At 45.2% G+C, this 70750-nt stretch overlaps 8 protein-coding genes across 9 annotated transcripts in view; 4 read left to right on the forward strand and 4 right to left on the reverse strand.

Moving 5' to 3' along the window:
• Positions 1–5293, forward strand: part of LOC310806239 (glutathione hydrolase-like YwrD proenzyme) — a 10492-nt gene extending 5199 nt beyond the window's left edge. Inside the window, exons 6-11 of the mRNA XM_083672282.1 lie at positions 1–25; positions 258–429; positions 1990–2146; positions 2500–2670; positions 3013–3097; positions 3930–5293. The exon at positions 1–25 is cut by the window's left edge and continues 63 nt beyond it. Of these exons, the coding sequence (XP_083528408.1) occupies positions 1–25; positions 258–429; positions 1990–2146; positions 2500–2670; positions 3013–3097; positions 3930–4171 (852 nt within the window). The 3' untranslated portion in view covers positions 4172–5293. The remainder of the gene's footprint in view (positions 26–257; positions 430–1989; positions 2147–2499; positions 2671–3012; positions 3098–3929) is intronic.
• Positions 5294–8853: 3560 nt separating this feature from the next.
• On the forward strand, positions 8854–11438 carry tm4sf18 (transmembrane 4 L six family member 18; the record flags this gene model as incomplete). The annotated part of the gene is made up of 4 exons (XM_083672300.1): positions 8854–9030; positions 10062–10133; positions 10761–10903; positions 11125–11438. 4 exons carry the CDS (start codon positions 8854–8856, stop codon positions 11321–11323), a joined length of 591 nt encoding a protein of 196 aa, XP_083528426.1. The 3' UTR covers positions 11324–11438.
• A 2325-nt stretch (positions 11439–13763) lies between these two features.
• cp (ceruloplasmin) lies at positions 13764–22717 on the forward strand (the record flags this gene model as incomplete). Its single annotated transcript, XM_083671576.1, has 20 exons — positions 13764–13921; positions 14692–14936; positions 15210–15422; positions 15658–15831; positions 15925–16179; positions 16446–16611; positions 16818–16957; positions 17239–17379; positions 17653–17697; positions 18430–18644; positions 18820–18970; positions 19054–19266; positions 19411–19618; positions 19985–20124; positions 20303–20431; positions 20772–20878; positions 21467–21686; positions 21901–22040; positions 22335–22497; positions 22695–22717. The coding sequence occupies 20 exons, from the start codon at positions 13764–13766 to the stop codon at positions 22715–22717; spliced, it is 3246 nt and encodes a 1081-aa protein (XP_083527702.1).
• Positions 22718–22908: 191 nt separating this feature from the next.
• Positions 22909–32950, reverse strand: hps3 (HPS3 biogenesis of lysosomal organelles complex 2 subunit 1). 2 transcript variants are annotated; one of them, XM_083671801.1, is made up of 20 exons: positions 32391–32950; positions 32033–32106; positions 31451–31732; positions 30995–31166; positions 30571–30751; positions 30389–30471; positions 29927–30119; positions 29612–29693; positions 28599–28753; positions 28321–28422; positions 27328–27436; positions 26802–27067; positions 26463–26640; positions 26120–26353; positions 25663–25848; positions 25227–25430; positions 24604–24711; positions 24255–24461; positions 23867–23957; positions 22909–23650 (listed from the first exon to the last, which is right to left on the reverse strand). In XM_083671801.1, the coding sequence occupies exons 1-20, from the start codon at positions 32605–32607 to the stop codon at positions 23523–23525; spliced, it is 3252 nt and encodes a 1083-aa protein (XP_083527927.1). In that variant the 5' UTR covers positions 32608–32950; the 3' UTR covers positions 22909–23522. The 2 variants fall into 2 exon arrangements, with proteins under 2 accessions (XP_083527927.1, XP_083527928.1); XM_083671802.1 differs by lacking the exon at positions 28321–28422.
• A 1360-nt stretch (positions 32951–34310) lies between these two features.
• Positions 34311–37883, reverse strand: fetub (fetuin B; the record flags this gene model as incomplete). Its single annotated transcript, XM_083671577.1, has 7 exons — positions 34311–35406; positions 35780–35863; positions 36272–36385; positions 36547–36713; positions 36860–36947; positions 37115–37228; positions 37668–37883. The coding sequence occupies 7 exons, from the start codon at positions 37881–37883 to the stop codon at positions 34642–34644; spliced, it is 1548 nt and encodes a 515-aa protein (XP_083527703.1). The 3' UTR covers positions 34311–34641.
• A 1580-nt stretch (positions 37884–39463) lies between these two features.
• Positions 39464–43086, reverse strand: ahsg1 (alpha-2-HS-glycoprotein 1; the record flags this gene model as incomplete). Its single annotated transcript, XM_083671578.1, has 6 exons — positions 39464–39748; positions 41046–41162; positions 41437–41603; positions 41875–41959; positions 42311–42424; positions 42877–43086. 6 exons carry the CDS (start codon positions 43084–43086, stop codon positions 39464–39466), a joined length of 978 nt encoding a protein of 325 aa, XP_083527704.1.
• Positions 43087–45402: 2316 nt separating this feature from the next.
• Positions 45403–48987, reverse strand: LOC310805772 (fetuin-B; the record flags this gene model as incomplete). Its single annotated transcript, XM_083671579.1, has 7 exons — positions 45403–45861; positions 46045–46131; positions 46284–46379; positions 46528–46694; positions 47281–47368; positions 47978–48088; positions 48787–48987. The coding sequence occupies 7 exons, from the start codon at positions 48985–48987 to the stop codon at positions 45403–45405; spliced, it is 1209 nt and encodes a 402-aa protein (XP_083527705.1).
• Positions 48988–53773: 4786 nt separating this feature from the next.
• Positions 53774–70750, forward strand: part of anos1b (anosmin 1b) — a gene marked incomplete at its 5' end in the record, with an annotated part of 43412 nt that continues 26435 nt past the window's right edge. The window contains 2 exons of the mRNA XM_083671120.1: positions 53774–53920; positions 62960–63007. Of these exons, the coding sequence (XP_083527246.1) occupies positions 53774–53920; positions 62960–63007 (195 nt within the window). The remainder of the gene's footprint in view (positions 53921–62959; positions 63008–70750) is intronic.

The raw sequence follows: 70750 nt of genomic DNA on the forward strand, positions 1-70750 counted from the left end.
ATACTGGAGAACTTCCCCATTCAAGGTACCTTCCTCATCCCAACTATAGGCCACCTTTAACCCCAACATACTGGAGAGCTTCCTTATCAACGGTACTGCATCCTCTCCCCATAACTGGTTGTGTGTGTCCTTTACCAAGACAAAGCCTCCTATTGATTGTGGGGGAGGAGATCAATAGATAGTTACAAGCTTAGCTGTTAACTATGAACTTTGTTTCATGTAAAGCATCCTGCCTCTCTTTGTGTTTCTATGTGTAGAGATGGGCCACAACAGTGCTAGTTACCTCCATGTTTTGACTGAAGCTCTGAAGCTGAGCGTGACTGATACGGCCCATTACTGTGCCGACCCAGACCACGTCACGGTGCCTCTGGAGGGCCTACTGTCTAAGAACTACAGCAAGCAGCGCTCCCGGCTCATATGCATGGACAAGTGAGACCACAGTGGGTGGGTGGGTGGGTGTGTGTGTGGGTGCGTGTGTACGTGCACGCAGGTCGGCGTGCGTGTGTGCGTGGGTGGGTGGGTGTGTGTGTGTGTGTGAGTGTGTGTGTGCGTGCGTGTGTGTGTATACCGGTATGTGTGTGTAGTGTAGTAGACTGGGGGCATGACAGGATCAGGGCTTGGAGAGTGAATGAGAATTTTTTTTGTTTTCAAGGACCAGAGAAAAATGTTCTCACGTTGCTACCCCTTGCATCACCTGGCCTCTCCCTCTCCCTCCCCCTCTCCCTCTCCCTCTCCCTCTCCCTCTCCCTCTCCCTCCCAGTTCCCAGTCCCTTTAAGCGGGTACCTTTGTGTGCCAGGCACCCTCTGCTTGCTTTAGATATAAGTGTTTACTCACCCCCCAGCACTGCCATCACCAGTGCCCCCACCCCTGTGTCTGTGTCTGTGTATGTGTGTGTGTGTGTGTGTGTGTGTGTGTGTGTGTGTGTGTGTGTGTGTTGGCGACATTGACAGGACTGAGGGGTCGTTATTACTTGCAGACTTTGGACTCTTGGTTATGCTAAATGAAAGACAAACACACAGCGGGCGCTAGTTCCATGTCACGGCTGCTTCGATCAAGTTTAACAGCTGTCTATCTATTATAGAAGGGACACCTACTAAAACATTCAAATATGACTCACAGTCATGTGGTGTAAACAGCCACTGTAACTGTGGAGACCAATGTAGCTTTTTAACTCAGCTCAAAATTATATTGATGTTATTTCTGTTGTGTTTTCATGGTGTTAAATACAGTATCTCTACAAAATGTAATTGAAAGTATCTTTCCTTTCCTCCACCTTGCAAGACTCAAAGAAGATTAAATTGCCAGCGTGAGAGAATTACCCTCACACAGTTATGCCGTGAGGCTCTCAATTGCTTTAGTGCAATGTCGCCAAAGTAATTACTGTGTCTTGCAAAACAAGTGCTTGTTGTCAGTAGTGTTGACATTAATCCACTGAGAGAGACTTTGTAAGACCTTCTTATTTGCTTTGAGAGCCTGCAGCTTAATTAGCCGTAGTGCTCTCTCACAAACAGTGGGCTTGTTCACCAGGGTCCTCCTGAGCTGGGCGCTGCACACATGGAGTGTGTGTTGAGATGCATAGACTCTGCACACGTCTGCACAGATCACCAGATCTTTATCATGCGTGGAGAATTATCGAACATCTCAGGAACCACATCAACATAGCTATAACAATCCCATCATCATGGAGAGATGTGTAGATCTGCATAGCATCTTTCTTAGTAGATCTGCACAACATCTATCTAAGTAGATCTGCACAGTATCTATAATACCAGTATTCCCACAGCTGCTGTTATGAGTCTATTATGCAAAACTGATGGGAGGGTTACCCTAACGAGCAGTATTCATTCTGGAGTATGTCAAAGTGACCCCTAAGCACTGGTCCAGGGTCAGGTTTGGTGAACCTTTCTCATACTGTATTGTTAAAGCTACGATGAGGGGAAAAGTCATCTGATCCCAGATCTGTGCTAACTACAGTGTGTTGGTCCTAGGGCCAGTGGTGCAGCAGAACATGGTGTACCCCAGGGAAGTGACACGGTGTACTTCACCGTAGTGGACCAGGAAGGGAACGCCTGTTCCTTTGTCAACAGTGTCTACATGAGCTTTGGAACGGGCCTGGTACCGCAAGACTGTGGCTTCACACTGCATGTGGGTCCCACCTAGTCCTGCCGAGGACAGTCCATTTCTGTTCTATGCATTTTATTCCACATACAAAGTGAATATTTTGCGCATGTGTATGTGATAATGTTATTGATTTGAGGACATTAGATCCGTTAGCAAACAGTCTAGGGATTCCTTTAATTTGTCAATGAGTGTCCCACTGGTTGTCCATTAACCAGTCTATACAGTGTATGTTGACAATTTGAATGACTCATTCAGTGTAACCACGGTGGTATTTACTGTAAAAAGTTATTTTTTAGAGGAAAAAAATGTTCTGAATTTTGAATTAGAATTAGAAAACATCTAGTTAGTTCATCCAAGCTCTCTGTGTTCTCTGGCAGAACCGCGGCGCCAACTTCTCCCTGGAGCGTAGCCATGGTAACTGCGTGGGCCCGGGGAAGCGGCCGTTCCACACCATCATGCCTGCCCTGCTGACTGACCCCACCTCAGGACGACTACTCTGCTCCTACGGGGTCATGGGGGGCTTTATGCAGCCGCAAGGACACGTGCAGGTGTCTACACCCACCCACACACACACACACACACACACACACACGCACACACACACACACTCTAAGAGTGCCAATATAGCCCAACTATAGATTATTAGCTAGATTTGGACTATTCTACCTCACATTAACTGTCATATATAGTATATGTCATATATATGTCATATATATACCCTGTCTGCTATCCTAGTGATTTAATGGGCCATGTCTCCCCTCTCTCTCTCTCTCTCTCTCTCTCTCTCTCTCTTTCTCTCGCTTTCTCTCGCTTTCTCTCTCGCTCTCTCACTCTTTCTCTCGCTCTCTCTCTCACTCTCTCTCTCTCTCTCTCTCTCTCTCTCTCCTCAGGTGCTGTTGAACATTGTGGAGTTTGGGATGAACCCCCAGCAGGCAGTAGACGCCCCTCGTGTGTTTGTGCATCTGGAAAAGGCTGGTAAGCTCTGTGTGAACCAGGCTACAGGCCACATGCTACATCTGTCCCTTGTTCCCCTGCAGTGAGACTCCATATAAATGTGATTATTGTGGCTGCATTAGGAGGACTGGTCCTAATGCCCCTCCTCACGTGCTTGACGCTGCCCCGGGCCAGCTGACTAGCTGGCTGGCTGACTAGGGCTAGGAGTAAACAACAACAGGATAAGGTAGCCTTATGAATGCAAGGAAGGTGTTTAGTCAATTCAGGGCAAAGCAATGATACAGATCAGATCAGCAGTCTTGCAGTAGCATATAGTAGCATACAAACTCCTCCTTCAGTCAGTAATGACTGTTACTAATATTAGTGATCAATCGCCTGCATATGAAGAAAGTACAATATAATTTGCAATAAGATTAATGCATGAAGTAGTTACACATAATATCAATTTCTTCAGTACACTGTATCTCTTATGTTTTGCTTAGCCGAGGACAACAATCTAATTTGAATATTCCACCCTGGCAGTGGCAGCCCATAAAATGTTTATTCACAATAGGCATCTCTGTTCATCCATAGTTGTAACATGACGCAGAGGTTGGGTCAGCTATATGTCAGTGTGTTTCCTGAAACACTGGTTTGAGCATAGGATAGTAAACCACCAAAGGAAGTTTCCAGTACTGGGGTGCCACAAGGTGTGCAAGTTTTTGTACCAGCCCAGACTAACCCCCCTAATTCAACTGTCATTAATAAAAGATGGTCTTCAATGTTCAATAGATCATGATTCGTTGATATACTGTATCTGTTCTTTGTGATATATTTCTATCTGAACGCGCCCCCCCCCCTTGTCCTCTCTCAGACCTGCAGTGGCGTTTGAACCTGGAGGACGGTGTGGATCAAGGTGTGGCTGAAATCCTGGGGAGCCGGGGCCACGTTGTGAGCTGGCCAATCACTGGCCACGAGCGGGCACAGTTTGGGCGGGGCCAAGTCATCACTGTTGGGGATTGGTGGAGCCCGTCTGGCCAGAAGGCTAACCCGGCGGTCAGGGTGTTGTGGGCGGGAACAGACCCCAGGGCTGACGGATGTGCTCAGGGGTACTAGTGACCACCTCTCTCTCCTCTCCCCTCTCAACCTCATTTGGAGGGAACCAGAGAGCAAATATCAGCAAATAAGCATGTAAGCATTAATCATGTAATGAATGTTTGTCTGTAACAACTGTGTGATCTGAGAGTCACCCGTTGCTTATGACTTGAGTAGACTAATAAAATAGAGAAGTAGAAGCATTGCTTATGACCTGCTAAATGCCATAAATGTAACTGTAGAGAAGTAGAAGTAATAATAATAATAATAATAATAATAATAATAATAATAAGTCCTAATGCTTATAAAATGTGCTAAAAGCCAGACATATGGATGCGCGTGAAAGAAGGAACACATGCACTCACCGGCCACTTTATTAGGTACACCTTGCTAGTACCAGGTTGGACCCCCTTTTGCCCTCAGAACTGCCTTAATTATTTGTGGCAAGATTCTACAAGGTGCTGGAAACATTCCTCAGAGATTTTGGTCCATATTGACATGATAGCATCATTGCTGCAGATTTGTCTGCTGCACATCCATGATGCGAATCTCCCGTTCCACGACATCCCTAAGATGAGATCTGGTGTTCAAGAAACCAGTTTGAGATGATGTGAGCTTTGTGACATGGCGCGTTATCCTGCTGAAAGTAGCCATCAGAAGATGGGTGCACTGTGGTCATAAAGGGATGGACATGGTCAGCAACAATACTCAGGTAGGCTGTGGCATTTAAACGATGCTCAATTGGAACTAAGGGGCCCAAAGTGTGCCAAGAAAATATCCCCCACACCATTAGATATTTGCGTTAACGAGCAGTTGAACAGGTGTACCTAATAAAGTGGCCGGTGAGTGTATATGGATGTGTTGTTGCCAAGGCATATGAGAAAGATGTATGTTTCACAGGACCCACAGATGTCTGGTCAAGTGTGCCTATAACTGTGCATTATGGGAGAAGCAGATATGAAATGTGAAGACCCGCCCTGGGGGGTTTGAAAGTATAAATGTATGTTTGTAACTTTCTAACTCTCTGTAACTTTCTAACAGACTGCCATACTTGCAACCATTAAAATAAATAAATCGAACATATATTGTGTACGGGCCTATTTGTGCAGAGTCTCTCCAAATACTAAGGTGGTAACCCTAGATTTCCACGACAACCTCTGATTTGTAATGTAGCTGAACTCTTTGACATTCACTGTTTACGAAAGTAAAAGGTTTTGTACCTATGCTTATGTTAGTTTACAAACTCTCTTTGTATAACACTGTTTGTACACTGTTTGTATAACACTTATTTTGAAGACTTCTCTTGTTAAAGTTGCAATAATTCAGACAGTATGAATACTGTAATAAACAAAATATACTGTATGGACAGAAATATGGAGTTTTTATTTGAATTTAGTGATTTTGTGAACTGTACTATAATCTGTACTGTATATGATAAGATGCTAAAACAGTCTTCGTTTTCGTTCTTCAAAAAGCTGATTACCTCAGTGACTGAAAATGTACCTGATATATATTTTAAACGCTTTGTATTCATATCTTGTTTCCTAAAGACTAACAAACGTCTTGCGCTTTTTGCATGTGAATTATTCCTGTTCTTCACTGTCTTCTGGTCCCAAACAGAACCACTGACCATATCCCCAGTATGAATCAGTTGTTTGTCTGCCAGGCTATTTTAAGCAAGCATTCAAACTTGATGAAACTTCTATGAAAGAGCTGTGATTCATTTTCATCATTCAATGTGCCAAAGACTTGGCCAACGATGAAAAAACGGATGCCCTTATTTTCTGTCATTCATTAGTCCAACGGTTTGATCCTCTACCCATCATATGGAAACAATGGTATTTCTCTGTTTTGAATAAGCTATCCAGTATAGCTAGCTACAGTAGCTACAGTTGCTTGGTGTAGTGATGACTACAAATTGTGTCCTTCCTGTCACACAAGTGCCTACACTGTAGTAGCAGCAGCATCATTCCCAAAATGTCTTCTCCTGGTGTTTTGTTGTTCAGCCATGCCTTGACTACATCCCTTTGAGTGAATAGCAGTGAATAACAGACCAGTGTGTCAGACCAGTTGAATGTCACAGCGTATTCTCTGAGAGGAAGAGGGCGAAGGGGGGACTTCCTGTCTGAGTCATAGCCATTCTAGTCCACCCCACCCCCCGACCTCCCCACCTTACACACACACACACACACACACACACACACACACACACACACACACACACACACACACACACACACACACAGACACACACACACACACACACACACTGTGTTGTCTCTGGAGTGATGGAGGTCTATAGGGACCAGCCCAGGCCAGTAAGGTCGCAGACTTGGACAGAGCCACTGGAAAATCTGCACAAACACAACCTCCAGCCGAGTTGTGTCCAAAGTGCACGATTCCCCTTCGCCCAAACCCGCTATAGGCTCTACAGCAAGCCCACACTCTGTCCTAACTGCTGACTTAGGCTATTGGGAGTTAGGAGGGGTTAGGAGACCAGTTGGGGTTGGGGTTTAGTTCTATCTCAATTCAAGTAAATCCAGGAGAGTGATTATCATTCAATATTTGAATATTGGTATCTATTTTCAATGATGATTTTTTTCGTTCAATGAATTTGAATTATAATTAAATTCAGGAATTTACTAAATTTAAACTGAATAGACCACGACCAACAGTCTAAGAGACTCATCTAAACTATCTTAGAGACACACTAATAGAGTTATTAAGCAGGGTTTGTCTTACAGCCATACAGAGACAATACACTATGGTGGGTGTGGAACAACTGTGGGTGTTATCTCTGACTATTTTTAGAGACAGGAAAACACCTTAATATTGCCTTGAACCAACAAAAAGGGCAATGAACCTTGAGGGGGATAATGTTATCAACTTTAGTGTTCAGCTGTCTGTGCTTTATCACACACACACACACACACACACACACACACACACACACACACACACACACACACACACACACACACACACACACACACACACACACATTCACACACGCACATCAACAAACAACAAACCAATCCATGACACTGAGTTGGATTGTACTTTTGTTTTCTGTTTTATCGCCTTAAAGCATTCCCCCGGTACACAACCTCAAATCCCATGGAATATGTCAGTCAGCAAACTGAATAATGAAACACTGTACTCAGTGGCCTAAACAGTTTGTTTTCTTACATAATCCATTCAGTAATTGCAGCCGTTGCTCATTAGCGGCCAGCGTGCCTGTTCGTTATACCAGATTACAACAGGGGTTAATCCTGGATCACCAGAGAGAGAGACACAGAGAGAGAGAGGGAGAAATAGAGACAGAGAGAGACAGAGAGAGACAGAGAGAGAGAGAGCTCTTTATAATGCACTTTCCTGTTGCATTCCTGTCTTGCTTATATGTCAGCGTAGTACCCAGTGTACTGTACACTTTCAATCACATGTTTAAATGTTGAACTGCACAGTAGTAGTTGTCCCTAATACTCAACTCCCTATTGATAACTTGAAAGTGAAGGAATGATTGGTCAGGTGGACCATGATGCGTTACTGTATGTTTGTGTGGTGATGAGTGTGGCAATAATGGGTAGTCTCATGGAGGTGCCCTGGGGTCTATGTGTGGTTTTGTTTGCTCATCTGATGCCATCTTCTGTTGAGGTAGAGAATCGCTGGATCAGGTAGACACAGGTGGCCTTCAGCTGTCAGTCAAATACCCCAAGAAGACTCATTATCTGATACCACAACAGGGTTGATTTTGGATGATGGCATGGGTTGATTTTGGACGAGAAGTGAAATTGTTGAAATTTAAGATAGAACTGGCTCAAGATACACACGCATTAGTTTTCTAATCTGGCTGACATTTACAGTACATTTATCATGCAGTACATTTGTAGATTATTTATTTGATTGGCTTGTGGAGTGACATTGGAAGGGTGTTTTCCACACCGTCTAAAGAATGTTAGATGTGTGCTGAGTAACTCTGATAATATTCTGATGTCTTTCCTCCAGGAAAGTTGTTGTTTAGTCTCTCAAGTTTCTAGCTTTGAATACAGTGTGAGACCCAGCCTACTGTAGCTCTGGGGAGGGAAACACACACACACACACACACACACACACACACACACACACACACACACACACACACACACACACACACACACACACATACATACTCCTCAGTTCCTGAGGGATTTGTCATATTTTCAGCATGAATGCTTCCAACCCCTCTGAGATTGGTCAAACTCAAACTCTCTCTCACCCCTCTTCCTGTGGCGTCCCCTCTATTCCCCCCCTCCGCGTCTAAAACAGAGTGTTGCGTCACAGCCCTCAGTCAGCAACTGGCAGGAGCTGGAGGGTTCACTTAAAACAACTCTACACACTGGAGACTCCTCAGTTAAACCCTACACCCTGGAGACTCCTCAGTTTCCTTCCTGGATTATAGCTGTGTGGTGTGGACAGAGCCCACACCTCTCTCACTCTCACCCACCCACCCACTCACTCTCTCTCTCTCTCTCTCTCTTTCTCTCTCTTCTCTCTCTCTCTCTCTCTCTCTCTCTCTCTCTCTCTCTCTCTCTCTCTCTCTCTCTCTCTCTCTCTCTCTCTCTCTCTCTCTCTCTCTCCACTCCAACGCTCCCATCCCTCTCCACTCCACTCCTCTCTCTCCACTCTTCTACTCCTCTCCTCCGCTCCTCTCCTCCGCTGTTGTGATGTGTTCGGTGGGGTTTGCGCGTTCCCTGGGTTTTGCCCTCCTGCCCCTTGCACTGTGCTGCATTTTAGCCAACGTCCTGCTATTCTTCCCTGGAGGAGAGATCGCCTACGTCCAAAATGACCGAATCTCCAGGTTCGTCTGGTTCTTTATGGGCATTGGTGGAGGAGGCGTGCTGGTGAGTACTATGGTAGACAGAGGGTTCTCTAAGATACACAATTACATTTAATAGAATTACATTTTCTAGAATTTTAAAGTTTTGATTCGATTTCTTCATCATTGTTTTATCTTTTCTGTTTATTATATTCCATCTGAACTATAGCTAATGTTCACTTAGTCTATCCTATAATGTAAATCAACTCCAATAATACAACCATTGACTACATTAGCCTATATTTTTTTATAAGATTACGTTTTTTTGTCTTTTGTATCCCTTTTGAACATCACCATTTCTAGTGAATATCTGGTGTTATTTTTTGTGGGATGGGGTTGAAGTTTGTGTAGCTGGGTGAGGGGGGACATCCTGGATGTGTGTGTGGGTATGGTTTGACCTCAAGGACCACAGGGACTTCCCTTATGGCTGTGGACATGATATATGAAGGACAAAGGAGGAGTTTGTTATCTCCTTCCCCTCCCATGGGTTTGTAACAAAACAAATTCGTCCATTTCCTCCATCATAAAAGAGGTTTTAAGTATATCTCCATTTTCTGTTACAGTCAGAAATCGTCTTGATGGATTCTAGTGACATTTCATCAATGTTTTTGATAAATGAGGAATGACTTGGAATTTGGAGGAATAGATTGTAGAAATATATATTTTTAGAGCATTTCTGCTTTATTGGGATAGAGACAGTCGAGATTGACAGGAAGGATGGGAAAGAGAGGAGGGATGACATTCAAGACGTGTCGAGGGTCGGAATCGAACCAGGGACCTTGCGATTATGTGGTATGCGCATTAGTGTGCTACGCCCACTTTTGTCACACTATAGTATATGATTATATGATGTGTAGGCCTTTACTTCAACCTCTGTAGTGATCTGATTGGTCAGAAGTATAAATCTCCATGCTGGAGGAGATTGTACTGTAAGCTGTTTCTGTGGTAGTAGGTGCTGTAGGCTACCAAACTGAATTATGTTGTGCTGTAGTATTGACTGTGTTCAGATCAGAGTTACTGACCCTAACTGACATCTTCCTCTCTCTCTCTCCATAGATGTTGCTGCCTGCTGGAGTGTTCATTAGCCTGGGGAAGTGCACAGGCTGCTGTTGGAATGAGAGCATAATGGTGAGTATTGCTAATGCTACAGAGGGGCTTATCTTAACACTATGAGGAATTGTGCTAAGCTTAGGCTACAAACAGGCCATGTGAAACCTAACAAAGGATATGCTAAGCTTATGCTACAGCCAGGCTATGTTAACTCCATAAGAACACCAGTGTGCTATTCATACTAATCCTATTGGGGGTATGCTAAGCTAATATGAATCTGAGGCCCCCACTTACACTATTAGTAGCTAATAGATGGGGCGGTATATCCCCACAGACAACACTAAACATCTGGGCCAAGAGAGAGGGGCCCAGGGGCTAGGGCTAGGGCTATCTGTGTATAAGCTAGTTTGTAACAGTGGTAAGCCACATAACACCCACACATTCCTCCCACAGCGATGGTTTTGCAGCTGCTCAAGCCATAACGGCACATCTCAACCTCATCTCTGTTTCTTTGTTCCTCTCTCTCTCTCTCTATCTCTCTCTCTCCCTCTCTTTCTCTCTCTCTCTCTCCCTCTGTGTGTGTGTGTGTGTGTGTGTGTGTGTGTGTGTGTGTGTGTGTGTGTGTGTGTGTGTGTGTGCGTGCGTGTGTGTGTGTGTGTGTGCGTGTGTGCGTGTGTGTGTATGTGTGCGTGTGTGTGTGTGTAGATGTGTGGATCGGTCATGGCATCCCTGATAGGACTCGCAGGTTCGGGGTACTGTTTCATCATCTCAGCCCTTGCCATGCTGCAGGGACCATTTTGCTTCACCGACCAAGGATGGGGCTATCACTTCGCTGATGATGGGGGCAGGTAGGTTCCATAACTGTAATAAAAAAAAATCAGATTTTTCTTTTACTGTAAAAGTGACTCTGTGAGTCTTAGTCAGAGATGTTGCAATAGCACACGTGTGTCTCTGTGCGTGTGGAAACTGAAAATGAAAACTCTTCATTTCAACATTTCATAAAATACAGTTACATCACACAGCAATAAACACTGGAATGTGGCCTCTCCCTCTGTTTGTCTGTCTACAGATATCTTTTTAAGCCAGAGTCGTGGTCTAGGTGCATGCAGCCTATCAACATTGTGGAGTGGAATGTTACCCTGCTCTCCATCTTACTGGGGCTGAGTGGGATCCAGTTCATCGTCTGTGTGCTGCAGATAATCAACGGCCTGGTGATTGCAGTCTGCAGACCCTGCTGCTACAAGCAGGAGTACAGCCTCAACGCCTGAAGATGATACAGGACATACACACAGGGGACATGTACACACATACAGGACTGATACACATATAGGACACACACCCTTACAGGCCACACACACACACACACACACACACACACACACACACACACACACACACACACACACACACACACACACAAGGCACACAGTCACACACATGCATGCACATGCGTACACATACAAGAGACACATATGACATGCCAGGAGCATGTCTACTATTCACTGGGAAACAAGCTAATGCTTCCTAAACATCCATGATATTGTCCAATCACCATCCCAAGATAGCTGGGGATAATAGTGACAGTCTAAAGTGGCCTCCCCTCCTCATCTCGTCTGATGTAAAAGGAAACTGGACAGGTGAAAGTAGCTTCCCTGGAGGCAACCACTACATTTCATTCACCTGTTCTTTGCTCTCTGTTCAGTGCAGAAGAAAGAGAGGGAACGAGGAGAGGAGGCTACTAAACTGAACTAAACTATTGAGATGCACCCCTGAAGTACCTTTGGCCTGCAGTATAAAATATATTACTTCCTCGGTCATTGTCTAAACAGAAAGTGTGATTACAGAGGCCCTTTCTCAATGGTCAGCAACTCGGTTCCTCCCTTCCTCTCCTCCATCCTCCACTCACTTCTTCTAAAATATAATTGGGAGGAACCTATATCTTTTTCTCCAATGTATATTGAGTAGGAGGGTGGAGGAGGGGATGCGAAGAATCAGTGGAGGGTGGAGGGTCAGTGGAGGGTGGAGGAGAGGATGCGAAGAATCATGTTTCTAACCATTGAGAAAGGGCCATAGCAAACGTTGCCTCATCATGCCACGTTGAGTTTTTAGTGTTCATTTCAAAGCACTGTATTAGAAGTAATATGAAGGTGTAACTATCAATGGCACTAAAATATTGTTACATTGTTACATAACTATAGACCAGAACTACAATATTGTTACATTGTTACATAACTATAGACCAGAACTACAATATTTGTTATGTGTTATGTCTTAAGTCTATGTTTTATCAATGCAATGTTTTTTGTTTTTGTATGAGAGAGTTTATGTTTTGTCTTTTGTATTTGCTATTTTCATTTTCAGAAAATTGTATTCTAAATTATTGTCGAAGTCTTTCTAGATGAATATTAAGGCTGTTTTATATATTTAGTGCATTTGTCATATTTTTATAATGTGTGTGCTGCCTTAAATAAATGAATATTTTCCATTTTAAATATTCTGACGGGTCCTCTTTTATTCACTTAAAACTGTGTTTGCCATCATGACCATCAACTTGTGATGCGGTGCTTGAGTAAGTACCAGGGAGGGGACAGTACAGCAGGACAGCCTACATGAAATAAAACTCACTTGCAGCAATTGCATTGTCATACTACCACCATTAGACTGAGCTATAGAACAACAAGGTTTCAACACGAGATAACTGATTGGCCGCAACTGCTGGTCTAGAGCTTTACAACTGCTGGTCTAGAGCTTTACAACTGCTGGTCTTGAGCTTTACAACTGCTGGTCTAGAGCTTTACAACTGCTGGTCTAGAGCTTTACAACTGCTGGTCTAGAGCTTTGCAACTGCTGGTCTAGAGCTTTACAACTGCTGGTCTAGAGCTTTACAACTGCTGGTCTAGAGCTTTGCAACTGCTGGTCTAGAGCTTTACAACTGCTGGTCTAGAGCTTTACAACTGCTGGTCTTGGCAGCCGGGCAGAATTTGGCATGACAGTGTCATTTCCCTGTCGTTCAGTTGTTTTCGTAAGTGTTGTAGACATCCTGTGTTTTCCCAGCTTGCTCTCCTGTAAACTATATTGATTTCGCCATGAGTGGGAAACTCCACAGACATGTGCTGATGGTTTCACAGTTATGTAACTGCTGTCTGTTTACATACTGATGGTTAACTCATTGTTCTATGCCATACAATGTAGCAGCATTGACTTTGGTTTTTATAGTTGTCATTTACAGTGGATGGATGAAAGGGATTTCAAAAGGGATTTAGGTTTGTCTTATAAAGGTTTGTTTTGCTAATAAAGTTTGAATTCAATACGTGAGGCTATTCTGTATGATACAGTGATAACCATCCTCATGTCAAGGGTCATTATTGATGCTGTGTTTCTGTTTGCGTTACTGGAATGTCCAGAAACAACCCTTAGACCCCACTCCTAAAACACTTTTGATTGATCTGATAGGATTGGATAGATTTAATTAATACGGTGCAAATTTTACCGAGCCTAGGACAAGGTGGAACTACAGTCACATTGTGCTTAAACCTATCAAGTCCTTTCAGATCTACACTAGTGTCTAGAGTGAGTCTAGGGGTTGTTTCTGCACAGGGCCTCTGAGGTCGCACAGCTGGCCTGTCATTGGCAGGCCAGGCCCAGCGCTCACCCCTGTGACTATAAAGTGGGAGTGGGAGTCCGAAAGTCACGGAGTCTGGAGTTAACATGGGGATGCGTCCACCGACCCTGCTTCTGCTGCTGTGGGGCGCCACCACCGTGTCCTGTGTCACGCGGGACTATTTCATCGGGATTAAGGAGATAGAGTGGGATTACGCTCCAGGTGGGAAAAACACAATCCAAAACAAAACACTGCAGGAGGATGAGTAAGTACAGTACGTCTGGTTAAAAGGACTGGGATACAAATCAGTTGGTATTGTATTTGTCATTATGTAATAGGCCTATTGGCTGTTGGATACCCTGATTTCTCTCTGAAAGAGAGACTAAGTAACTGTAAAAGCACCTGAAGTGCGGTGCTGCCTTCACAGGGCAGAGGCATGGTCACAGACTAGGCAAGAGGCAGGTTTTCCAAAGACAGACAGTGCTATCACATGAATAAAATAAATGTATGTTACAAATTCAAATTATGTTACTTTGAATATAAATTAATGATAAATAATTAATAAATAATGAAAGGTCTCGGTCTCTCAAAGGAGCTCCAGTGGCCCCTCTAGCTGCTCTCCTCCCGTCCACTGCTTTCTCACTCTGCTTCCAAACGTTTAGTCCTTGGTGAAGGCAGTTAGCTGCTGATTCCCCCAAATCTTGCATAACTGGCCAGATTGCAAGGGGCCAGCGATGGCACTGTGGGGTTATGGGGAACGTAGTTCTAAGGCCACCCTCAGGGGAAAGGAAGCCATTTTCTCAAGAACTAGCCCTGGTGCTGTTCCAGTGACATATTGAAATTGGATAAGAAAAACTGTAAATACGTTATAATTTTTGCTGTTTTGGTTTCTGAAGTTCTCACTGACTTTCACACTCTGACGCATGTATTAGCATCTCCACTGCATGACCTGACTCCCAACCCACAGATCTATATGGTTGGCCTATGTGTTCATTGCAGTCACGTCTATGATCTTCCTAACCCTCTTCTACACAGACATGCTGCCACTTTCCTGGAGCGTGGGCCTCTGAGGATCGGCCATGTGTATAAGAAGGCTGTGTACCTGCAGTACACTGATGCCACCTACAGGCAGGAGATAGACAAGCCCAAGTGGCTGGGGTACCTGGGCCCGCTGTTGTCGGCTGAGGAGGGGGACGTGGTCAGGGTGCATCTGAAGAACATGGCTACCCGCCCCTACTCCATACATTCCCACGGACTCACCTACAACAAGACCAACGAAGGTGAGAGTTTTATGACTGTTTCACACAGGCGTATGAGGTAAAGCCATAAGTCAATGGGTAAAAACAAACAAGTAATAACTGTGAGTCACATGCGAGTCTGGGATGTGCAGGCAGGTGTCTAATGGTTTATTTTATCCATACAGACCGAACCTTATTTAGAGCCACAATCGTTGACTCTATTCTATTGAACTGTACCTCACTCTATTCTATTGTACTGTACCTCACTCTATTCTATTGTACTGTACCTCACTCTATTCTATTCTACTCTCTTAGGTGCTATGTACCCAGATGACACTGGGAAGGAGGAGAAACATGATGACGTAGTGGCTCCTGGGAAGAGCTACACGTACAACTGGCTCCTTACCTCGACTCATGCCCCGCCCCAGGATGACACCAACTGTCTGACCAGGGTCTACCACTCACACGTCAGCGCACCCAAAGACATCGCCTCGGGGCTCATAGGACCCCTAATCATCTGTAAAAAAGGTACAGGCTTCTCTTTGGGCACCTAAGCACTGTTTATGTAGTCTGACATCAGCCACTCAAGCTTTTTATACCTACCTTACTGTACATGCCACAATCGTAGCTATTGATTTTTTTTCCTGTGATGTATTGTACAGGTAATATAAAGTAGGGATCATGACTACACATCAAAGATAGATCCCCTGGTCCAATACACTATTGAAACACAAAGATCCCTCTCCTTGTGTGTGTCATGCAGGTACCCTGGACGTCCATGGGGATAAGTCAGCAGACTACCTGTACGCTCTCATGTTCACTGTATCTGATGAGAACATGAGCTGGTACCTGGATGACAACATCAAGACCTACTGCAGCACGCCCACCAAGGTGGACAAGAAGGATGAAGACTTCCACGAGAGCAACTTGATGCACTGTGAGTGTTAGACATGCAGTACACACACACACACACACACACACACACACATGCACTTACAGTAACTAACCCACCATGGTCTATGTGTTTCAGCCATTAATGGCTATGTGTATGGAAACCTGCCTGGACTGAGCATGTGTGTGGGGAATAAGATCCACTGGCACTTGTTTGGGATGGGCAACAAGGTGGACATCCACTCAGCGTTCTTCCACGGTCAGGTCCTGACCCACCGTAAACACCACACGGACACAGTCAGCCTGTTCCCTGCCACCTTCACCAATGTGGAGATGACTGCTGATAATCCTGGGCACTGGCTGCTGGGCTGTCAGGTCAATGACCACCTACAGGGTAGGGATGCTTCTCACTAGCCTGGTTTACGGTCTATGCTCTGAATCCATGTTATTTTATGATGCATACGCTGATATTATGTTATATGAACTTACCCATTACCCCAATTTAGCCAACCACATCAACATTGTTTAAACACTGACATGCATTCATTTCACCTGGGGGGTTTTCTAGTACAAATGTACGATCTGAGGTCAGACGATTCAGATAATTCTAGAAGATTCCCACCTCTGATCCTCCTCCTCTGGTACTCTTGGGTTCTCCAGCGGGTATGCAGGCCCTGTTTGAGATAAAGAAGTGTTTCCCCAACGTTCACAAGCCTCGTCCGGTCGGCGCGGTGCGGGAGTACTTCATTGCTGCCGAGGAGGTGCTCTGGGACTACGGCCCCACCCAGATCAACCACAACACGGGACGGCCGCTCATATCTGACAGGTCAAAAACATCCAAGTCATCAAAGAAATTTAACAATTCAATAACACTTCACAGTTCAATAACACTTCACAGTTCAATAACACTTCACAGTCATCTCACCACAGAGCAGATCAACACAGGACAGACTGGTCAGATATATCACATCACAGAAACATCACACTCAATTATTTTTGGTTGTAATATAGCTCTGTCCTGAATTTCTGTAGCTTGTCAGAGACGTTCTTTGCGAGTGGCAATGACAAAATCGGGGGGAAGTATAAGAAGGCCCAGTATGTGGAGTACACTGACAACACCTTCACCCAACGCAAGGACAGGACACCAGAGGAGCAGCACCTTGGGATTCTGGGTAATGTAGTTTATACAGTACATGTGTATCTTTGTGACTAGGACATGAGCATAACTGCTGCCTACTGCAGATAAACTATTGGGTTCTGTCAGCAGTCTATGTGACCAGTGGACTATGGGGACGGAATGTTCTATGGTGGGCCTGTTCCTCAACTACAGCCCTAAGTCTGGCAGAGAGAGTGATTGGCTGTATGAGTTTTGTACAAGGACATCTTCGGCTATGCTTACATACATGGATTAATGAGTGATTGATTGATTGATGTATGAATGGATGTGTTCCAGGCCCTGTGATCAGGGCGGAGGAGGAAGACACTATCAAGGTTGTGTTCAGGAACAAGGCCAAACGTCCTTACACCATCCAGCCACACGGAGTGCAGTACAGCATTGAGCAGGACGGGACACTCTACTATAATGAGCTGGAAGGTAATAGTAACTGCAACTATATTCATTTTCTTATCCAGAGCAACTAACAAGCAAACATATTTGTAACAAAAATAAATATGAAATTCTTCATTTTTGTTACAAAAATGTTTGCTTGTTAGTTGCTCTGGATAAGAAAATGTATATAACTACTAAAATGTATATAAATTAAATTATATTTGTAACGTTATCACCATTATGACAATGGCAGTGAAAGCAAAAATGACAACATCAACAACCCCTTTAATACCATATCATCTCCTTACACCTTTCCAGAATCCTACACCGCCAAAAAACTCAGAGAAATCAAAAAGGAGACGAGTGAGTCAACTAATTTCTCTATTTGTATTCTGTTAGAGGTACGGGACTTTAGGAGAAGAATCGTTTTGTTATTTGTGATGAATCCATCTTAATCTGTGAAGAATAAATATAGCTTGATTTGGATAAGGGGTTTGGTGGCCATTAACCCCTGCCAAATTAAACAGAACAGAGTAGGTTGTACTGTGTTTGCTGTAGAGGAATATTGATGTTGTCCAGAGTCCATTTGGAGTTTAAAGTCCATGGTAAGTACAGTGTTCAAGTGAGGTACAGTGAGTTGCCATGTTCTCCCTTCTCCCCAAAGTGTGCACTCGTTCAAAAACATTGGATTGGTGTAAAGACTAGCATGATTTTCCCTCTAACCGACGCTTATGCTAATCCAGTGTTTGAGAGAATGAGTACACACTTCAGGTAAAAGGGTAAAGAATGAGAATTCAGCACAGAACCCTTGCTAGTAGCCACAGTTGTGTGCCGTCAGAGGTGCTAGTGACACCTAGTGGCTCTTTGCCTCACTGCTACATCATTACAGCCAGGGCTATGGCTCTGTTCAAATACTTCAGACATGCACTTTCCTTGAAGTCCTTAGTCACTGATCTGACATGGCTGGATTGGTTATATAGTTATGTCTTGGAAAGTCTTACTTTGACTCATCCAATTATGTTATTGCAGGTGAAGGTTATTATTGTGTAGAGTATGACACGATGCTGAAATGTGTCGGTCTCTCTCTCCCTCCAGGGCATGTAACCCCGCCCCCGGCGGCCCTCGTAAAACCAGACACCACCTACACCTATGAGTGGGTGATTCCAAAGGGTGGCGGTCCCGTGGCGAATGATGCAGACTGCATCACATACCTGTATTACTCAGCTGTAGACCCAATCCGAGACACCAGCTCTGGTCTGGTCGGACCTCTCCTTGTCTGCAAACCCAAAAGCCTCAAGAAGGGTATACAGGTGGGTCAGGGCATACTGTTTATATCTTTGTGTTCCTTTGGCTTTCACTGAAATGTCAGCCTTATTTCCCACTTTTCCTATTCAACAGTGTGTGAACCTCTATCCTCCTCCTACAATTCAATGTGTAAAATGATGCATCATTGGCTTCATTTAGCTACATTTTAATTTATTTCAGAAAAACTTTAAGAAGGAGTTCCACCTGCTAGCCACAGTGTTTGATGAGAACCTGAGCTGGTATCTGGATGACAACATTGCAAAGTTCACTAAGGCTCCTAAGACTGTCAACAAGGAGGATGAGGACTTCCTGGAGTCGAACAAAATGCACTGTGAGTTATATACACACACACACCTTTTTATTTAGAGTTAAACAGATATCAACGTTTCCCCATCCATTCTTCTGTTACCATAGCAATCAATGGCTACATGTACGGGAACCTTCCTGGGCTGACCATGTGCAAGGGGGACAAGGTGTCGTGGCACCTGTCTGGTCTGGGCTCCGAGGCAGACATTCACGGGCTCTACTTTGAGGGCAACAGGTTCATCTACAGACAGACCAGGAGAGATGTCATGAACGTGTTCCCACACATCTCACACACTGTCACCATGGAACCTGACAGCATGGGTAACTAAATGTCCTGAGAGGGATGGATGGATGGACAGATGCTTGGATGGTGGGACAGATTAATTGAATGTCCGGTGGAGAATGTGATAAATAATGTATGTGATAGATAAATGTTACATGAAAGACTTCTGTTTCTCCCCACAGGTCAGTTTGAGGTGGTGTGTAAGACCATAGACCACTACCTGGGTGGGATGAGAGCCAATTACACAGTAAACAAGTGTAGCATGTTCACTGCACAGTCAGAGATGATGCTCCACTCCAAGACCTATTACATTGCTGCAGTGGAGGTTGACTGGGACTACTCCCCCAATCGCACCTGGGAGGATGCCCTGTTCCACGGACTCCAGAACAGGTACAAAGATGCACAGAAGGAACACACACGTGGGTAGGGCAGGTAGCAGGGCTTGTAGCGCACACACAGCGACATGAACCACAGCAACATTAACCGGTAGGTTAGGTACAGTGGCAGGTATTCTAGCTAAGAGGGCTATTGCAACAGTAGCATACATGGATATCTATCCAAGAACAATGTGCACACAGAATTGGATGCAGTGCCTCAGAGATGCGAGTGATGCAAACGTGAAATGAAATTTTGAGAGAACCAACTGATGATGTAGACTGTCTGCGTCTGCAACATTGGAATGACACCAGTCTGTGCAAAGATCTAGACCCTCCACTCAGTGTTTCTAACTGAACTGTCATCTCCTTCTCTCTACAGTCCAGGAGCAGCTTTCATTGACAAACAGGACAAATATATCGGCTCCAAGTACAAGAAGGTTGTATATAGAGAATATAAAAGTGACAAGTTCACCAAAGTGAAGGAGAGACCAGCAGACATGGAACATCTAGGGATTCTGGGTAAGCTATAAAATAATGGGTTCAGCTATGGGTCGTAGCTCAGCTAGTAGTTCACCTGAATTGCCTGTGTGTATGGCCTTTTAGTCGATAGTGAATCATGTTATAGGCAAATATAAAAAATCTTCAATCATTAAAATGTATGTGACTGCAACAATCCATGTTATTATTTCCCTCTAAGGCCCAATGATCCATGCAGATGTTGGAGATAAGATAAAGATAGTGTTTAAGAACATGGCCAGCAGACCGTACTCCATACACGCACATGGAGTAAAAACAGACATCCCCACAGTTAAGGAAACCAAGCCAGGTAACTGAATAAAGCCCACATACAGAAGGCCAGAGTCATAGATATACAGTTTGGCAAACTCTGTTCAATAATTGGAGCTTTTGCCATGATGGCACCAAATTCCATTACAATGGCATTCCAAGTAATTACGAATTAGAATGTTATTTTCATGGAGCGTTTGGTGCCAAGATGGAGACTAGTTTTGCCAGCCTGTATATCTATGGACCTGAGATCTATGAACAGTCAACAGAACATTGTGAACTTTGTGCACAAGAATGTCACAACCCATTGTTGAGAAAAGTGACAACTTTGGAGGTACGTACCTAGTTGTTTTCAGTATGATAAAGGTGTCTCCACGCAGGTGAAACCACCACATACACGTGGTTCGTCAATAAGAACACAGGGCCAACAGATGCACAGGAGTCGTGCAGTGTAGGAGCGTACTACTCTGCTGTGGATGTCACCAAGGTATGATTACACTTATCATATCTGAAGGTAGGTTTATTCATCACAAAACTCAAGTTTGAGTTTGTTAGACACACATGTTGTTGATTGATTGATTGATTGATTGATTGGAGGCTATGGACCCCTGGCAATAGTACACAATGCACCTCTACTACACTACCAGGGAGTGTTTTCTTGCCACTGTGGCCATGATTCTCTTTCCACTGGGGAGTCTTTCCCTGGCTTACATTTTTGGGGTCTACATTCAGGCCACTGTTAAGCACTGACAAAATTTTATTTTTTTGTAAAAAGTGCTTAAAAGGGCAATCTGGAATTCAAACAACAACAAAATGGTCTCCCAGCCACTTTTTGGGTAAACAGCTGAGGGATGGGGCTGGAGAAATGTAACCACTCTCAAATTCATAGACATAGGTTTGACTGACTATTCATATGCAACAACATGATCATTTTAACCATGTTTTGAAGCTATACAGTGTTTGTTTACAATTACATTGTTTACAAACAATGGAGTAAAACAAGCCTACAGTATATTAACAGATAACCCCTTGGCACCATTCACTAATGCCTGCGTCTGTGTCTCTCTACCCTCAGGACCTGTACAGTGGTCTCATTGGCCCCTTGGTGATCTGTAAGCGGAGCTTTGCCACAACATTTGGTCTGAAGAAGGAAGTCGAGGAGTTTGCTCTTCTTTTCATGGTGTTCGATGAGAACGAGTCATGGTACCTGGACGAGAACATCAAAACCAACATCAAGAACCCAGCCATGAACATCAAGGAGGATGAAGTATTTCTAAAAAGCAACAGGATGCATGGTGAGGGCCTGGGGGGAGCGTCCACTGTCAGTGGATTGTTTTGCAAAATTGTGACTTCATATTCACTTTCTTCTTTATTCACAGCACTGTGACCTAAAGGGTATGAGAAGAACTTTCCCTAATCATTAAGTGCCTATAATTATGTGTGTGTGTGTGTGTGTGTCTCTCTCTCTCTCTCTCTCTCTCTCTCTCCATCTCTCTCTCTCTCCGGCAGCTATCAATGGCATGCTGTATGGGAACCTGCTAGGCCTGGACATGCATGTGGGAGACAAGGTGTACTGGTATTTGATGGCCATGGGCAACGAGGTGGACATCCACACTGCCCACTGGCACGGCCACAGCGTAGACTTTAAGGTACTGTGGTAGTTCTATAGAACGTACTAACGTTGACTATAAAGGTACTATAGTACTGTACAACCACCATCTAGCTACAGTACAGGGCACTTTTAATCACAACCAGAAAGTGCACTTTGCTTTTAATAGACACATCCAGAGACTTCACACAGAGGTCGAGACATAGTAGGAGACAGGTGGACACAGGGGTAGAACACTGACTCCTAGAGCAGACTCCTGCGCCAATGGATGATTTGAATTTGGGTTGTGGTGATGCTGTTCTTATGGCTTCTCTCTCCTCTCCCTGTCTCCCAGGTGAGTGGCGGCTCCCTTCGCACAGACACATACGACCTGTTCCCCGGAACCTTCCAGACGGTGAAGATGTGGCCAACGTACCCGGGCAGCTGGCTGCTTCACTGCCACGTCACCGACCACTTAATCGGTGGTATGGAGACCATCTACACGGTCAAGGAGAAAGGTGTGTGTGTGTGTGTGTGTGTGTGTGTGTGTGTTCTTGTTTGTGCTTGGAGAGAGAAAGGTGACAGAGTAGTATAATGACTGATGTGATTACAGATCTGCCTTTCCGTTTATTCAATCATTCACTGTTACACCAACATGTGAATGTAGGTATACATAGAACTAAACCTATTCCTGTGTGTGTTTCTCTGTCAACAGTTAAAAAAGGCTTCCTAGGATGACCAGGGAGAAGGGGAAAATCTGTGCAGTTAAAAACTATGAAAAACCTTGCCAAACTTTATATAGTGCACACAAAACTTCTGTGATTTATATAATTAGTACACAGACCTCATAGTGAACACCTTGGATACATCTGACCACAAATTGAACATAAGAATGCAAGGCTTCCTATGGGTGTGAAAGGTGTAGAAAAGAAAATCCTTCCTTTGTCTCTGATATTGTTATTCAAATATTTCCTCCACTTCAGGGACATTGCTTAGACAGTATATACTGTAGTTGGTTACAGCAAAATGTTTGTGGGACAAATACAACCAGAATTCAATATTTGTCTTCGATAACATTTATTTCTACATTTAACTGAATAAAGATAAATAAAACAAAAAATGAAAAGAGAGTGTATCATACATTGATGCACTGCAGTCCTATTCCACAGAAGTAAGGTCATAGTTTTCAGAGCAGTTTTCTTTAAACATTCTCTCCACCTCATCAATGCTATACTGTAACATACTAGTACTGTACTATTCACTCCGTAGTAAAATCTTCAGAGAAGCCAGTCCAGTGTACATCGACATCCAGTTAATTCTTCCAGTGTATCAGAGCAGTAGTCCCTCTACTGTTTTAAACATGTCCTCACGGCTATGCCATGAAAATACACAATTTCTATGTACATAAACATTCCGCTAGCTCCTCCCCCCTAACGGCGTCAACATTACGCTGCCCCCCCCCCCTCACGTTGTGAGGTTCCACTGGCCCCTCCCCCTTAGTCTCTGCCCATCACGTCATCAACGTTCAGCTGGCTCCTCCCACTCACGTCATCAGGTTCCTCTGGCTACACTCCAGCAGGTGAGGCAGGAAGAAGTGCGCCGTCCCGTCGTCTGGCAACAGGTCCAGGAACTCCAGGGGGTTCAGCTCCATGGCAATCACCACCAAGGTCTCTGTTGTCAGGAAAAATACAGATGAAACGGCTTTCAAAGCATTTTTCATTTTTGACTTATCATCTTTCCACTTTTGGTCAGTCAAACCACACACCGAAATACCCTTACTTGTAAGTGTAGACAGTAAAACTGTAAAACACAATAAAAACAACAAGAACCCATGGTTGCCATTTCTTCTGAGTAACTGGATAGGTGTAAGCAACACCCACTCCTTACCTTTAAGTGCGGCCAGTAAGATGCTGTTGTCTCCTGCAGCTGCCCTGTTCCTCTCACACAGCTCAGGAAGCAGCTTCTGCCACCACAGAGCCTGGAACAAGATCAACAAACAGTGTCTATGGGTTCAAATGTAAGGCATTTACATTGAGAGTGGGTATCGGATTACTACATCACTTGCGCCACTAGTGAAATCACGATGCTGAATAGGCCTTGAATAAGTCTACAGTTCCTTAAACTCTCAAATCTAATTAATCTGGAACTTTTTGGTTGCTCATACAAATTCCAAAAATTAAACCCTGCAGGGTTGGGGGCATTTCAAATTTGAACTCACAAGAATGTATTTACTCAATACATGGAAAACAACATGGTGAGAGTTGGGGTTTGTTACCATTGTGCTGCTGTGCAGTTCGTGGTTGGCAAAGGGGATGATGGCCTGAGGGCATCGGTCCAGCAGCAGCTCGATGGAGCTCTCGTGACGACCCAGCTTGGTGGCACAGAGCACGTGCACGCTCAGCCCCGCGTTGTCCTCGTCAGACAGCTGCTCCAGCAGGGGCAGGACCGATGACACGTCCAGGGTGGGACCACACAAAAGAGACTGGAGATGGAGAGACATTGTGACATCAGTTTCAACACAAAATGATATGATGATCAGCTAGATGTTCATATCTAGGGAGAGAATGGGGATGGAGAAGATATGATCAGCAATAATAGCGGAGGAAGAAGAGATGCTGACTGACCTGGAGCTTCTGTAGGTCCTCCTGGTGGTCCTGTGTGATGGTGAACTGGGCTGGGGTCAGGATGGTCACCCAGGGAAACAGCACACCATAGTGGGAGCATGAGTTGATCTGTAACATACAGCACAGGGACATCAACACACACACACACAGTCTGTACAGAGACATCGACACACACATACAGTAAAGGGACATCAACACACACAGACTAAGTGCCACTATGACAGCTACGTGTACAGAGAGGCAGATTCTGCTTTGTAGTTCTTTCTACAAAGGCAGTCTTCTCCACTAGCAGAACCAAATTGATTTGGCCATTTCAAATTGAAAATAAACGACAACAAAAGACAATTGTAAAATGTACGGGTTGTAGCAATCATCTAAATCAAGTAGAGCATGACACCCGTAGCTACCATCTCCTCCCTAAAACATCCTAACAGCTTGATTCTCTGCGGTCGCCCCTATTGTCTGTGTAATGTGGAGGAGGAGAGAACGCAGAGCACAGAGAACTGCAGTATGTATTTCTCTACTTCAATGCTCATACATTTTCCCCACTTCAAACATAAGTGGTTAGCCCTAACACTCTGTACTCATCAGCCCCGGCCCTGGCCTTGACCCTCTGAACGTACCAGGTCCTCTGCGGTCTTGAGTGGTTTGACTTTGGTTTGGTTTGGTTTGTCGCGCCGCGTGATGCGGTCGATGTAGACAGAGGTGAGGCGGAAGAGGAGCTCCTGGATGACAGCTTCATGTGATGACGCCATGAGCAGCGCCTCCCAGAAATCCACCAATCGCTGGTGACCACCCTGAGGACCCGCCATGTCTGCACACACCTCCTACAGAACATACAGATACACACACACACACATTAATGAATACCTCACACACACACACACACACACACAGACAGACAGACAGACAGACAGACAGACAGACAGACAGACAGACAGACAGACAGACAGATACACACACACACACACACACACACACACACACACACACACACACACACACACACACACACACACACACACACACACACACACCTCATCCCACCCTGCCACTAACCTGGAAGAAGAGGTCGGCCTCGTCCAGTTTGACCTTGTTGTTCTCGTGCAGTGCCACCATGGCAGCCACCAGCAGGCCATCCTGGGTGTCTCGGAGGTGCAGTGCCAGCGCAGTGGGCACCACAGCATGCCCTCTACCATGTAGCAGCAGCTTGGGCTCCTCAATGAAACCATACACCTGCAGCATCTGGACAACACACATGAAATATAAACAGGACCATACTGTATATGGATATAAAAGGAGGAGTAGGCTTTAGAACACAGCTCCTTGATGAAGGCATATCTGGAGGATCTACTTGCAGCATCTGGAGGGCACCCGGAAATAAACAGGGAGTTATGCACACACACACACACACACACACACACACACACACACACACACACACACACACACACACACACACACACACACACACACACACACACACACACACACACACACACACACACACACACACCTCTGCATGTCTGTCCATGTGCTGTCTGTAGAGGGAGAGGTCCCCCATGCGTAGTGCCAGGGCAGCCTTGGACAGGGTGAGTGGCACAGAGGTACCCGCGGTGGTCTCCAGGCTCTCCAGGTGTGCCAGGGCACTGCCAGGGCTGGCTTTAAGCATGGAGGGGCAGGCTGCTACATGGGGCAGCTGGGAGGCCTCTGCCTTGCTGAAGATCTCCAGCACCTCGTTGGCAGTCTCCTGCACCAATCACAGAGAGGGGGAGGGATGTTCTTATAACAATGTATTCATACTATCTATCTATCCATCCATCCATCCATCCATCCATCCATCCATCCATCCATCTCACCTGGTCGAGCTCCTCCATGCTCTCGTCGTAGAGGGAGTGTTTGAGGAAGAAGAGGAAGCCCTTGCCGTAGCCACAGGGACTGGAGGAGAGGGAGCGGTTCCTCCTCACCACCTCCGTCACAGACAGACCTGACATCTTATAGTAGGGCAGAGCCAGGTGGCAATCCCGCTTGTCAAACCTGCAACACGGTAGATTAAAGAGTTGTATCACTGACATTATATCAATAAAGTGTATCAATAAAGATATCAGCGAAAACATAGCAAAAAAATCCCACATTGACCAAATGACCAGTTGACCAACTAACCACTAAATCATTCGATCAAATCAGACCTCCCTGACCTGCTGAAGCAGTCTCCTAACTGGGCGCAGCTCTCCTGGAAGGCCTCCTGGAGCTGCTGCCTGTATGTTGCTTCGTCTGTCGTTCCCTCTGTGGTTCTGTCTGTGGTCTGGTCCATGGCCAGGTGACTACTCCGGGGCTGGCATACAGGGTTTCCCGCCCGCGGGTTCAGGAGCGTAGCTCGGAGGAGAAGGTGGGCTTCACTGAGCAGGTGCAGGCAGCTCTGGGATAGAGGGTTGGTCTCCTCATACTTCTTACTGTACTCCACCTGACCCAGAGAAACATGTAGACTGTTAAATGAACACTGTGCATCAGCACAAACATAGAAATAAATTCATAAATTCTAATTCTATTTCTATCAGCACATCATAGCAAAAGAATCATGGCAAAATATACTAAATTGTGTAAAAAAATAAAGTAAATTTTTTAGAAAATAAATGTGCCACGAGTATTGTGTGTGTGAAAGTAATGAATCTAAATGTGACATCTATAGTTGAGATGGTGTTCTAGTGTTGAGCTGTTCCATACCATCTCGTTGTAGAGTTGGAGTGGAGGAACTGTGTCGACCACGTACAGGTTCCAGCCATGACCCGTCTCACTGGGTTCCTTGGGCTTGTTGATAGAGGACTTCCTGGACCTGGGGGTCAGAGGTCAGACACAGAGGACGTCAGCAACTGAGGCAACAGTGCATCATCTCCATAGCACTGGTCAATTCAGTGATACAGTCTTACAGTCTCTGTAAATACACACTTGATTAAACCTCTGGAACAATAATGTTATGAAAGGCAGGAAGCACAGGGTTAATCTAAATATTTTCATGCTTATTTCCACATCTGGCCTAATGACCCCTATGCTAACATCCCCAGTGGGCCTGTGTGTGTGTGTGTGTGTGTGTGTGTGTGTGTTTGTGTGTGTGTGTTCCTTGTATAGCCTGAAGCTACAGATAATAACTAACCTGATGCTATTAGCCACAAACGCTCCTAAGTGGCTTATTGCTGTAAAGCAGTCTCATGTGACATGAAAGGCCCCTGTGTTTCACTGCGTGTTTGATTGAATAAAAGGTCAGCTGTGTTAAGAGCTGGTATTTCCTCCATGTTGTCCTATTTCTGCTCCGTAGCTGCTTGGCTTACTCCTGGGTATCATGTGGTTGTGGTGCCTTCAGCACATGATCACTAGCATGGCTACTTATCTGTCTGCATTTCAGCCAACTCCTGTGACTATCGCCTGTACATTACAGTACATGAATGTTAGACTTCGGCATAACAACGAGAGAGGAGGTAACTAAAGTAAAGCACATTCAGATCTGGAGCCAGGCAGTGATAAAATAAAAAATAAAAATTTCTGATTCCGATTTGTGTGAGTTCACAGACAGTTAGTCACCACACACACACAGAGAGGTGTTATTACCATGTTAGGGTTGATTATTTCGGGTCCAAGTGGGACAAGGATGGGGGGCGGAGGACACACCATCTTGGGGGGGGGAGGGGGAGGGGGGGGGGGCTGGAGGATAAAGGGACTTACAGGAAGGAGCGTGACAGGAAGCTCTCCAGAGCGGGAGTGGTCCCTGGCTCTATACCTACTGCTAGGAAAATTCCTGCTAGGGTTTTGTGATCTTTTGATTCACTACAATAAGAATCACAGTTGGTTTATGTTCAACAGACACAATGACAAACACTTGTAATGTAGCTGAGTCACTCTTTCTAATGGTAGTGTCAATAATAAACAAGTCGTATAGATATACTGTATATAGTGGTATATAGATCAGTGTGAAAAACCCTGAATAAGGAATAACATCCTACATGTTCCTGCGGGCGGCTCTCTCTGTCTCCTCCTTGCTCTCCACGTCGGCGGTGGTCAGCAGGACGATATGGTTGTGGTCATGACACAGAGCCTTTAGACCAATGAACAGCTGGATACGCAGCGCACACACCTCCATAGTGAAGGCAGGGCAGGCCTACACACACACACACACACACACACACACACACACACACACACACACACACACACACACACACACACACACACACACACACACACACACACACACACACACACACACACACACACACACACACACACGGTTTTGCATATGAGTTGTTGAACTTGTCTTCATGATGACCTATTGTGATTAGTTGACACAGGTGTGTTAGTGTTGGTCTAGAACAAAAGCCTGCACGCCCTGTAGCTTTCTAAAACAAGTGCTGCTGGCTACTGGATTGCGAAAATACAAGACCAGTACCCTGGAGTTCTCTAAACAGTGCAATTGGAATGTTGTTTTGGTTTACCAGATTAGATTCATTAGGGTTCACGTGGAAGTAGGCAGTAACGGTCCCAGCATCTAATCTAAAGTAATCTAATTGGACCTCCCTACATGTGCAGACCAAACAGGTGACTATCATACCATCACTGCAGGCCAGGGCTCCAGATTAGATTATCTAGTTAGTTACCATTCCACAGGCCCCTGACTCTGTCCTGCTCTGCCTCTACTGCATCAATGCTGGGCAGACATGAGGGCACACACACTATTACTCTCTCCCTTTCTCTGTCTCTCTCCCTCCTCTCTCTCTCTCTCACACTTACTCTCTCTCACTTTTCTCTGTCTGTCTGTCTGTATGTATGTCTGTCTGTCTCTTCCTCTCTCTCTAATATCCCTCTCACACACACACACACACACACACACACACACACACACACACACACACACACACACACACACACACACACACACACACACACCTTAATATTTGTGGGTTAATATGGAACTTGTTGCAGGCCCATCCGTTAGCTAAAGCAGTGTAGCGGCCCTCACCTTCATAGTAGTGTCAATGTAAGGGTCTTCTGCTCTGGCCGCCACCGCTGCACAGCGGACAGAGAAACACTGGAGGGCATTCCTGGAGCACAGGGGACAACATCACACTGCTTGTCATAATGTCATCCACTATAACAGCAGGGAGAAACCAACCTGGCAACTCATACTGTATCTCATATCAGAGTCAAAGGCATGGATATCAGGGATGTACTATAGTGGTAAACATGGATATTCCTGGGGAGGTAGGTAGCCTTAGAGGCTAGACAGGTGGACTAGAGAGGCCCAAAGGTTGTTGTTTCAAATCCCAGGCCTTACTTGGTGATGATGTGCAGGAAGAGGTCCGTAAGCACCGCCTGCTGGGCCTTCTCTGGGTACTGATAGGTGGAGACCAGCTCCACCCCGCCCCTCACACTATACACATACCCCGTGTTGGGCAGCGAAAAGAAACAGAACACACACGTAGGCTCCACCACAGCTGTAACCCCCTTGCCAGAGACTTCCTGGTTACCTGGTTGCCAGGGGTAAAGACACAACCAATTAGAAGGTGTTTTGTTAGGGTGCTGTGCGACAGAACAGAAAAGTGAAAAAAGCTTTATTTAAACATGAACATGTCATTCTATCATATACAGTACATATAGTAGGAGTGGCATGTTATAGAACGCTCTGCATATAGTGAGCAGCATATCATACAGTAAGCGATGTTTGATGAGACATTTCAGCTGTGGCCAGAGGAGTATGTACAGTATTTGTATACTGTATGGAGCATCAGGTACTCACTGGTGAACATGGGGTGGAGCTGTAGGGAGTGCAGACGGGTTTCTTCCACACTACAGCCTTGGAAAAAATCTGGAGCAAAGCGCCTGGAAGGGAGAGAACCAACAGGGTGTCACACACACACCCCACACACACACATACACACATACACACATACACAGACACGTCAGATGACAGATACAGACCTGTATAAGATATAGGTGACATGGAGGTTGCCTCTGGCCTCACTCTCCATGCCCGTCACCTCCAGAGACACGGCCACCCCACAGTCCTTGGCCCTGTCCCCCAGCAGCTCCTGGTGCTTAGGGAACATGAAGAAGTCCTCTTGGCCCTGGTGGTGGCCACCCAGCCCCTCTCTCTTGCCCTCTGGGGAAAAAAGACAGCAGGACAGTCAGACCACCACATCAACTGTGTATTGTCATTTGTGATCTCTATGTTTCTATATGGCTAATGTCCTCTTGCCGTGTTAATCAACGGATTAGTGGATTGTGGATTAGTAAGTATCTTTCCCTTTACCTCTTCACCCATCTTTCCATCCATCCATCCATCCATCCATCCATCCATCCACCAATCATGCGTAGAACTGTACTGTAGTAGATTATTGTTTACCTGTGTCGTTGTCCATCTCTGCTCCAGTGATCATGTCCTTGGGTACCAGTGTGTGTTCCTGCGGCGTCTGGTCACCTGACCTCTGGGCTGCAGGACCAGAGGTTCTCTCCAGCTTCATCACTAGTACCTCCAGATCGGTCTGCAGAGCCACGTAGCCCACACACAGTGCCACCTGCAGGCAGGGACGGCACATTAACACATGTAGTTGATCCCTGGTACTGTAAGTGCATTGCAGAGTGTACATTGAATAACAAGTGCATTGCAGTTCATCAGTCCCTATTGAAATGCACTCTGAAATCGGGAAAGATAGGAATTGGAACGGCTGTCTTAAAAGGCCGGCGACCCAGCCCAACCTAGCCTGCATGCCACACTCTAGACACATACTGGAGGTTAGGGTCTGTGCAAAGAGACTACACCTAATCCCAACCTTACCTGCTGGGTTAGGGTTAGGGTTACCTGCTGAGGAGAGAGGCCTGGGAGGTGCAGGATGAGACATCGCTCAAAGTCCAGGATGGAGAGCTTGTCATTCAGGGCCTGTCGTCTGAGAGAGAAAAGCACCAGGCTCTTAGGACACCCGACCAACAGGTCCCCAGTCACCTTACAGCAAGCCACACACAGAGGACGCTCAATCAGAGGGATCTCGATTATCTCCATCTGCTCCTTTGGAGCCCCGCGCAGGGACGAGCCGCGGAGGAAGTGACCCAAGAGACGTACGCCCACGCGGGTCTTCTCAGCAGCCTGAGGAATGAATGTATGGATGGATAGAGGGATTTATGGATAACTGAATGAGTGAAGGAATGCATAATTGCATGAATGAATGAAAATACATATCATTGAATGAACAAATTATGAATTGAATGAATTAATACATGCATAATTTAATGAATGAACATATGTGATTACTACATATTACTACATTCAACTGAATGTAGTAATGAATCAACGATTAAACGAATGAATGAATTATCTGTCACCCTGGACAAATAAAAAGGGGAAACCTCTAGTGCCATAAGCGAAAAGACTATTGATCATGCAAACCTGGTAGCGCCAGTTAGTATAGGCACGGAGGTACGTAGCATTGTTCTTTTCTTCAATGGTCACCAGATAGTCCCCTGGAGTAGGAGGGAGAGTACAGGTTTGATGAGGTCGTCATGAAAGGAGACTGATTGGAGCATCCTCCTACTGTATGTACTTGATATGAGTGGATTGGATTTCACTGTAAAACTATCGTTTTTTTATATTTAACTACTTAGGATAAGAATAAACCAGATACGCTTAGATAAAAAATGATCGTATCCCGTGTATCATCTTTGCTTCACATCAAAAGCAGATAAACTTGTACACAACTGCTGCGTCCAATGAACTAGCAAAGTATAGGGAAGTTAAAGTGACGCACCTATATGGCTGTGCAGGATGCTTTGCACAGTACCCATGGTCGCAAAGCGGCAGATGAGCGGACACCCCTCCTCTCCTATCCGATACGCCTCGATTTTGCATCCTCCCGCGGACACTACGAACAGGGCACCACCGCCACAACACACCAAACCCGGCTCCTGTTCGGTGGGGACGATTTGCTGGGACGCGAAGGGGTGGCAGTTGTACACGTGAACCATCTCTGCTTCAGTTAGGTTAGCTATAGGAGGATTTTTCCAGCTTGCAGATACATTGTCTCCGTTCTGGATATGTTGTTTAGAAGCGTGGCCAGGCTATCATCTGGTGAGCGGGGTCACACCCTCTGTCAGGGAGGCTAGCTTACTTGATCGATATCACATGTCCGGTGGTCTTGTGATGATCGGGCAGGTTACGTTGTTGACCTGGAGGAGAAGTTATAGCAAGCGTCCTCTGCGATTCGGTGTCCTTTTTCCAATAAATAGTCAAATGTGACACTTTCGCATAAAGAACTAGAAGGTACTGGAAAGTACTGGAACTGTATTGTACACTCCGTGCCGTGCGGCGGCGAAAGTGGCAGCTCAAAACAACAACCCCACCTCAAGCGTTCATTGGTTGGTTTTCCTGCCTGTTTGGCACTTTCACTTTCAATTGGATAAAATTAAATATTGACGTACAGCTGCGTCATCAAAATGTAGCGAGAAGTGAGAAGACAGTGAGTAAATAAATAACGTGGAGTATGTTGACATTGATAAAAACAAATTGAAAGCCCTATTTGCAATTTTTTAAGTGTAATTTCAATCCACTTCCTGAATTTAAATTCAACTGACCCCCAAACCTGGTTGAGAGAAGCAAAACAATTAGTTGCCAAACAATGCAATAGTTTAGAAAGCATTGTTGTTAGGGAACTTACAACTGCTTGGAGGAGGCACTGGCCAAATCTAAAAAGTATTTCCTTGATTCCTACCGTCCTCTATCCTTGCCCTCTTTCTCAAAGCTCATTGAAGGAGAGGATCTGCGGTTTCACCCCTCAGACCCTCTCCTCCAATGGGGTTTGAGAGGGAGGTGAGGAGAGAGAATGCTGGGAATCAAGGAAAGACATTTGAGATTCAACCTATGAGTGTCCAAGGTCAGCAGTATGAGATCCAGGATGAGCAACATAACACAGCATATCCATCTCTATGTAGAGGAAATGTCATTATCATCGTCATCATCATCATCGTTGTCCCGGTTGTCATCATTGTCATCATCATTATCATCATCATCATTATCATCATCGTCATCACTCCTGTCCTCTCTCTAGGGTCAATCCATCTCAGCCCCTACTCAGCACAACCCTCACAATGGTATGGTACCATTGTTTCTTTGCTTACAGTAGCAGTTGTCTGCTCTGACTCCCAGCCCATCTCACAGTAGCAGTCGTCTGCTCTGACTCCCAGCCCATCTCGTCTCTCCCTTTGTGTCTGTCTTGAAAGCACCTTTGATGTACTGCGTAGGGTCCCATTCACAAATGTAATCAGGCTTGTTGTGGTGATGTGTCCTGGACCTCTACAGCTGTTCAATCATGTACCTCACTGAATAAAAGCTAAACTCAGTAAATACTACAGTATATTCGTTGAGGTGTGTTGAGGTGTGTTGAGGTGTGCTCAACACATGTAACGCAACAGGATACAGACATCTGCTGAAAATATTGTGACAATACATTTCAGAAATGATATTTTTGGAATCATGATTATTCTTATAGTGTTTGTGATTGTCATTATAATTACACAATGTGTACAGTATGTGCACTGTACACATTGTTATTGTTATAAAAAAGAAGCTTGTTTAGATCATTACAGCCACAGGAAAGGGGAGTCCAAAAGTTGATGTATATCTGTGATATTTATTTTTTGTGTTACACCACCAAAAACATGCAGTACAGCAAACAATGAGGATAACGATCATTTTGTGTCTCAGACAGGAAGACATCGTCAGGCCTCATGCATATGTCTATGAATGTGATGCCATGTGCAGCAATGAACAGACAAAGATGAACGTGAACTCAGGGATATTAGAGATAGATACAACCAGGTTTTATGTTGTCACATGCAGCACCCCCTCAATGACTCCATCATAACCAGCTTTGGTCTGATGGATTTCTCTCTACATGACACAGTCCTAGTATCAGATGAGAGAGATATGTAGCTAGTACTATAAATGAACTGAACTGAGTGCACTTCACTTCACTTCTTTAACAGTAGGGGTGTTGGGCCTGCTTACACAGCTGTTTTGAAGAGGGGGTCTTCAGCAAAGAGCTGCTTCATGAGGCTGCTCTCCTCCTTGACCTGTGCGGGGCACTCAGCGGACATGGTGGTAGGGAAGGGCATGATGGTTGGCTCCTTCTCCCCAGGGACCTCTGCATCGGGGACCAGGGGCAGCGTGACACCCTGCTCAGGTCCTGCGGCCGGCTGGTCGGGGAAGGAGGGCAGGGTCACAGGCTGGCCCAGAGCTGGAAGAACGGTCACCTTGCCCTCGGGATGGTGGTGGGGCGCGGTGCTATGGTCATGATGATGGTGGTGGTGCTCGTGCTCATGCAGGTGAGCGTGTTTGTGATCGTGGTCGAGGGAGATCTCGTGGTCGTGCTCATGTGTGTGACCGCCTGCAACGTGCACATACTTGTGGTGGTGGTGTGGTCCGCTGTCACTGCTGTGGTTGTGTGCTTTGGCATGGTGCTCGTGATCGTGGTCATGACCGTGGTCATGACCATGGTCATGACCATGGTTGTGGGAGTGGTCATGAGAGTGAGCATGGTCACTATGGTCACTGCCAGCTGCATGGACATGTGGGTGGCGGTGGGTGGTGCCGTCCGCGTGGGTGTGGGTGTGATCGTGACTGTGGTCCTTAGTGTGGTCATGAGTGTGGCCGTCTGGGGCTTCATGGGTGTGGTCGTGGGAGGGTTCGACACCATCTGCGTGCTTGTCGGTGTGGCTGTGGTCAGTCTCTCCTCCCAGCAGGTGCAGCTTCTTCTCCTTCTCTGCAGTCTGGAGAAACACAACCATTAATCATTAACCATAAACAATCAATCCTAGATATGTAATAATGATACTTATATACGGTATCTATTTCAGCTTTACCAAACTTGTTGACATTATTGTGAGCAGACATGGTCAGATGTGTAAGGCTAGTAAATATTTTGTTACACTTCAAAAAATGATTACACTTTATCCATGCACATCATATCATGTGCATGATTGTACAGCCTCTTGTACTTCTTGTACAAGAGGCTTGTACAATGCTTGAAGTCAGCATTTAAAAACACATTTTGTGTAAAGCATTAGACTGTACAGAGAGTTATCAGTAACATACACATCCTCGTTCCGCTCATGCTCTCAGTGTGAAGAGTAAAGTGTTTACCTCAGGCTCATGGACATCGCAGTCCACGGTGATGTAGTCTTTACCATTGGTGTGAGAGTGGGAACCCTTGCAATGTCCTTTGTGCTGTAAAGGGGAAAGGTGGAGATGGACAGGTTAATAAGAGGTTATACTGTACCAGCTGTAACACTGTTATTTTGTTGTTATAATTGTTATCAAGCTGTAATAACACCTTTATTACAATGTTATAAAATATGAATGCAAAAAAATGCAGCTCAGAGAGAAAGGCACAAGCGTATTGGACTTAACTTTGTTCAGGAGTATCATATACCTACAGTACTATATTAGAAGTAGTTTGTCTCATTTTAGCATAACCTTGTGTCTTGCAACTCTGATGCTATACAGGTTTACATTATTGGACATCCTGTGCCATTTGTATTATGACTGAGTAAGGTTTGTCTTTCAACATAATTCAGCATCTCCTAAAAGACTAGAATGCCGATATCTAATGTAAAAGGTCCTGTTGTTACTTACTGCAAACTCGCACTCCATCAGAGGGCACTTGGAGGTCTGGGCAGGGTCTGTGATGTTGGCACAGCTGGTCTCCTGGATGGTGTACTCCACAAAGTAGAACTGAGCCTCACTTAGCTGCAGAAGACAACCACAGGGAGATTGGAGCCATGTAGTGACAAGACACCCTCAATACAGTGGCATTGAAATGTTCTTCATTTCCTAGGACCAAAAAAAAAAGGTTTGAAAACGTTGTGTTGTGTGTTTTGTGATAGGGGCTGGGCATGCTGTGTTCTGACCTGGGCGCTTGCCCGGGTGATGTTGAGGAGAGCAAAGTGATTGGCCAGTCCGTTTTCCTTGTTGAACTTCTCCATGGACAGGGTGGCGGTCTTTAGGATCTCCTCATTATCCATAGCAATCATAGCGGAGCAGTCAGGGCACTCCAGGGCTACCTTCTCTGCAGGTGCTGATAGAGATAGAGAGAGAGAGATAGAGGAAAGATTATTTTAAAAGCCATTTACTTTAGTACGGTATGGTTGATACGACAGAAGCTTGACAGCATTTTCTATAATCTTTTAACTCATGCCATGGAAATAGTGTCATGGTTCTTACCTGGTCTCACCATGCAGTTGTAGTTGTACAGTCTGACCACTCTGTGGACTTTGTTTATGTAGATAGCAGCCTTGCATTGACCATAGACCTATAGATAAACACATCATGGAGAAAAGAGAGCTTAAACATTGATTCAGAGTCAATGGTACCGTGTGTGTGTGTATGTGTGTGTGTGTGTGTGTGTGTGTGTGTGTGTGTGTGTGTGTGTCTGTGTCTGTGTGTCTGTGTGTGTGTATGTGGTGGTTTAGTTCTTACCGGGGTGTCATGAGTTAGGCGGACCTGACAGCTCTTCCAGTCTTTTTTGCTGATGACGTGACAGTAGGTCTCTATCACGTCCATAGTCAGGTAGAACACTACCCCTGTCTTACCCTGAAACAGCAACATAAGATACAGGTCAGCATGTTATGATCATGGATAACATTCAAGTGACATATTATGTTGTAGTTGAGAACTAACTTACAAATAGAGGTCTCAGCTCTCCTGTTTGGAGCACAACACCACCTTGTTTCCTGAATTTAAATGTACTGGTTTTTTCTCTGGGCCAGGTTCTCATTGCAAATAATAATTCATTCTCAACTGACCGATGTAGTGGCCTAGGTACCTGACTAGGTTTTTTCCATTCAATAACGCATGCCTAACCTTTTAGTTCAGCGGGATAAAACAGTCTGGAGTTCCAACCCAGTCGGTCACATAAGCAGAAGTATAAGCCTTCCGTTTGTTACATTCAATCACACTGGAGTCTAGACCTGACTGTTTCCTACATCCAATAACACCAAATAAGGAGTGTGACTGAGGAACAGTAACTCACGTGGGTCATCTGATTGACGTTGCTGAGGCGGTGCAGGCCGAACACGTAGCCCTCGCTGCGGTCCTGGTTGATCTTGGTGAGCGCCAGGCCAGCTGCACCCAGTGCCTGGGCATCTTTGCATGACCCAGGCTTTATGGCAGGATCTACAGGTGCGGGATCCACAGGTGCACCGTGGGCACACACACACGCCAGCAGCAACAACACACACTGCTTCATGGTGCGGGTATGGATCTGTCTCTGTCTGCCACAAAAGCTCACTGGCCGGTCCGTGAGGTGAGGTGAGGAATGGAGAGGCAAGAGGGTTCTTATATACAGTACACTCCCCCACCCCCACCCCCCACCCCCATAGTCCTTCACTCCCGCTGTTCAGTTAGCCTTTGCCCCTGTGCCCCCCCTCCCGGCCTGGGGCAGGTAAACATAACCTCTGACCCCCGCCCCCCTCTGATCATATCAAGGAATGTAGTCCCCTATCAGCCCCCAGTATCAGTCCTATTGTAATCTGGCATGCAGCCCTTAGCTGTGTCAGACGCCAGACGATAGCAGGAGGACAGCAGGAGGACTGGCTGTCTGTCGTTCTTTAGCCTGTGGAGGCCAGTCAGTAAGACTCAGCTCTGTTGTAAGTGAATCAACCCACTGATAAGCAGGAGGATAATGATGTGGTATGTAAACAAGATGGATAATTGCTTTAAGGGCATTAGCTTGATTCATTGTTGAGGTTCTGTCTGGGGTTGTTTCTTGAAATACAAGTCAATCCTCCACATAGAGCCCATGTATTCTGTACTGCAACCTGCCGTACAATATTATGTGCATCCCCTTCCCTTTGCCACGACACTAAATCAAATTGAACAAAACCATCAGCAACATGTGGTCTCTACTGCCTAGGTGGGTATATCGGAGCTGATTGATTTGAACCCCACCACACAGGCATGTACAGCAGAACATTACACTGGGTAAATATGACCTTAATGGGCTAGGAGGGGGAGGAATGTTTTGCATAGTCACTTATTGCTTTGCTAAATCAGTTGATGTCCACAGGTGTAAACATGAAGCAAGGAGAAAACCTGGACTCATTGGAATAACTGTTTTAACTATTTTAATTCATAATAATAGCGGTCAAACAGATGCATTTCAGCTTTCTCCTTCCTCAGCGTTTGCAGAAAGTGACTGTGCAAAATCGTTCTCCCTGTCAAGTAAGGTCATATTTACCTTTGCTGCTGCTATGGGGCAATGTGAAGCTAACAGCATAGCCCTGTGACATAATCACATGTTACTCACTTTGAAATGGCTTGCTTCATGTGTCCTTGTGACCGTGCACCCTTAAGACTAACAAACATTGTTTGAATAAATTCAGCATGCCAATCCCCCTCACAGGTGTGAACAGCAATATTTAAAATGTTGAATGGAACATGTTCTATATTTATGACACAAACAAACTATCAATTTATTGTTGTTGGTATATCTCTGTGTAGTCTATAACCAAGTTATCAATGTGTAAATACAAATGTGTGATGTTGAAATATAGTAAATGGTAGTTTATTTTGTAGTATGAAAATTACACAGTAATCCCAGTGACACAGGACAGTTTTACAGTTTTACAAGAACAAACAAACAGAATATCCAATACATGAAACATGAAACAGTCTGCTTTCAGTTTTGCAATCACAAGCAAGGGCAGTTTCATAAGAATAGACAACAAACAATTTGGTCACAGTACATGACTTTTACTGGCATTACTCCAACCAAAATCCACCATGTTGAGATCTGATGACTGTGTAGAGACTTCCCGCTGTTAGAGATCAGGCCTTAGGATGTGGTCGGGGGGGACCATGCGCTGGGGGGAGACCGTGCCCAGGGGGGGGAACATGTCCAGGGGGGGGACCATGAGGAGGGTGGGGGGGTAGAGGATGACCGTGGTGGGGTGGGAACGGGCAGATAGGGTGGATGGAAGGGGGGATCGTCACAAAGCCGTGACAACGGGGGAAGGGGAACTTTATGGGCTTTAGGCCTGGGATATCGCCAAACTTCCTCCCAGCAGCATCAGGCCCCTGGGGCCTCTGGTTGGGCTTGCGAGAGGTCAGGTTCTGTTATACAAACAACAACAACAACATTTAGGAATGTTCATACCATAGATCAGTGGCTCATACAGCTCCTTAGAGTAATGTTAAACACTAGAAGGGTATCAGTCAATGTGAAATACCTCGACTGCACTTTGATAAAGGCTTGCATCAGTTTCTAAAATGATGGGACAGTTGCCCAGTGTTACAAATGTTTTGGTTGCGTCTTGTGTTCTGTTGTGTTTCTGTCCCTCTACCTATCTCCATCTTTCTCAGGCATTCTGGCAATCAATTTGGTTCAGCTGTACCTCATTCCTCATCACCTCCATAGCCAATCAGAGGATAGCCGCGAGGTATTTAAACCCTGCACTTCCTTCCCTCATGAGATCTTTTTGTTTCTGTCTGTCTGTCTGTCTGTCTGTCTGTCTGTCTGTCTGTCTGTTCGTCTGTTCAGAGGGTGTGTGTAAATTCATTGTGACCATTCTCTGTTCAGACCTCATTCCTTCATAATTCATCCCTTGTATTTTTTCTTCTGGTTGCAGGAGAGAAGTGGTGTAGGTGAGAGCAGTCCATGGGTATACATTTATGCACGTAGGTTACTCGTTACTTGTCTATATACACTAGTTAGTTGGGGGCATGTGCCATCTGTTGTGTTTTCGGTTAGCTTAGAGTGTTGGCGCTGGACTGTGTCTAGTGGCCTTCTTAGGTATAGGTTAGTCTTAGTTTAGGGACTACCTTATTTTTGGTTCTTTCTTTGGGCACAATTCCCCCCCCTTCTCTTCTTAGTCTTGGTACAATAAATCATCATTACACTGTTCACTTTGTCTCCTTGTCATTGTTTTTCACTGTTCTCGTCCCATTGTCTGCCTGTGTCCTATGTTTACCTGCCTCACCCATCCCCTAGACCTGGGCCAGGGTGAATAACACCCAGACACACACTGGACTAAATCATACTTTCAATTGGGGACTTTCCATTGAGGCGGACCATGGAAGCCATTTCTAAGTTAAGGAACCCAGCCCTACATACTGTATATATGTGTTCTCTGAATGTGTTAAAGGTCGGTTACCAGGGCTTCGAAGATCTGACAGTCGACAGACACCTCGCCAATCCCGTTGCGGGAGGATTCACAGAACCCACGATGCTAGAGAGAGAGAGAGAGAGAGAGAGAGAGAGAGAGAGAGAGAGAGAGAATGGGGGGGGGGGTTGATGTACAGATAAGTGAGAGAAGGTTAAGGGTAAGGAAGAGTAATATGAATGAGGTGTAACTAAAATGAAGTTTAGGATGGAGGAGACGAGTTTCAGTGACAGGAGGGGTTGTCTTACAGCTTCATGAGGAGGCAGTGGCACGCAGGCCTGAGGGTCGATCCTCGCTTTGGCTGGACACCTCGTCTCCACGATGGTAAACTCAGCATAGTAGTTCATACCCATAGTCATCATATACTAGGGGAGGGAGGAAGACATAACTAATAGCGACAGACATCTTATTGGTTTTGAGATTAGATACAATGCAATCAAAACAGCTGGATAACACTATTTACAGAGTAAAAAGAAGAGGAACTCAACATCATGTTACGGCAGTTCAAGTATGCATATTTGATCAATTTATATATTTTTTTTTTTATTATTATTTATGATTAGGATTTACTTCCTCTATAGGGCCCATAATGTTTTGAGTTGATGCCCTAGAGTAAATGTGGAATAGGAGTGCTCTTACTCCAGAGGATAGCCTTCCCACTTCCATCAGCTTGAAGTAAGAGGTTTGGTTGGAGTCCATGTTGAACTGCCTCAGCGCTGCCATGACACTCTCTAGGCCCTCTGGGTTATGCAGGGGCAGCAGGACATTGCAGTCTGGACAAACAGCTGTCACCTCCTCAGCAGAAACTACAGGCAACAACATGAGGCACAAAATGGAGGGATCAACTGGGACTAGTACAGTATGGGATGGGGAACAACAAGGCACAACATGGAGGAGGGAGCTCAGCAGGTCAACATTTCACAGCTGTCTTTGCACATTCAACAAATATCAGTGAAGATACAGGGTAAAAGAAGGACAAATCTAGAGTAGAAAGTGGGGAGGTTGCATACTGTAGATGACACCATTTTTAATTTCCTTTTCCTTTTTTTGTGTGTGCAGAAACATAACATTGCATACCTGGTTTAGTGTTACAGGTGTATTTAATGACAGTTCCATTCCCCTCTGCGATGCTCAGGGTCACGTTGCAGTCAGCCTTTACTTGCTGTGTGAGGGAGACCCAATCACAGTTAGTTTGCTTTTAGTCCTGTGTAAGTACAGGCACCTCACTCTTGAAAGGGGGTGGGGACTCTGGTCCTAGAGGGCTTCAGTGTGTGCGGGCTTTTGTTCTAGTCTAGCTCTAACACACCTGAGTGTGGACTGAAGTGAGGTGTGAGTCAGGTGTGTACTGTAAGTGCTAGGCTGTAACAAAAAACCTGTGACCCTCCAGGATTACAGTTTTCCACCCCTGCTCCAGGCAGAGTGATGTATCACTATCGCCATGTAAGCACACCTCTGGACATACAGTTACAGTACATATGTGCATTGATGGCTTGTGTGATGTCATGCGGCTTACCGTCTCACTATAGTCTCTGACCTCACACTCCTCAAAGTGTTTGGGGTTTACAGTGTGGCACTTGGTCTCCACCAGGTCCAATTCCAGGTGCAGTTTACAGTCTGCAGTTCCCGCCTGCAGAGAGAGAGAGAGAGCGAGAGAGAGAGAAAGAGAGAGAGAAGCAAGAGAGAAAGACAGAGAGAGAGACAGAGAGAGAGATAGAGAAGATCAAAGGTCTTTTAACTTTAACTCTTTGATTCAGCATGGAGCATAAAAAAGAGCCATTACTGTTTCCTCTCCAACTCGTGTTACTGTAGACAGACTCAGGGAGGAAAACAATGACATATGATCAAAAGAAGAAAAGAGAGAAAAAGAAACGAATACAGAGGTCTTCCCACAGTTCAACCTTCATCTGGAACAGTTCAGATGAAGGGAAGGAGATGAGGAGAGGAAACCACCTCAAGGATGCCCGTGACACACACACACACACACACACACACACACACACACACACACACACACACACACACACATGCACACACACCCCAAAACCCCTCCAGTCCCACTCACATTTGTCCATCACCCACCTTCTCACCCGTACTGGTTCTGACATTGCTCAACTTGAACTTGTATCCATGATGGTGATGGTGTCGGTTGATAGAGTGCATGGCCATCCTCGCTGCTGACCTGCTTCCGGGCTCGTTGCAGCTGACTGGGTCCAGCGGCAGCACCTGGCCGGCACAGGGCAGCGGCCCCAGCACCAGGGTACTCAGTAGAACCACCACTAGTCCCTTCATGGCACAGCCAAATAATGTGGCACTGCCTCAGCAGGTAGTTATTTATACAAACTTCTGTTTGGACATGACAGGAGGGAGGTTAAAGTAAAAGGAGGTAAAAGAGGACATGCTGAGAGAGAGAGCTGCCAATGTCAATTCTAAAGCAAACAGAAAGACAGGGAGCAATCTGTCTCTGGGTTACTATATATGTATGGCAAACGGTTCACTCTCATATTGTGAATTTTTAGGGTTTTTGTGTTTGGTTTTTCACTGATGTTTTGTAATTTTTCGATTTTACTGCACTTTATACGTAGCTGTATAAAAACAGTATTGTTTTAGATCAAGAGGTCGGTTTTGACACGATAACAGTGTTTTTTTCCCTGGTGGTCCTTGCACTATGACCATGTACAAACTACAGTACTGTCCCTCATACCAGCTGATCAATGATTAATGATTAAAGAGAGAATCAGGAGTTATCTGGGGGCGTATCTATCCAATCTGAGTCTCTTTGATCAGCTCTCCAAAGCTCTGCTACCCAGTAAGTACACAGGTGTTATTTGCTGAGCCAGGCTGAGCCCCGCGAATATTGAACCTTCTGTAGGACTGTGGGTGGAAGTGAGTGTCCGGAGTGTCACTGACTGACAGAACACCTTTTCCACGAATGGATGGTCATACGTACAGTGGAACAGATAACATGTGTCCCATTTTATGGTGAAGTTTGCTCCCTTGGTGACTGTGTGTGCGTGTGTGTGTGTGTGTGTGTGTGTGTGTGTGTGTGTGTGTGTGTGTGTGTGTGTGTGTGTGTGTGTGTGTGTGTGTGTGTGTGTGTGTGTGTGTGTGTGTGTGTGCGCGCGCACAGATGTGTGCGTGCATGCTTGCTACATGCGTGCCTGCGTGCGTGCATGCGACTGATATTGCAATAACCTTTTTTCCCACCAACAGAATACTGTACATAATGGTTCACTTTCAAAAGGTCTGAGATTTATGTCCCATTTCTGGTTTCTTGTGGATTAGACATAAATCTTCAGTTTAACTTTCAGTCCTCCTCACCTCCATTCTCACCCTCAGGGACCAGTTTGAGTTTCTGTTCTACATAAATTACATTCTTTACATAAAACACTCATACAGACAATGATCATACCGGCTTCATCAGAAGTGCCTGTGTGAGAGTCACTGAAACCCAGGCTTCAAAGGGACATCATCTAAACACAGTTGTTGTAAATTGTCTGAAGATATATAGTTCATTTTAGACCAGTGATGTGGTTTATGATTTAGACAGGCTACGTGAAGGTATTCAGACAGCTCAGAGACTGGTGGATTTAATGGTGTGTATCGTGAGAAAAGGACTGTCTGGTGTGTGATTGGACGGCCACCTTTTCAAGGTAATATGTCTTGAGTCATAAAGCTATCATGGAGCGAAGCATGGGGTCTTGTAAGGGGGTTAGTTAAGGGGTGGAAAATGATTAATACAGCATAACTGTGGCTGAGGTATCTGAAAAAAAACTGTTTTGTTTCATAACCCGGATGACTTTCCCCTCAATCAATAACCATAGTCCTACTGGACTGCAGTCCTTAATACCACAAGTAGTGTGCATAGCCTGTACATTAGTAGTACGTATATATCTATGTAAGTATACTACTTTCTACTTTCAATTCAAAGTCGAAGACTGTTGAGTGTTTGCTTGAGGGCGTAAAAGCAGCCTCTAACTCACTGCAGAGAGAGTGAAAAACTGCATCTTGTGAAAACAATTGGATTTCATACTGTAGCGAATGCAGGAGCACCCTAAGCAGGTAACAACCTTCTGCTAACAAACCGGCCGCGCTAGCTACAACACCAAGAGACTTCACTCCCTTGGTGGAGATGCTAACGGGCCTTAAACAGGGTTGTTACAATACTAACCAGACATGAGCACACCAGAGCCCTGAGAGAGAGATTAGGACCTCTCGTATCATAAAGAGGTATTTATTCACATTTATAATCTATCAAACACTTCACGAGTAATGATTCATATTATACTTTTGTGGTGATTAACAGCATCAACGAGTATTAAGTAAACAGTCATCATTGATTGTAAGTAAGTAAGTGTTTATTTACGTCCGTTTATACAGTATATCAGATCAGGGCTTCTTCTGTCCCTAAAATCCCTAAGTGGGTAAGCTGTAGACTATATAATGACACAATCTGTTCCCTATTAAAGAGAGAGCTCTGGTCGTTAACAGAAAACTCTTAAAACTGTTGCAGTTCCTAGACCTGGCCTTACAACAGCGCTACCAAACTACCATCCTCAGGTCAGTGTGGGTCAGGAGTTGAGTTTGAAACTGTGGTTCTAGTCTAGTTTACACTGTGGTGTAGCGAGAAGGTCCAGGACAGGAGCGGAAGGGGGAGGGGGAGCTGGGGAACACTGACAGGAACACAGGGGTGTGGGGGGGCTTGGGCGTGCCCAGGGCCTGCCTCCTCCTCCTCCTCCTACACTGCTGGGGGAGGCTGTAGCGGAAGTTAAAGGGGGGGCGAATTACAGTGCCCACTAGCTCCTCAGAGGAATCAGACTCAGATGTAGCGCCCCCTAGTTCCTCTGAGGATTCGCTGGAGGCCAGAGGTGACACAGTGATGGAGTTAGGGGGGTTAGGGTCCACTCTGGGATCAACGAGTCTTGGCCCTCTCGTGACAGAAGGGGGCAGTGTCGGGAAGGAAGGGAAAAAGATGGGGACATGGTTTCCAGAGTCAGGCACTGTAGGGAGGTGAGGTGGAGTCATGTCATGAACCTGTGGTTGGGCTGGGCCACCAACATGAACTCTCTGAAAAGGAGTAGAATACACAACATCAAACAAACAGTAAACAACCATTTTTGTTTACTTTGTGTTCTGTATAGGGTGTCATGTTGTTCTGTCACATTAGGATGAAAAAACACACTTTTGGTTCCTAGAATTTGATGTTACAAAGCACAACCAATCAACAATCAAAATGAGAGTGATGTTTACCTGTGGGTGGAATATTTCACAAGTCACGTCGACATCTGGCTGCCTCTTCACATCACCGTACACCGCCCCCTTACAGAACCCTACTGGCTGGAGGGGAGAGAAATGTGTGTGTGTGTGTGTGTGTGGGGGGGGGGGGGGTCAACTGTAGGAATATGTCTATGTCTTTGTTTGTTTTGACTGATTGGATAGTTTTTATTATTATAATAGAAATGCAGTGTTGTACATAAATGCAGACATACCTGTTTGCCCTTGTTAGTTGGCACACATGTGCCCAAGTGCCCCTCAGGACACTCCTGGACGGTGTACTCCACAAAGCTGGCCTGCACTGGGCCACCCTGGATGAGGACAATGGAGAGATCAGATTTTCAGAACATTAGAGAGAAATAAGAGCATACCGGTAAGGTCAATTTAAATGTAATTTAGCAGGATCAGAAGCTAGGCAGTGGTGAGGTATAGTGGTATGGTGGTAAAGGTACTATGAACCTGTGAGGAAGCCCTAGTGATGTTCTGCAGGGCCAGGCTGGAGGGCAGGGTGCTTTGGGCGTTGTACTTGTGGAGGGTCAGGCCGGCAGCATGCACGGCCTGGGGGCTGTCAGTGGGCAACAGCAGGGGGCAGTCTGGACACATCTGGAGCAGCTTCTCTGGAGGGTCTACAGAGAGAGGAGAGAAGAAGGGCCTGAAAGTCAACTCAGCAATATAATATCATACACAATGGGGTGTCTTCCTGCTCACAGACACAAACCTACTGTGTTTGTATAATGTGTCCAATATGACATTTACACATGGGAGACAAGATACCAGTCATAGTCTACCAGATACCAGTCATATGCTACCAGATACCAGTCATAGTCTACCAGGTACCAGTCATAGCCTACCAGATACCAGTCATAGCCCACCAGTAGTCTACCAGATACCAGTCATAGTCTACCAGATACCAGTCATAGCCCACCAGTAGTCTACCAGATACCAGTCATAGTCTACCAGATACCAGTCATAGTCTACCAGGTACCAGATACCAGTCATAGTCTACCAGATTCCAGTAATTGTCTACCAGATACTAGTCATAGCCCAAGGGATACCAGTTATAACCTACCAGGTACAGTACTAGTCATAGCTGTAGTACAGTATAGGTGCAGGGCTGAGAGGACTGTAGACCTACCAGGTACCAGACATAGCCTACCAGGTACCAGCCACAGCTGTAGTATAGGTGCAGGGTTGAGGGGACTGTAAGCCTACCAGGTACCAAAGTACAGTCATAGCTGTAGAGATAGGAGAATCCCTCAGGTGTGTGTAGAATAGTGGTGTTGCAGTTCCCAGAGATTTGCTGAAAAGGAATAACAAGGTGAAAAAAGGAATAAAATGTCACACACTGTACTGTAAATGTCATATTGATAACAAAATAGTTCCCTTATAATTTTTCTAAATGCAATCTCATAGGGAAAAGGTCAAGTAAGGTCTAGGAAAGATTGTGATTAGAAAGACCAATTTCAACACCTTCTAAACATGAGTTCTCTACTGACTATCAGGGGCAGAATGCGGTGAGGTCATTTCTGTATCGGCTGCCATGGCAGCTTCCCTACAGCTCCACTGTGCTGTATTAGTAACACCCTCAGCATTGTTGGCCAAGGCCAGTTTAACTGAAGAGTTAAACAGGCCAAAACAGGAACACAGAGAGACATTGATTCTGATCCAGGAGTAGCAACTGCAGCAGTGTACATCTTGGCTGGTGATGAATGTATATGCTGGTGTGAATAAAAAAAATACTGCTGCTGTCTTGCATTTGTTTATGCAGTGTGTGTGTGTGTGTGTGTGTGTGTGTGTGTGTGTGTGTGTGTGTGTGTGTGTGTGTGTGTGTGTGTGTGTGTGTGTGTGTGTGTGTGTGTGTGTGTGCGTGCGTGTGTACTGTTCAGTCTCTATCAGTCCTGAATCTTACAGTTTCCTTGAATGGTCTGACATCACAGCGTTTCCAGGGTTGGGGGCTCCCAATGTGACACTTGGTCTCCAACACGTCTAGATTCAGGTAGTAGACGTTTCCAGCTGGACCCTGATGGACAAACACAAGGAGGGAGTTAAAATGGAGAGAAACATCAAACACTCACAGCATGCTGGGGTGTTTATTTTTCCCTCTCTTGACCTGAGACATTTGACTTCAACTTCATTCATAATGGGGTTTTGGCTGAATGTACTTTATTCCAGCATGTGATAAAGACCATACAGAGGCTGAACACCTCGTGTGTGTGTGTGTGTGTGTGTGTGTGTGTGTGTGTGTGTGTGTGTGTGTGTGTGTGTGTGTGTGTGTGTGTGTGTGTGTGTGTGTGTGTGTGTGTGTGTGTGCGCGCATGCATTGTGTTGTGTGGGCTAAGTGAGCTTTGGAAAGAGGCCTGTGAGATATGAATACATCAGAGGTGGGACAACTGAACCTCCCAAGTTCACATGATTCATGGTCTGGGCATTACATTACCACACAGCAACACCACATGAACAACACCCTCTCTAGACAAAATGTCAAATAATTCCATCAAAACTGTTGGTCTATATGCAAAAGGGAAACATGCTCAAGGAGGTGTACGGTAATTATTATTAATGAGTGCGCATTAACATGCTCAAGGAGGTGTACGGTAATTATTATTAATGAGTGTGCATTAACATATTTAAATCATACGTTCCCATTAGATGGTTCGACCCCCTTGTGCTAGGATAGCTTTGATATAAACTCACAGCATATTCGTAGACAAAACGAACCTGTGCATGAAGGTGAACGTTGGTAATCCTGTTGAGTGCAAATTTATATCCCGTGGTTCTATCCTCATTGGTGTAGGTGAGAGCCAGTCGAGACAGCTTCTCCACCTTCTTGTCGTTACAAGGCGTCGACGACAGCTCGATCACCTGGGCCCAGGTGTGAAAGAGTTGAGCGTACACTAAGATCCAGGTGCATTTCCTCATTTTAATTACTTTCTAATAACCTTCACGACTGCGAAGCTGATCTGCGTTTTTTGCTTGTTCTTCCACAGGGCATTTGTTTACATTCCATGGCAGTGACTTTTGGAATCAACGTGGAAAACAGAGATGTTGAAATAAAGCCAATAAGGACAAGGTTTACTTTAGGATGCGCAGCAGGGCCGACGAGTTTGAAGCGTTCTGCTATAATTTCATTAGCATGATTAATTTACAACTTCCTTGCAGCCTATCTACACATTTTCACTCGATATTTCTCTAAACATTTCTGAATAAATTACACAATTAATCAGACCCACAGATATCTGAACTAAGCCGACATAAAGATCATAGTCCCTCAATGAAAGAAATTATAGTGTTGTGCTGACAGGCATTCCAAATAAGGATGACCGGACAGGTGTAAATTGCACCTTGACTGCAATTCTTCCTTTAACCAGATGATGGTAGTATAGGCCTAATCATTTAAATGTATGATATGTTATGTAGGCCTACAAATGCTTAAAGCTTCTACTACAGTGTGTTGAGAGATCTCCTGACTGATAATGATAATGATGATGATGATGATGATGATGATGATGATGATGATGATGATGACTACAGATGCAGTTGAAGTCAGAAAATCAGAACATCTATTTTTCACTGGTTTCATGGTATGAAGTCAGTTAAGATAAAGATGTCAGATTGTCTATTCATGTGTTCCTGGCCTGGGAAGACATTAGACATAGACGGCACTACGGAACTGTGGAAGCTGTATCTCCTGTCTGAAGACGGCTTTAGTTCCCTGATTTGTATCAGCGATGAATCAGAGATCTGGAAGCATTTGAGAAGTTTCTAGACCTCATCCCAGGAGATAGGAGAACTTGACCTTTTCTGATGGAGGATATAATCTCTGTGGTTATTTGACAGCCTTGGAAAGTTAAAAGTTTGAGAAGCATTCTTCCAATGGAGTTGAATTTCTCTCTCACGATTCATTGCTGAGTTGTTAATCCAACACAACAGTCATAAATTTGATTCCCAGAAACTTGGGAGTAACCTGTTGCTTTTGTGTGTGTTTTTTTTTCAGTGTATTGCATGTTATTCATTGTTTATATCTTTATTGGACAAGTTTGAATTGCTTGAAGATGGCTTCTACAATTTGTTAGAATAATCCATGTTGTCTCAACACTGTGAGTGTTAAGTGACCAAGCCTATCCACACTCCATTAAACAACACAAGATATAGGACACACTCAGTTGCTCATCGTTGGAGCCTCCTGAGAAACATAGAACCATATAGCCTCATATTGAATGATGGGAAATGTAATGAAACTCATCTCAAGGCCCATAAGAGAGGATGTTATATTTGGATCAAACAGTGTCAAATCATTGAAGTGGCCTAGTCTTTCCATAATCATTGTTTTATTGTGTTCCAATATTCTAATATGTTTGTTACAGAATTGTCGCAAGATGTGCATCTGCATAGTGTTTGGAGAATCCTGAAAGAAAACTTTGTTCAGAGTTCAGAGCATGGGGACAAAACTATAGAGAGATGGACACATCACCAGCAAATGAGTTGTGAAAGCTTAAACTAGCAGGGTAAATGTATGAATAGCAGAAATCCAGTCAGACCACATCTGAAGCTGGCCATCGTTGTTAAGCCAGAGTATTCACATCTGATTTAGGCCGAAGGCCGGAAAGACAAATCCATCTGTCACAAACGTGTATGATATACTGACTAAAATTCCAATTGCGAATAAAAATTCTGAAGATTGTTCTTTCAACTGAGGTAAAGAGCTGAAACCTTGCTTTTAACTTGTCAATTTAGCTCTGGCAGAAATGTCTAGCTCAATTCCTGGTGGACTCCTCAGATCCTGCCAAATCATGCACATTTGGTTTTAATCAAAGAGCACAATTGGACAGACAGTAAGTGTTTCTGATATGGTGTGTGTGTGTGTGTGTGTGTGTGTGTGTGTGTGTGTGTGTGTGTGTGTGTGTGTGTGTGTGTGTGTGTGTGTGTGTGTGCGTGCGTGCGTGCGTGCGTGCGTGCGTGTGTGTGTGTGTGTATGTGTGTGTGTGTGTGTGTGTACTTGTGGAACTGGTGAGTTTCTTTTTGTTCCCCTAATGGTTTATTCAGAAACTTGAGCTGGGTGTTTTATAGCAATATGAAAATGTTTCTGTCTGGTGAGTTACATGAATAGCCAACAATGTGTGCGTGTGTGCGTGTGTGCATGTGTGCATGCGTGTGTGTGTGCATGCATGTGTTTGTGCTTGTATGTCTTGTATCAGGTCAGAAGTCCTTGCCATTTCATCAACAGAAGAAGACAGGCCTAACTAGATGTAACACAAACAAATGTTTTGGTATGGTGCTGCTTAAATAGGCTTATGATGGGTTGTGACTGGGACATATGGAAAATAGTGACATGAAAAACAATTTAATTATGCAAAAGGAGACTTAATTGATGACCCTTCAACATTGCTTAGGCTACTATTTGTTATGTAATTATGTCATCACATGGAAAAGTGCATTGTCTAAGGTTTTGGAACGTGGGAGACTACAAAAACCTCAGAGGAAATGGATGTATTAACAAGGAATTACAGCTATCTCTTTGTAAAACAAACTGCTTTTAGAATGCTAAGAGAATGCCTTTGGCATTTCCTGGAAAGGACTTGTCAACAACCCCAGTTTAATCTTTTACCTTGAGAATCTTATATTCTATAAAGGTTGTCTTATTTACACAACCTTGCCCTTTGACTGGTTCTGAATAGATTCTGAAGCACTGGTATGTTTTCAGCTGGCTACGGCTGAAATAAGTCAGGCATGCATGTGGTCATGCATTTCTCTCTCTCTCTCTCTCTCTCTCACACACACACACACACACACACACACACACACACACACACACACACACACACATTATTTTGCTCTCTCCCTCTCTCTCTCTCTTTCTCTGAGACAGAGACCGAGATCACCATTATTATTATTATTGCACCCTAATTTCTGTAACCCAATAATGTCTCATTCATATACTTTAGAAGTTCAACAAGTGATTACACATATTTTGTGCAAATCGCTTTGAACACATACGTCTCGTGACCCAAATCGGGTTAAGAGCCATTCTCTAGCCCCTTTGGGAAAGGAATGCCAGGAGTGCTATTCACGTTCCCTTCACTCACTCTGCTTTTATTTGGGCATATCCTGCTCTCTCTCCATTCTCCACCTTCACCTGGAAAATTGCATGCAGACCCGGGGACAATTACTTTGTGAACCTTTATAAGGGTACATTGAGATTCCCAGAATGGTGTTGTAATTCTAGCGTGACCCAGGTGTTCCTCCATGCAGACCTCCCATATTAGAGTACTTTAAGCAGACTTAAAGTTTGCTCGGTGTCAGCTGGGTTCTTCAGATATCATGGAAATTATATGCTTGTGATTATCATCATCCACATGGAAGAGTTCTTAAACATCAGTCTAACATAATAGCCTATACTTGTGTGACCGTTTGATTGTTTCAGTAAAATTGTGTGCAATCAGGAAAAACTAATACCATAGAAGACAATTTCAGGAAAGTGCTATTAGGCTACTCATTCATGAATTGATAAAAAATGAATAAGAAACATTTGCTATCCGGTAGATTGAACTAACTATTGTAGTATACCATGTTACTAAAAACATAGCTCAGAAAACCCCAGTTTTATAAGAGAATTATGAAGTTCTATGATGTTGAGGTGTTTTTTGTATACACTCACTGAACACTTTATTAGGAACACTTGTAGACCTTCTCATGGTGGAGGTGGTGTAATGGTGTGGGGAATGTTTTCTTGGCACAATTTGGGCCTGTTAATACCAATCAATCATCGCTTGAACGCCACAGCCTATTTGAGTATTGTTGCTGACCATGTGCATCCCTTCATGGCCACTATTTACCCATCTTCTAATGGCTACTTCCAGCATGATAATGCACCATGTCACAAAGCAAAAGTCGTCTAAAGCTGGTTTCATGAACATGACAATGAGTTCAGTGTTCTTCAGTGGCCTTCCCAGTCACCAGATCTGAATCCAAGAGAACACCTTTGGGATGTGGTAGAAGGGAGATTCACAGCTTGAAAGTGCACCAGAAAAATCTGCAGGAATTACGTGATGCAATCATGTCATCATGGACCAGAATCTCAAAGCAATGTTTCCAACATCTTGTGGAATCAATGCCACAAAGAATTGAGGCTGTTTTGAGAGCAAAGGGAGACCCTACCCAGTATTAGTATAGTGTTCCTAATAAAGTATTCGGTGAGTGTATGTAGGCCACTGTAATTAGGAACAATTTATTACTCGACTGTAAAGGTTGGCGACAAATGCTGTAACTAGCTAATTCCCATAATAAATAGTTGTTTATTAGGTTTTCCTAATGATGGTCTTGTAATACATTGCAAGTGGAAATGTATGAGTGAATTGCGCAGTTCTTTTAATTTAATAATCGCAGTCGTTTAATCACCAATTGAATAACTTAGGCTAAATTACGTTGACCTCCTTGGCACTCAAAAATAGATGCTCCGGTCTACAGGACTTTGGCAAGTGATGAGGTGCCACACGTGCAGCGTTGGGGGGAGTGTCCGTGAGGAAATCTGTTCCACCGTGCGGATAGAGAGCGGTAATCTCACCATTCCAAACCTGAGTCTCAAAGTAAACTAGAGGAGTTGACACGGGCTGAATAAGACAAAAATAAATTAAGTTGTTAACTTATATCACGCATTTCACTGTTTGCAGCCGACAGAATGTCAGTTTGGCCGGTTAACCTCGTTTTTATGTGGTGTTTGGTCGCGTTCAGCTCCGCGCGCAGGACCGGTGCTGAAGACGGGGAGGTTTTGGAGAAAATCAACAGCGCGCGATGCACTTCGCGCTGCCTCACTCTTCATATGACACAACTGACAGCTTCTTTCAAACATCTTCAGGTAAATTAGCTTTTTTTTATTAATAACTACGACTTTTAGACAAATTATGGCATTGAAATTATGGCAAAGTGATCTGCCATTGTGCATCATGATTTAGTCAAATGTGGCTAGATTTTAGTGTGTTTTCTGTTATTATAGTCCTCTGATGTCAGTTGCAGAATAATTCATTTGACATCTAGGCCTAATATGTTCAATACATTACCTAGAATTCTTAAACACTGGAATGCGAGCTAAACATTTGTTAAAATACTAGTTGGGGAGGAAGCCTATATTATCCTTAACGTTTTCAACATGTGCGTTCGGTTAGTGGGTGGGAAAGTCATTAAGCACGGAGCCTTGCTTGATTTCAGTCGAATGGGACTGTGAGGCGTGAGTGGAGCTGGGGGGGTGGGGGGCTGGAACCGGTGCAGCCAACAGATCCTCGGCCACCTGGGTGTCGGATAATGAGGGTGGCCTCTGGGTGACTTGGAGCAGAGTCCCTGCTCTGCGCGGCGAGGTGTTGGAGTGCGGCTGTTTCACAGCTCCGAGGATGGGGGTGGAGGTGGGGCTGGAGCTGGGGGTGTGAGAGAGAACTCGACATTTGGTCTGAGTGTAACAACATGAAGGAGTTGTAGAATGAATGAAAGAGTTCACAGTTGCTGCCGAGGATAATAATTATAAGTAATAATTATATGTCATATTCCTAAAATGATCCATCTCTATTAGGGTAAATTATAATTTATGAGATTTAGGCAAATATTATTGCATATCTATAAGTGGTTTTCTAAAAGTGTTTTTTAACACAGCAGTATTTCAGATATTTCCTTTCCTTTGCTTCCTGTGGTCTTATTTTAGGGAGTAAGTGGCTTCAAGACAATGTTTCAAACAGATCGTTTTTCTTTCCCACCAGCACATATGAGGTATGACGTATATGTTTGAAAACAAACATTTTCAGATAACAGCTCCAGCCAAAGATGACATCATTCACCATAGGCACAGTCATATCCACATTTAGCCAAAAACACATCATCCACATGTATAGCTAGAGACACATCGCCCACGTGAAACCAAAAACACATCACCCACAGAAAGCCAGATTGAGAGACAGAGAGATAGTGTGTGTGTGTGTGTGTGTGTGTGTGTGTGTGTGTGTGTGTGCGTGCGTGCGCGCGCGTGCATGCGTGTGTGTGTGTGTGTGTGTGTGTGTGATGACTCCTAGTGTAGCTAGTTGGGCCACATCACCCACATAGCTAGAACCCATCCTATCCACCGCAGCCACTGGAGAGAGTATGGGCAGGAGAGAGTGTAGGAGGAGAGAGAGTGTGTGTGTGTGTGTGTGTGTGTGTGATGACTCCTAGTCAGCCACTGGAGAGAGTATGGGCAGGAGAGAGTGTAGGAGGAGAGAGAGTGTGTGTGTGTGTGTGTGTGATGACTCCTAGTCAGCCACTGGAGAGAGTATGGGCAGGAGAGAGTGTAGGAGGAGAGAGAGTGTGTGTGTGTGTGTGTGTGTGTGATGACTCCTAGTCAGCCACTGGAGAGAGTATGGGCAGGAGAGAGTGTAGGAGGAGAGAGAGTGTGTGTGTAGCAGGGTAGGATGACTCTACGCCTGGCTGGCTTCCTACCACTGGAATGTGACACTCACTATTTCCACTTCACACCTCAGCCGGCTGCCTAGTGAACAGCAAAAGACTGTACTGCATGTTGTTGTTGTGTGTTCCCTGTAACTGTGTTGCACTGTTTGTGTGTGTGTGTGTGTGTGTGTGTGTGTGTGTGTGTGTGTGTGTGTGTGTGTGTGTGTTTCCTTTGCATGATTTTGTGTCATGTTTCCTGAAGTTTTGTGTGTGTGGCCTCACTGGACTGCAAGTGTCTTCCTTTGTATCTGTACATGGCTTCTTCAATCCGTCTGTGTCGTGTGATTCCTTAAGCATGTGGGCATGTGTGTGCGGTAGGTAGATGAGTAAGCGGGAGGCAGTTCAGAGGTCACACCAGCAGCCACAGCCCAAGGAGCAAGAGAGCAGAGCAGATGTAACAGCGGTTGAGCCCTAGACAGCTATGAGACCTCAAGACTTGCATTAGCTCATCCTTAGACGAGAAGAGTAGGGTGAAATTCTGCGTTTAAATCAGGATTTTTTTTGGGGGGGGGGGGGTGGGGGGATGAGGTTGTTGAATGCAGCATTAGACTGGAGTTAGATCACGTAGGCTACATCATATAGGCTCATGTAGGCTACTGACACAGTAGTAGGCTAACAGTTATTAGTAAAGCACATTACGGTATCAACAGTAATCGGCCAGAGGCCAGTGAATTCTTCTTAAAGAAATGCCGCGTCTCCTCTTCTCTAGGTGAGTTGATACTGCTTATGATGCCAGTGTTGTGGTTGTTTCAATCACTACGATACATGCAGCTGGGCTATCTGAACGCAGTCATATCCCCCCACTGGCATTTGTGCTCCTTTAGATGTTAATGGAGAGAGTCACACATGAGTTATCTATTAGGCATCAAAGACGGCTAGGGTTATCTGGGGCTAGAGACACAATGGGTTTTTTGATACAGCAGAGAGCTATGTGCCAATGTAATTTATGCCACCGTGTGTGTGTGTGTGTGTGTGTGTCACTCACTCCTCATCTCCTTTGAGGAAAGTGAAGCCTCTTTCCACACACCTGCGAGGGTTGCAGGTGTTTCTCTTAACTCTTACCGACATTCAATATGATGTTCTTCCTCCTTCTGAGTGAGAGAGTGTGTGCTATATATTGGTGGTGGATGTGTAATATTCTCCCTTTGGGACCTAGTGGGGGAAAAACGCAATCCATTATCATGTATTCATTACTTTGTCATACAGAGACAAATCAATCAATCACATGTATTTATATTGCACTTTTTGGAAAGACAGTTGTCTCAAAGTGGTTTACCATATAAACAATACAAAAAATAAAACAATAAGTACAATACAAACAATATGAACTGTAACCGTAGACCATAGACCACCAAAAAACAGGCCAAGGAAAAACTCCCCAGAGGGGAGATAACGTAAGGTACAGTGGCAAGGAAAGGAATGAAATAAAAGAGTGATAAAGTTGTAAAAGGTGGAGAGAGAGTAGAGGTAGTGTTAGATGTCACTAGGTGCTGAGACCTCAAGAGAGGCCAGATTACATTTGGCTCCCTGCTATTAGATGTCCCAGATCCTTCAGACCATGGAGAAACTGTGTGTGTGTGTGTGTGTGTGTGTGTGTGTGTGTGTGTGTGTGTGCGTGCGTGCCTGCGTGCATGTGTGCATGTGTGTGTAAAGCAGAATGAAGGTATTGTTCTGTCCTCTCCCCCCTCCTGTGTAGGATATTCAGTCCTCTCCGCTCTGGTGTGTTCTTCCATACTCAGACTGATCCAAAAGAGGATCATTTTTTTTATCCAACGCCACTTGGACTGCACCGCAGATGATAGTCTTTTTACAGGTCTGCACAGCCACTTCTAGTTTTTCCCCCCCGAGGTACCTCTGGTAGATATGAAATAATCAGATGGTTGAAGCTATAAGATTTATGATAATACCTGCACCTGGTGTTGTGGAAGGCTAGACAGAGTTTCCTCTGACAGACATCTGATCCAGTTCAATCTATTAGAAGAGTCCCAGGGCCAGGGGTTTGGTTTCAGACTGGACAGTAGCCCAACTAAGGAGGGAGGTTAAAGGTCGAAGGGCAGAGGTCAGTGCATGGTGGAGTGAGGCTGAGTTATGTGGTGAGGCGCAGCTCCGCACAGGGTGGCTCACAAGCCCACCCCAAACCTCAGGTCTACCCCTCTGTGCTGTAGCTCTGTTCCTGCCCCCCCTCCCCCTCCCCTCCCTAGCACCACCCCCCCCCCCCCCCCCCCCAAGCCATGGCTCTCGATCTCACTCGTATGTGCTTTTCCATAACAGTGAGCCTTAGCAGACAGTACCTATAGTACAGTAGAACACGAAAACAGCCAAGTGACCTCCGAACTTAAGACACAACATTAAGTCCTCATATGAAACAAAAGGCCCTTTAAGAGTTGGCCAGGGTCAGGAGCAGCCCTACTCCCACACCTGGCTGGCTATGGAGAGAGAGACAGGGTGTTTCACACAGTGAGACGGAGGGCTCCATCAACCTGCCTTTCATCTCACCTCCAGTCAGTCTCACTGGCACACAGATGGTGTTGCTTTAGCGTTGAACCCATGCTCTGTCACCGGGCTGATAGATCACTGCCACAGTGCAAACAGTGAGGAATTCTTTGTTTATCATAGCTGTTGGAATTGAGGCCTCAGATCCAGGGCTACTGTACTTTTTCACAAGGTAGTCTGGAGTCAGTCCAATGTTTAGGAGCCTAATGTTTTGCGCTCTCTTTTTCTCTCTCTCTCTCTCCCTCACTCTCCCTCCCTACCTCTCCCAAGCTCAAGAATGTAGCCATGCATACAAACCCAGGATATTAAAAAGCTATATTCCCTTGAACGTCAAAAAGCAGTGGAATAATAGTGTCTGAGTGGTAGAGGAAGTTTTAGAAGAAGTCATTTGTTATACCTGATGTTTTAACAAAGAACTTATAGAAACTCAGATGGTAAAGTGCACCTCTGAAAGTCAATACATTAAGTAAAGTGATACTCTGTGCATTTATCATATGTGAACTGGGCAGAGCACCAAGAGTCTGTCTGTTTCAGTGTAACCTGTATGGCACATACTGTAGGGTACTGCATGCATTCCAATAGTAATGGGCCTTTTTAGAGCCATCTGGATCAGACAATAGAGTGTAGCGTCCTCTGTAAAACGCCAGCTTTTGCCATCGAGGGTTGGACCTCTTGTCTGTAGAGTCTGACTGAGAGGAGGGAGCTTGCAGGGTTTGAGTCCTGCCTGGGCTACCCCTAAAACATACACTGCATTGTCAGACCGGAAGAGCACATCAATGCAATTTAATGGATATTAATGGAGTTGAATCACCTTTGCCTCCCTCGTTTTATTGTGCCAGTGAGTGCGTGTGTGTGTGTGTGTGTGTGTGTGTGTGTGTGTGTGTGTGTGTGTGTGTGTGTGTGTGTGTGTGTGTGTGTCCAGGGAGAGTCAAGCATGTAATTACTCTGTCATAGACATGACCATTACCACAGTCCTGCCCTGGTGAGCTCTGGCGTGCTGATATGAACAACTGTTGTTCAGTTGGATGTCATGTGGAGCTGCTGACACATACAGTCGAGGCAGTAAAATGTCCACTTTGTTGACGTACGTGTTTACAGGATGAGGGGGACCACAAATAACAGCGCGCAATGCGACCGAGTTCTCTGTTACACCGCACTGTGTCACTAACAACATGCAACTTACGGGAAGAAGGGGAAAACCTCAACATGGATTTTCAGATAAATTATATGACTGTGACTGTATGATTTGGGGGGTCAACGTATTCACAGAGATGCTAGATTCATGTGCATGAACATGCACACACGCACACACACACGCACACACACACGCACGCACACACGCACGCACGCACGCACGCACGCACACACGCACGCACGCACGCACGCACGCACGCACACACATCATCTGTTACTTATTACTTAGTGAGAGTTAGTTACTCTTGTTTAATTAAGATCTCGTGTGAAGTGGAGTATGAGGGTTTCTGCTTCGCCAGAGTGAAAGTAAAATACACACAGTTGACCACAGTTCCCTTTCTTCTCCTCAATTTCTCTCAACCACACACACACACACACACACACACACACACACACACACACACACACACACACACACACACACAGGGGTTGTTTTATCACTCCATCTGGTAGTAGTATGATTTACATCTCTCCTTTTTCTTTCAACCTCTCCTGTCATCCAGGGGGGTTATACCATAGACTTATTAGGGTTCTACAGAGGGGAGGAGGGGAGGAGGGGAGGAGGGGAGGAGGGGAGCATGCAGCAAGTGGTTACGGGCTATTGAACTGTATGCCTGAGAACAGTTATGACAACGAGAGTTCCCTGTGTTGTCGTCCAACAGTACAGAGATCAGACGTGATTACCGTGTCTTATCTCCTGTCTGGTGATTGGTGGGAGCCAGCCAGTAAGCGATGCTGTAAGTGAGCTAGCTAACTGCCTGCCTTTGCAGTTGACATGTAATTGGGGCTATTATACATGATGGCAGTTGGTACAGTTGTGTTTGAAACCCCCCACCATCATCTACTGTAACCAGGGCCATTTCTAAATGGATTCTTCCTGTCAACATAAAAGTGTACACACACACAGATATAAACTGTATGCACGCACGCACACACTCTAGGGCTAGGGTTATGGCAAGAGTTATGGGTTATGAGCTAGGGTTAAGGCTAGGGTTAGGCCTATAGTTAGACACTAAACCCTCAGGCAGACAGAAGCCATCACAGGCCATCAGCCTAGTCATTCCCTGATTCTGATGATGACAGTTAAGATTACTAAGTACTAAGTACTAAGACTGGCTCACTTCTCTGACTCTATCACTTCAATCCAAAACCACTCCCTAACGATTTCACGCAACATTTTTGTTGTCAGATGTCATAAAGCCAGTGTGCTGGCGCGTGGCTAGACTACGGTTCTCTTTTTCCTAAAACATCTACACATGTGAAGGGGCAGAGGGAGAGAGAGAAGTCTGAGGGAGGCAGTGCTGAGTGCCACCAAGAGATGATATCTGGGATGAGTGTCGTCAGGACTTCCTATGTATACAGAGACCAGAGAAATATTCCCATGGGAAGGGAAATTCTGAGACGTTTCCCATGAATGACACTGAAAATTGTTTTAACTGGATTAACAGAGAATATATCACTGAGAAAAACGGACATGACAGGAAACAGATACGCACGCATGCACGGACACATACACCACACACACACACACACACACACACACACACACACACACACACACACACACTGGTCAGTGTTGTTTTAGTACTGTTACAGTAACATTTAGAGCCAGCTGTGTATATATGGGGTAAGGTAGGAGGTCTCCTGTGCTGCCTCTCTTCATGCTGTACAAACACAGAGTTTCAGACACAGACACAGGTCGTAAGGAGGCCACAGCAACCTAGCCTCCTGTTCCCGAATGTCCTTGATACACAACAACAGGGTTCACTCCTCCCTGTGACCCTGTCAATCAAGCCTCTATTCAGAGTGAGGGAGAGGAGGATGTTTGAGTCCTTATCACCACCTTGCATCTCTCCACTACAGTGGAGGCAGATGATCCGCCCAAGGCTTAGACCCCCAACCCTTACGCAGTTTCCAATGTACTCCTGGTCAAACTGGAGTCCTATATACACAGCCTTCAATCTGCCCTCAGAGCCAGAGAGAGAGAGAGAGAAAGACAGGCAGAGGCTGAGAGAAAAAACAAGAAAGACAAAAAGCAAAAAGAGAGCATGAGAGAGAGAGAGAGAGAGAGAGAGAGAGAGAGAGAGAGAGAGAGAGAGAGAGAGAGAGAGGAGAGAGAGAGAGAGAGAGAGAGAGAGAGAGAGAGAGAGAGAGAGAGAGAGAGAGAGACCACATTTAGCCTCCAGGCTGTAGGTTTAACTTTGGATTGTTTACTCCTACACACTCCTCTCATCTCTCTTCTAATTACGTCTAAACTCTCAAGTGTTGCACTTTTCAACGCTTGTCTCTTCACATTGCTTGTTAGAGCCTCTTAATTAGGGATTTGGTATTTTCTCTTCTCTTTTCTCTTTGTGTCGTAACTCCTCAGATGGCTGTCCTGCTCTCAGGCGCTGATCTAATCTTTCGGGGTGGTATTACCTTTTAGCATTCCTGGAGAGATCTGTGACACTGTGCACCCCAAAATCCTGACCCCCACGGACACAATGGACGTTCTTCTGACTAGTTCCCTTTGAGATGATTAAGAGCTCACTAACGAAGAGACGTGTGTGTGTGTGTGTGTGTGTGTGTGTGTGTGTGTGTGTGTGTGTGTGTGTGTGTGTGTGTGTGTGTGTGTGTTTATGTGTGTGTGTTTATGTGTGTGTGTGTGTGTGTGTGTGTGTGTGTGTGTGTTTATGTGTGTGTGTGTGTGTGTGTGTGTGTGTGTGTGTGTGTGTGTGTGTGTGTGTGTGTGTGTGTGTAAAAGAAAGGGAGAAGTGTGTGTTGGAGTGTTAGGGGATGAGCTTGTGTTTGGGTAAATGTAACTCAAAGGGAGTGTTTAGGGCTCATTAGAATGGCTTATCTCACACACACCCTTCCAGCTCTGGGGTTTTGGCTTTAATTGGTGTTTTTCAGATTTAGGGGATTGTAGGCTACCTCCCTTCTCTTTGGTAGGCCATCTTTACATGACATCATCAAGCCTTGTCTAGTCAACCCTGCACTTTTATAATTTATCTCTTTGTAACTCATGAATTATCCTCCTCTCCGTTTTGTCAGTAGTTTTTTTCTCTATGATGTTTTAGTCAGGAATGATATCCATATATGGAAAAGAGACAGATTTCTGTGGAAAATAGCTTTTTATTTTCAAACAGATCACCTGTTAAATGACACAGGATTTTAGGATGGTGGAATAGAAATATAATTTCCACTTGAATCTGAGAGAATATGGTGCTACTGTTAGGAAAGTAATCATTTGTCTCTCATCAGTCCTATTAGTCACTGAGGACCCTCTCTCGTCAGCAGGGTATTTTAGAACTACCTGTGGTCATGTGATGACGTACTCCCGTTACCGTGGTTTCGGCAGTCAGCAGACACATTCATGTTTACTATGGTCTGTTCTCACCACGGCGTCCTAGCCCCACTCCCACACAGACGACGTAAAGCTGGTCTGGGCCAACACACACACACACACACACACACACACACACACACACACACACACACACACACACACACACACACACACACACACAAACACACACACACACACACACACACATACACACACACAGACCTTCACTTATAAAGTAAATACAGTAAAGGAAGATGATTGTTATGGAAATGTTTGTTTGGCTGTGTAGACATTTAATGACTTGCATGATTGAATTAGTGCTACAATAAATTGCCAGTCTGTGGACAGGTTGATGACAGGGTTTGGACATTTGTTTGTGTTTTTAAACCTCCTTCTCTCTCTTTCTTCCTGCAGAGTGATGACGTACTGGGCTGGTGTGAAAACCACAGGAGGTGTTCACAGGTAAGCAGTGTGTGTGTGTGTGTGTGTGTGTGTGTGTGTGTGTGTGTGTGTGTGTGTATGTGTGTACAAGGACAGTGTCTTGGCTTCAGCTCACCTCACCTTCACTCTCCACACTGACACATTGCATTATGTCTCACTCCAAATTCAATTTCACTCCATTAAAAGCAGGTGACCAGAGGTCATTGGCTCTATCCTAACCACATGTTCAGTATGAATACTAACCCTGACTGGAAGGCTGCTGTACTGTACAATAGCACAGAGAAGAGCCATTCAACCCCACACACGCACACGCACACACACACACAGACACACACACACACACACACACACACACACACACACACACACACACACACACACACACACATACACACACACACACACACAGACACACACATACACACACACACACACACACACACACACACACACACACACACACACACACACACAGACACAGGTCAAGGATAGTGCCAGGCTCTCACATGTGTGTTGATTTCATATAACATTCTTTGACAATACCCATTACCACTCTATTGATTAAATTCACCACCTTGGCTCTTTGATATCCAATGCACCAATAACTTCACTAATAGCTTCTCATGGTGTGGCTGATCATATGTCGCCGAGCTATCAGGAGAAGTGGTCTGTGTGTGTGTGAGCTATCAGGAGAAGTGGTCTGTGTGTGTGTTGTTATGGAAAATACATTCATAGAACTATTTTCAGGTTATACACTTTCATATGACTGATACAACTTGTGTAACTACTGTGATGACATTTTCTCTTGCCACACCTCTAAAGTTCTATAGCCATTGTTCTGAGAAGCACTGTATGATTTACCATATGAACAGCGGTGATCTCTGAGGGAGTGGTAGGAGAGAGCAATAATGGGGGGACAGGCGCATCCTGTCGATAGGTGTGAAATGTTGAACGGCGATTAATCAGTAAGAAAGCCTCCCCATTGTTCATTCTCTCCCGCCCTTTCTCACGTAAGCACAAGGCCATCAGCCGATAGCCTTGTAGGCGCCTGGCAATATGTTCAAACTGTATAAAAGACAAACCTGATCATTGTCTCTTTAGACTTGTGCTGAACGGACCCCCGGTTCTACGCTGGGCTGCTGTTACGCTCTTGTCTCTTGTTTGCAAGCAATAAATACCGGACTCAGATATTGTGGCTACTCAGGACTTGTTTCTTGATTCTTACCTCCGAAGAGCTAAAGTACAGAGTGGTAAATCCTAGACTTCCACCACAGTGTGTGAGCGCAGCCTGTTTGGCCAATCAAGGCCCTAGTCAGTTGGTCTCAGACAACCTCTCACAGCTCGGGTCGATCGATGCAGGGTCCTATATCTCCTCCGCGGTCTTATGACACCTTTATGTTCCGTGTGAGAATGAGCAGGTTGGCGTGGCGTAATTGGTTGCTTTAGAGGGTAATAAAGGTGGAAGGTCAGGTGAAGAAAAGCGTAGAAACGCGGAGCGAGCCGAGCCCGCCGCAAGCTAGAAGCTGTTTCAGCCGTCAAAGTGCTGTTTCAGACACATCAAACAGGTCTGACTCTCAGCATGTAGACTGGGGTTAACTGAATGGACACGCACGCACGCACACACACACAAACATGCACGCACGTACGCACGCACGCACGCACGCACGCACACACCCACACACCCACACCCACATACACACATACATACATACATATATCAAACAGGTCTGACTTGCAGAGAGCAGACGGGGGTTAACTGACTGAATGGATGGAGTGGTTGAAACAGATGAATAATTCGCCTTTTCCTCACTTTATTATTTCAGCCTTTTTCACTTTTTTTCACTGAAGCTTGATATCCATCAGAACGGCACACGCCAGGCAGTTAGCTCCGTTGTCCAAGCACATCGTATGGATATGCCCTCAGAGACGCACGCAGAGGCACACACACACACGCCAGGACACACACACACATACACGCACATATGCACACACATGCTCACACACGCTAAATGCGTGCACACACACACACACACAGACATACACACACCACATAGAGACACTCATGCAAGGCAAATAGGTTGACAGCCTAGACTCCAAGCAGACCGTGCCCAGGACCAGCCAGTCGCGTGGGATGCAGAGAGGCAGCGATCAGAACCAAATAATATGCAACACTAATTGCAGTCTAACAAGCCAGTAAAAAGTGGTTAACTCGTTAAGACTAATGGTCTGAACCAGATGGCTTTTGCCATGGCCGGCACCATCCCACGCCAGGCACCCACCCCCACCAATCCTGGCTGTGTGTGTGTGTGTGTGTGTGTGTGTGTGTGTGTGTGTGTGTGTGTGTGTGTGTGTGTGTGTGTGTGTGTGTGTGTGTGCGTGCGTGTGTGCGGGTGGGTATGTGCATGCCTATCTGTATGTGTGTGTGTGTGTGTGTGTGTGTGTGTGTGTGTGTGTGTGTGTGTGTATGTGTGTGTGCGTGTTTATGTGTGTGTGTGTGTGTGTGTGTGTGTGTGTGTGTGTGTGTGTGTGTGTGTGTGCGTGTGTGTGTGTGTGTGTGTGTGTGTGTGTGTGTCCTGGGGGAGAGAGGTTAAAGGGTCCTGCCTGGCGTAGGTAGGTAGAGCTCTCCCTCCCTGTGAAGGGCCGTATTTCTCACACCAAGCATCTGAGCTTCTCCTAATTGCTTTCAGATGGAGGTTAGCCTCCCACACTCCCTCCAATAATAGGTAAAGTAAATGTTGTGCTTCTTGTAAAAATAATGACAGCCATTTCACATCCTCCTTCTCCCCGGCCGGACTCGAACCAGCTTCTCTTAAAGCGGGGGCAGAAATTAGCCGCTGTTTATTCGCTTAGACGTGGCTGCCAGGAAACCCCGTGTTTTTTTTCCAACGTGTATCCCCCCCCCCCATCCCCTCGCTGTGCGTACTAATTTATTGTTCGATTTTTTAAAAGGTGTTTCCATTCCATTCCTTCCTTTATTTTTAGCACACAACAGACAGTGTACATGCATCTCTAGAGACTGGTGGTGCATAGTTTTGGACCGGTACCCAGTTAGCCGCTCTAATGTGAAAGCATATGTTTCTCCTGAGTCCTTGGAGGAGTGGCAGCAGTCGGTCCGTAGCCATAATCACCAGAGGGCGGGACGGAGGCTCCTTAGCCCTGACCTCAGCTGGTCTGACCCCATCCGTCAATAGGTTGACCCACTGTGTCAGACCAGACCGAAGGGGGAACTGAAAGTTGATGTCCGATGTTCCCTTCAGTGCGCCCTTACCTGCGGTGGAAAGTGAGGGGCGCGCGCGCACACACACACACACACACACACACACACACACACACACACACACACACACACACATACACACACACATGCTGCAGTCATGTCCTGGACCCAGATTAACCTCAGGTGACCCCTCTGCCCGGGGTTGTCTGAGGGCAGTTGCATGGAGGCTTTAACCCCCCAAAGCCTTCACCCCACCACCCCCCATTTCACCTGACCCTGACTGGGTCTGTCAGCACCTCCTCCTCCCCCTCTCCTCTGTCCTCCTCCCTCCCTCTCCCCCCGGCAGGTGAGGTTTAGGGCTTTGGGTTTGTGGGTTCACCCTCTGGCTGGTCATTGAGCTGAATCATCAGGGGTAGCAGGGCAGGGTCACTCCCTGTGTGTTCAGCCAACTAAGCTCTCTCATGCATGCTTTTCTTTCTCTCTCTCTCTCCTTCTTTCTCTCTCTCGCTCCCTCTTTTTGTCTTCCCATCTATCTATCTATCTTGTTTATTTGAAGATGAATTATTATGTATGTTTCAACCTGGAGAGAGACAGATGACTGTGCCATAAGAGAATGTTCAGTGTTGTTATACAGCCTATGTATGTGTGTGTGTGTGTGTGTGTGTGTGTGTGTGTGTGTGTGTGTGTGTGTGTGTGTGTGTGTGTGTGTGTGTGTGTGTGTGTGTGTGTGTGTTGCTTTGTGTGTCTGTGTGCAAATGGAAAGTGAGGAGCATTCACCCTCATTAGCTGTTTTATAGGCAACTGTGTCCCAGTGTTTGTGCCCAAGTGTATTACCCAGACACCCCTTTGAGAGGAGACAATACTATTCGGTCCCTGCCAAAGGAAACCATTACTGTTTTTATTGAATTTGATTGTATTCCCAGGCAGTTGTTTCACTGTTAAAACTGAAAAATGTATCACCATCCAAAACGTGTGTCCAAAAATAGTTTCTACCTACCTCTGACCAAATGGGTCAAAGGTTGGTTGGAGTAAGTTGAAATAAAGTGCATCATGTTGCCTAGACGACATCCAGTATGGTGTAGGAGCTCATATTCCAGTCCCAAAGTGAATCATGCTTAGTTGCCTCTTACATATTTTCATCATGGCCAGTTACCTTTAACTGCTTGTAAAATTGTTTATGGTGATGGATTCATTCAAACCATATGAAACTGCCCAGGCTGGCCTATCGCTCAGCCAGTCAGTGCCTCTTGGCCCCTCTTTGATGGCTTACACAGAGCCCCTGGCTGGTGAACCCCGAGTGTCTGAATGTTCAGCTGTAAGTGTTACAGCTAGATTTGTTACTGTGTGGTTGTGTGCCCAGTTGGTCCAGGTTGATTAAAGGGATGGTTCAGCCTATTTTCATGTTTAGGTGAAGTGAGTACCCTGAGTTGTCCTCATAGGCCAGTAGTGAAAGCTTCTCCGGTTCTCCATTCTCCACTTTACTACCGCAGCACAGGCTAACAGTTAGAAGCGCCCTCTCCAATAGATGTCAACAGCACTTAAGTTAGCATTGTTGAAATTACATACCAAAATCTCAGAAACGAAAGAGTTTAGTAGCAGCTATACTAGATGAACCTGTACTGACAACCTGTGTTGTAATCGCAAACAAAGTAGTTATGCAATAATATGCAATGTTCCGTTGTCACATATACTTCCTGGATTCCATTTAGGATACTGGCTACTTTTGTGTTCACAGCTAGTAATCGTTTGGTCAAGTGCCTGTCCGCTGAGGGGAGAGAAACCAAAACAAAGAGGCTGTGTGTGAATCTGCGAAGACAAAACAGTTCCAGTTCTGAGCAAATCGATTATAGAGACTGCCGTTGTTTTATTTTCAATAGTGTGCACATCAAAAAATCCTTTCAAGCATGACTTGCCACTAAACTCTGTTTGAAGTTTCTCTAAAGAGATTTTGGCATGTCATTTCAACAAGGCTAACTTAAGCACATATCCCAGGCCATCTGTGGTGAAGATCCAGCTGTATACTCCAAATGGCTTAGAATATGGACTCAACTTTATTTTCAATATGTTTATTTGTTATAGTTATGGAAAAGTCTTACAGAAGTAGATTTTGGGGGTAAACTACTGTACCCCTTTAAGCCCAAGAGTTGAGCTTGAGAAAGAAGAAAGGAGAGAAGACTTGATACAGTGTCATGGTTACCAATGTAGCCCCGGATCAGTTTGATTCCAGTTGTCTCATACAGAAAGAGAGATAGATAGATAGAGAGAGAGAGAGAGAGACAGACAGAGACAGACAGAGAGAGAGAGATCACAGGGGCTACTATGAAGGTATGTACATCTCCCAGAGACCCAGCCTTACTCTGGCTACTTATGGAATCCATACGCCATGGATGCTGCTGCTTCACATATGGTTTGTTTCATGCAAAGCTCGGCCCCATGAAAACACCCATGACAGTTCACTAAATCAGACCCCTCTCTCCCTTCCTCTGGGTCGTCCACCTGGGGGTGGGGGTGGGGGGGGGGGGGGGGTCTTGGAATAAAAACCTTTAAGGCAAAGACAAAAGGCCTTGCAGCCGGCGCCTTCTCTTTAGACTTTTCCCTCCCTTTCCCCCCCTCTCTCTCCCTCCCTCTCCTCTCTCTCTCTCTCTCTCTCTCTCCCTCCCTCTCCCCCTCTCTCTCTCCCTCCCTCTCCTCTCTCTCTCTCTCTCTCTCTCTCTCTCCCTCCCTCTCCTCTCTCTCTCTCTCTCTCTCTCTCTCTCTCTCTCTCTGTCTCTCCCTCTCTCTATATATATATATATATATTTCATTTATAAGCTCACAAAAACAATATAATAGACAGATGCTATAATTTTGGCCATATTGAGAGAGCCAAGTGTGTTACCTATTAAAGCTTGGAGTAAATGTGCAGTAAATCCTCAGTATGTCCTCAGTCCACTGTACACACACACACACACACACACACACACACACACACACACACACACACACACACACACACACACACCCACACTCTGCTGCTGGCCATGCTGAAACAACCCTGCTTCTGTGGAGCTAATGTCCTGCAGGTGTTTGTGGGCGCGAGGCGACATATGATTCATCAGAGCTGGAACAGCGGAGGTGTCCGTCTTTTTAACTTTCCTCAGTACACCTCTTTACCTACTAAACACTCCATCCCCCCTTCCCCCTGTATCTTAGTTAGCAAGTTGTTCTACAGTATGCGTATAGCCTTCCTAGTCTCACATTCACACCTCTACCAACACCACTCCATTTCTCCTTCCATCCACCCCCATCCCTCCTACTTTTGTTAGCAAGTGTGCTGTACGTGGTTTTCAAAAGGTCTGCAAAAAGTGCTTTACAGGAGGGATTTTTTGCATTTGTTCCGCTGCATTTCACTAAAGCCCTGCAAAGCACTTCGTGAGCAGCCGTGTGTGTGTGTGTGTGTGTGTGTGTGTGTGTGTGTGAGTGTGTGTGTGTGTGTGTGTGTGTGTGTGTGTGTGTGTGTGTGTGTGTGTGTGGTGTGTGTGCGTGCGTGCGTGCATGCGTGCACCTCAAGGTGCTGACGCCACTAGCCTTTATCCAAGGAGACATACAAGGACATTGGCCTCTCTGTACAATGAAATACTTTGTACTCACAGAGTTGGGAAGGTGTGAAAATGACAATGTTTGGAGCTTGCTACTGTTGTAGGCAGTATTAACTAGGCTGTATTTCAGTGACATTCAAAACCTTAGACACAGACAGAAAACCTTTGTAATAGATACACATGTTGAATTGATAGATAAACCAATATATTAGTTGATGTAGTGTAAGATGAAGCATACTAAAGTCGTCCTATAATGGGTGAAGGGTGTGGTGGTTTAAAAAACAAACAAACGCAGAATATTGAGTCGCCGGTTCGAAGCCAAACAGTAGTTGTGTGTCGTTGCGTGCAGCGGCACAGCCTAACTGTGGTTTTCCTGTGAAATGACTCTGCCTCGTCCATCCACGTGGCGTTCTAGGTGGCTGTGAGGAAGAGATCATGTCACTCATTCTAAAACCCTCAAATATGCAGCAAGGTCTTTCCATTCATTCTAATTCTCTTTTTTTTTCCTATTCACTGAAATAATGTTTTAGAATTGGCCCCTTCTGTCTACAATCTAATAAACCTACCATGGACAGTGTATTCATTATGTTGCTTAATACGAGCTTCCCATTAAACAACGAACAGGCCAGAAAACCCTATTGTTATTTCCTGATTGGAATTTCTGTGACCTTGTTTGCTCTCATTGTGAACTGTTCTTTTGCAGGCTTATACATCCTGGAAATATAATCAGAGTTTTCAGGTTCTCTGGCACAGAGGTCAGCCTGAATAGGAGCCAAGGTGCCTCGACGCTCCAGTGAATATCCCAATTAATGAACACACAGACAGAGCAAATCCAAGAGAAACAGTTTTACTGTACTCTGGAGATCCGTTGCACTTAGTTCTGCAACTTCCCAGTAGTCACTAGACTAGACTTGACTACTGGCCTTGCTGGAAAGGACAGAAACCTCACTCTCTGAGGTGAGCAACAGC

This window comes from Argentina silus, assembly GCF_951799395.1.
Source record: "Argentina silus genome assembly, chromosome: 6".
NCBI lineage: Eukaryota > Metazoa > Chordata > Actinopteri > Argentiniformes > Argentinidae > Argentina > Argentina silus.

Bases quoted from the DNA above. Each gene is read 5' to 3' on its own strand.
- hps3 (XM_083671801.1), bottom strand. From the start codon at position 32,607: ATGGTTCACGTGTACAACTGCCACCCCTTCGCGTCCCAGCAAATCGTC. The intron at 30,472-30,570 runs GTCTGTATCTGT...TCTCCCTTCCAG, and splicing joins GTCACCTATATCTTATACAG to GCGCTTTGCTCCAGATTTTT. The intron at 26,641-26,801 runs GTCAGGGAGGTC...ACCGTGTTGCAG, and splicing joins TTAGGAGACTGCTTCAGCAG to GTTTGACAAGCGGGATTGCC.